This window comes from Ambystoma mexicanum, chromosome 10, assembly GCF_040938575.1.
Source record: "Ambystoma mexicanum isolate Mex_15411 chromosome 10, UKY_AmexF1_1, whole genome shotgun sequence".
NCBI lineage: Eukaryota > Metazoa > Chordata > Amphibia > Caudata > Ambystomatidae > Ambystoma > Ambystoma mexicanum.
This window is the reverse complement of record NC_090932.1, coordinates 1,028,439,704-1,028,511,792: the sequence shown is the minus strand read 5'-3', so window position 1 is coordinate 1,028,511,792 and position 72,089 is coordinate 1,028,439,704. Positions and strand designations below refer to the sequence as shown.

General features: G+C 43.5%; 1 pseudogene; it reads left to right on the top strand.

Moving 5' to 3' along the window:
- Positions 1-16,036: 16,036 nt before the first annotated feature.
- On the top strand, positions 16,037-47,197 carry LOC138492970 (cytochrome P450 2J2-like; annotated as a pseudogene).
- The last annotated feature ends 24,892 nt before the right edge of the window (positions 47,198-72,089 follow it).

Genomic DNA, 72,089 nt, shown 5'->3' with positions numbered 1-72,089 from the left:
ATATTTTGGATGGGAACTGAATCACATTGACACCCTTCTTAAGAGTGTAGTCGTTCCTCGGCCCACGTTAACCCAAAAAGGCAGGCGAGGTATATCCCTTAGCTGTGCCTTTTTACTTTTATGATTATGTTGGCTCTTGCATTGTAGCAGTGCGAGGGCTCAGTAGACATTTTAGCCTCTACTCATCCTTGTAATTCTGCAGGGCAGAATCCAATTAGTCACACCCAACGTACACCGCCCAACAAGGCCATTCAGATCCAGCAGCGACATCCGTTTGGAACCAAACAACAAAAGAAAGAAAATACAGAGGATCCTTTTTCAGTCGACTAGCCCCAAAAACCTGGAACGAGTTACCAAAGAACATACGAGACAAAAGAGATCACATCCTATTAAAAAAACTCCTCAAATCTTGGCTCTTCACGCAATAACTAGAAAGAATGCCTATGGGGCCACATACACAGCTGAAACAATGCTGAGAGAGGAAACCAATCCTATATATCTCTCTAAAATGCCACTGATCGAACAGAAGTAAGGAAAGAACTACCTGTGGCATATCAACTTACCAATTGAAAGGTAGTTGAGCTAGAATTATATCAAAGAACAATCACAGAGAGATTGGGACGGAAGGTAAGGATGATAATTCTATAACATAAGACTATAACATAAGACTAATAATACCTTGGCCTACAAAGTAAACACTGGTGGCAATGGATCACTGACAGGAAATATATAGGAAGGGAGCGGGTGACTGTAAAAACACAGCACCAATACCGGAGTGGGGGACAAGGCACACCTCAACCTGGTACACAAAGGTTGCAAATAACACATCTGCGAACTTGCCACACCATCACTCCTAACAATTAGATGGACAGGAAAAAAAAAAGAGAAAGAATATGCCTACTCCATAGGACAATCGAATACATAGACCAAGAATTATAAGGACTAAGAGACATATAACCCACTAACCCAAAAGCTTAATGGGTTTCAAATTTCTGCATACTTAACTCACACAAAAATTCCACACAAACACCTTCTTGCACAGCAAACCACTTGCACTTCACCACACCGCAACAACCAACAAACAACACAAACGTCGCACCAACAGCACACGAGGACTCACATTGATCCGATATTCACACCCAAGCTCCGCACACAGTGAAAACCGCACTGATGCTGCCAACAGGACATCACCTTTCTCTCTTTCCAACTCCCTCTTCACCCGACCCTGCTTTCTTGTTTGCAGATCCAGCTGAGCGCATGGGGACGAATTCTGTTGGTAATGGTGCGTGGTACAAATACCTTAAACATTAACACCTCCCGTGGCATTTCATGCAGTTGAAGTTCAGAAATGGATGAGAAATGTTGGATGTAGGGGCGTGACACTGTAGACACTTAAGTACATAATAAACATAAATGGCAGGTGTGTTCACCAGGACAGCCTTTAGTATAATTGGAACATTCTGCCGAAAAACACAACATATCGATGACTTGCAATGCCTTCTGTACAGACTTGGGGCCTCATTACAACCTTGGCGCTAATGGGTTAACGGCGCCGTAAAAGGCTGCGGCGCCGTTAACCCATTAGCGCCTTTCTACGAGGTCCCTTTGTGGGACCCGACCTGAACGGCAATTTGCGGTACCGTACTTAGCACCTTCCCCAGTCCCATTGAGCCCTATGGGGCAAAAATGGGGAAGGGCCAATGTTCCATGGGGAATTACCGCCCCGCCAACCTTGGAATGGGGTGGTAATTCCCCATTGAACATTGGCGGACTTGTTACGATACCGGCACTAACAATGGTGCTAAGAGCGTCATTGTTTAGTGCCAGTATCTTAATGAGGGCATTAGACACCAACGAGCACATAGTTATTAATGAACTTTGAGCAGCCGGAATGAGGGCGGTCTACAGAACAGGGCTGCCTTTTTTAGAATGTGCTTCACCCACTGTGACTGGGAGGTTTCTTTGCCCATGTTCCCATAAATAGGCGCAGCCTGAACCCAGGGCAGGATCAGTGGAAGGCGACCGTCCAGCTAAACATCCCATACTGAGAGGACAAGACTTCCCGTACATGACGAGGGACAGCGAGGCAATGGGAAGGCGCTAATTTAAACATATGAGAGATGGAAGAGGCACAGGGGAGGTAGAGGACGCAAAGGAGAGACTGATCAAGTGAGCAGTAGACTAAGGGGAGTGGGGCGTGGATGAGAAACACAGAGAAACAGAGGGGAGCAGAGGACGGCAGGAGGGAGAGGACACAGAGGAGGAGAGAGTTTAACTGACATATAGAGGGAGTGCTTTGGTGTGTACAATTTATCGCACCTTCAGCCCCAGCTTTCGTGACTGATCAGAAGGGGCTACTCAGGGATTGCCATCTGCACGGGCAACTCCAAGGCACAAAGCTGCTGGTCGGTGAGATCCTCTTTGCCCTGGTGGTCTCCCTCCTCATTGCGCAACTTCTCAAACAGAGATGGAGGATCAAGCAATTGCCCCCGGTCCAACGCCGCTCCCCTTTCTTGGTAACCTGTTGGCCCTGAACTTTCAACTTCACCACGAGACCCTCATTCAGGTATTTATTTCCATAATTTGCTTGTTCAAAAATGTTATTTTCTCTATGTGCCAGAAATAGTACTTTACCAAGTCATTATCCCATTTTCTTGATTTTGTAAGTTTTAAGGCATGCAAAAATCACACGATAAATAGGAGAGAGTGATTTCTTTGCAGAATATTCACTAGACACGTTTTTTCAGTGCAAAAGATCCATTGCCAAGAAAATCACCTTCAATATTTCATTTTAAAACAAGAGGGTCAGCTACAGGCCCGACTGAAGATGTGTGGGGGTTGTTTCAACATGGTGTTTGGGCATTGTTTCTGGCTGTTGCACTTGGTGTGGGGAAACGACGGATCGCTGCACCCTGGGGCTCGTCAGAGGCACTGTGCCTAAACCGTTGGTCCAACGAAGCGAGCAGGGGTGCATCCATGAAACACTGCATCTACAAAGCGAGAGGTTGCCCCCAAAAGTTCCAGAAAATATGGGGGAAATGGATGGACGACTGAATTACCCCTTCCCTCCCCCCGCCGGATGTCTGCTATCGAGAACATGCTATGACTGTTGATATGCTTGATACATCACTTGACCTTGCTGCCTTTGATTTATATTTTTATGTAGGCTCACATTGCATTGTTTGTATAAAACTTAATAAACAGTGTTATAAAAAAACAGGGTGTTTGGGAACCCCCCCACCCACAGCCTCCACCCCGTACACATTTGCTTAGCGGGAAAACAGCCTGAGGCACCTGTGGGGTGCATACATTACAATGGTGACAAAGATGGGGTTAATTAATAGCTGCCGATTATCACAAGACGGATGGCCTGCAGGGAGCCTCAAACACTAAATGGCCATTGAATAGCTACAAAGTATTCTTTGTCTGCAAGGGGCTGATGTTAAAGAGTTGATAACACTTCTGTATATCCCAAAGTGAGTGATGGTCAGAAGCAGGGGTGTCTGGAAAAGATCCAGGGCTATGCTAATGTCGGGACTTGGGGCTAGCTAGCCTTTTGGTTGCAGTCCCTGAGCTTGTTTCTGGGGCTACAACCAAAAGACCCGGGGATATAGCCCCCTAATCTCCTCCCCAAGCCTCTGGTCAGAAGGGCTGCAGTAAACGCAGCTTGTAAGGCGAGCACTAGAAAACCTACATTTAAAGCCCCCCTAACGAAATCTATAAATAAATGTGTTGCTGTGTTAGAAGACTGCTGGCTGGCAACATAGGAGCAGTTGTTGGGGCACTGTGAGGCTCTAGGCACAATTAATTTGACAATGTTGACAGGCCCTGACGCCGTCCATGGTCAGTTAGTAAGTTTGGGAAAGGGGATCATTTCTTTGGCAGGTGCGGTTGGGGTTGTGGTTTAGTAGGATGATGTGGGGTTGGGGATTTCCCCTGCATTTGCCGATGCACCAAATTTGAAGACAGTGACATTTTTAAGATGAATCATTCGGGGATGAAAAAAATCAGGGCTAAAAACTAATGAAACTATGCAGTGCTATGTGAAACAAAAATTGGCCAGGTTTTGGCTTTTTTTATTGTTTTGATTTTTTCATTGTTATTGATTATTTATAAAATGTGCAGCACATACAATAGCATCCTTCGGGGGCAAAGAGAGAGGAGACAGGATAGGACAAAGTAAAAGGGAAGGATACAATAGGTGCAGGGAGAGCTGGGCAAGGAGAGGACTAAGGGGATAAAAGCATCAGCGGGTCTATGGGCGTCAGTTCACAGTAGCGGGATTCACATGCCTGGGACTCTAGCAGCTTTCCCAAGTAAGTGCAGCTGGTGCGATGGTTCATTTGGTGCACAGTTACGGTTTGGCAATCAAGACCTCATTGGTTGTTGTCAGCCATTCTGACAGGTGGCTTCAGCATAGGCCTCTTGGTTGCCCTCCTAAATTTCTTCTGTTCCTCCAGGTTCTTCAGAATGATCAGAAGATTTTTCCAGAGTCCTGCATCTTGGGAGGACAAACGTCTAGCTCCTATTTGGTTTCCTTGGCGAGGAGGCACTAACAGCTCTTGCCTGAAGATGATCGGGTTATCTTGATGGGAGACATTGGGTGAAGTGGGAGGCCGACTATTTGGGGTACTTGTTCCAAAAAGAATTATGAGTCTGGCAAAGAACTTTTAGATCAAGCTTTCGTTCCACTGGGAGCCATCAAAGAGTTTCAGCCCCAGGATGATGTGGCGGGTGATTTTTAAGGGCCAGAACAAGTCTCAGCTCGTTGTTCTATACTTGTTTCATTTATCTGATGTGTTTTAAGGAAAGGGACTATTTTAGTTATCCAGTTTGAACAGCTTACATTTTCTTGGTTCCTGTTCAAGTAGAGCAGTAACTTTCTTAATCTGTGTATTTGGAAGCGGGCGATTCAGGACTAAAGATTCACCTGTGATGTGAAGAAGGACTCAGAGTTGTTCATGAACAGCAGGCAGCTCTGTCCTGGGGTCTTGGTGTCTGTGGAGCTTTGGTCCATTTAAATGGTAGGATGGCTGGTGTACAGCAGTCAAATCTGCTTAAAAATGTGTGTCATCAAGGCAAACATTGGTAATTGTGTTCCTCGCTTGAATTTGCATTAATGATTCTGTCATGATTTCATTATCCCTGGAGGTCTTGTTTGCACACAACTAAAGAACTTGAAGTAGACGAAGGGCTTCATTAAAAGTAGGTGGTGCAGTAAAAAACTGCAGTTACAGGGCGGTAATTCCATGACCACACCGCCGTACTACAGGTTTGACAGCAAGATTGAGGATTTTCCTCCAGCAAATGCTGGAGGGAAATCCGCCACCTTACTGCCAAAAAAATCAGCAAAATGTTCTGAATTGCCACCGGTGGAAATACAGCTATTGGTAATTCCCCCTAAATACGCATGGAGTCCTGTGGACTCCAGAAAATGTGGACTAACGACACCTACCACCACTTGTAATCCTGAGGTAAATCCACTGGACCAAGTGGTGGTAACAGTAAATCCGTTTGGTGGTATTCTGGCAGATTTCCCGCTGAAATACAGCCAAACTTGTAATAAGGCCCCAAATGTTCTCTTGATGAGGTTCATCCTATGAACAGCCCAGGCAGCAGCGCTGCAAGCTTCACTTACACAGCATAAATACATGACAGACGACAGCAGCACAAGCTTCCCTTCCAACGTGAATAGCAGAGGAAGTAGCAGTACAGGCTTTCTGCATGCAACATGTTCAACTTGTCAAGCGGAAGTGCAAGGTTCACACCTACAAACCAGTTGGACTACATGTGCAGGGATGCAAGTTGCACTCACATGGCATGTCCAGTGCAGGCACAGCAGTTCAATACCCCCATTCACCCAAAAAGAACAGCTATAGTTCAGGCAGCAGTGCTTACCTTATGCCGGTGTTGTCTGGGGCTTGGCCTCTGGACAGGTTTTACAGCACTAACACGCATGAAATAGCCCCAAACACATTGTTTGCCCTACTAAGCAGTAACAGGCAGTAGGGGGCGTTTGCATGCTGTGATGCAGTGTTCATGCACATGTCCCCGTAAGGACAGCTCCAGAGACAGGATTCCATACTTCTAAGATAAGAGAAATTGCAGAAATCAGGGGAAACTGAGCAGAACAAAATAAGGGGCCAAGGCTAGCAGAGCACACCATAAAATATCTACCTTTTGTGTAAGTTTCTGCTGTGTTTTTGAAAACAAATGGAAACATGTACTTTGATTTCTTTCAAGCCCAGGATACTTACTGTCATCAGTGTTTTTATGCTGCCTTTGAATACCCAACAAACTCCAGCCTCCTCATTGAATTTAAACGTATCCCACTTGTGTATGCTGACTGGGTTAGTGTTCCTGATGCAGAGATCTCAAAGTAGCCTGCAAGTTTGCCTCAGTCTTTTGGCATTCTAATTGTGTTCCATTTGAGCTGGGCAATAATAGGCCCCGCTGTTTAGGTGCTAAGAAACAAATGTTTGTAGTTATGCTTGCAAAAAACCCATCTTTCTTTTAACAAATATAAAGAGATGGAGGGCTCAATTTTAACAAAAATATCTCATGTATTTATTATGTTCTACTGGGTCATAAAACAGACCATTCGGTCACATTTGCAAATCTCGGACACAGTTGAAATGGGGGCTTTACATCAAAGCAAACATGAATGGGCTAGTCTAAAGTCACCCATGTGCTACTAACATCACCCATGATATAATGTACTGTGTGAATGAACGCAAGGATCAAAACTGTTGATCAATTGTCTCTTTTAATTACTTTGTTTTATGTTGTTCAGATTTGCAAATGTGACCGAATGGACTTATATTCAGCCCTCCTTCAACAAGCCCCTATTTTTAAAAAAAGAGGACCCACGTTGTAGCAGTGTGCTCACTGACTCTTTCACATTACTATGAAATAGGTTTATATAAATGTTGCTCTCACACGTTTCCCAATGCAGGTTCAGTTACCCATCATACCCGTTCAGCAGCCATTCCTCATAGATCTTGTTGTTTGAAAGAAAATATACCAAACTTAAGGGAGTAAACAACAAAAACCAAGGTAGAATCCTGCCTAAACAGTATAAACACATACCCTTTACATAATGAGTCCTAAATGATCTAATTCACGCTGAGCAAACCATATTAAATACATCCTGTTCCTGGTTATGCCCGCGCTCAGGGCCTGCATCTGAAACAGTAACTTCCAGAATATTTTGCACGTATATATGCATTCCATCTCATATCACGACATGCATATTAGCAAAATCAGTGTACCCACAATAGAAATACAAGTTCAGAAATGATCTAATCCATGCAAGCAAACCATATTAATTACATCTCAATTCCGTTTTGCACCAGTAACTCCTTAGAATATTGTGCGTGTACACATTCATTCCCTCTCACATCACAGAATGCAGACTAACAAAGGTCAGTGTACCCGCAATATAAATGCATGTTCAATATTGAAGCTGGACACATATAGGCAAGTAAAATGCCTGCATACAGTGTATCTATTATCACAACATTCCTCCCCGTACCGCGCGAAAGCTCCAAGTCTCCAGGTACACATGCTCTTAAATCGCAGCTCACCACTGCAGTCATTGCATAAAAGTCATCAATCGAATTAAAACTTATGACGTCGAGGGACTCACACGAGTTCCCCAACAATGCACTGCATTCTCCTTATCATACGGGCCCTTCCAACACACACTGTGTATCATCCAGATGATCAACAAAGCAACTTCTTGGATTACGTGCTCACACTTCACATTTGATGAGGTCCTTTATGCAAAACCGCCTGCATATCGATCTTTCAAATAAAAGCACATGCACTGGCAGTTTCCAACGAATGCTTTAACAATATCTAACGTTTCCAAAAAAAAAAAAAAGGAGATATGAATAAACTATATTCAACATAAACCACATTCAAACGCAACACTAGATTTAAATGAAAAGCATAACAGAAGCTGGTGACAACAATCATCTCTTCTTTTTTCCAGTGTTTTTGTGACCAGATGTAGCTGCTGATTCTTCCATAGGCTCTTGATCCAAATCAGATACGAATGCTTCAGCTCCTTTATGTTCATTGAAAGAGTGAACCTGTCCATCAATCACCACCCTAAAAATTGTTGACGGATAAATCATGTAGTATTTTAAGTTTTTATTCCTTGCTTTCTCTTTTGCCAAATAAAAGTCTTGCACTTCTCAAGGATATCCCTGCTTAGAGCACCAAAAATCATGATTTTATGACCCCGCCCCCCAAGGGAGATCTCCCACTTCTTGTGCTCTTTTAAGAACCAATTCCTTTACAGGAAATCTCAGGAATTTTATAGTAAAGTGCCTTGGTCTTTGTCCCATGGCCAGCTTTGGACCCAAGGATCTATGTGCTCTTTCAATTTCAAGAGGTATTTTGGGGTCTAATATAAGCAGCTTTATCAAGTTCTTCTCCAGAAAATCCACAGGGCAGTTCTTCTCAGCATTGTCAGGAAATCCAGCTATCTGGATGTTGTTTCTCCTAGAAAACATTTCCTGTTGAGAGATTTTGAGGGTTAATTTCTCATTTTGCAGCTGTAAATCCCTTTTTTCGGTTCAGTCATCCTCTGTGCTCCATCCACTGAAGTCAGATAGTTCTCCATGGAGTCAACCTTAGTGGATAACTCAGTATATCTCTCCTCTGAAGCAAACAGTTTTGCTGTAGTATCTGCTATATCTCAGGTAACCCTGGTTAAAAGTTCCAGGATTTTGTCTTCCCTCGCTCCATCTTGCCCAGTCTCAACATCTCCACCTTTTTGCTGCTTGGCAGGTTGAGAAGACTCAGCAGTGGTAGGATCAGTCATTGTGGAAGTTGGAGATAAGCTCCGGACACAGGAGCTCCAGCCTCAAGCTGCCATTCCTGGAGCAGCCAGGTTCTAGAATCTACTCCATGATTCTTATATACTAGGATTTGAGATTTTGTTGGATTAACCTGCAAGTCATTACTCTCTGCATAGGTCCCGAACGCTGCAGTCCTTTTGGGGTGTAATCTAACAGGACAATATCATCTGCATATGCAATCCACCTTATGGGCTCTAAACCAATCTTTGGACTTGCTAGAGATTTATATGCCAGGGATTCATTAAGATCTACTATATACAGGATAAAGAGACATGCTGCCAGATTGCCGCTTTGTCTCACTCCTCTATTGGTAGCTATTCCATCTGATAGACAGCCCTGGGCATTCAATCTGATAATAACCATAGTTGCTTCATACAGGCTAATTATGAACGCTAAAAGGCTCTTTGGGATTCTCCATGAGTCACGTTTGGTCCAGAGACGTTCTGTATTAATAGTATTGAACGCTCTGGACAAATCTAGCCATGCTCTTTAGAGAGGACGGCCATTCTTCTGATTTGATGAACTAGAAGTCACTGACATAATTAAAAACATTTTTATCCCATTGAGGGAAGTGGAGAGTCCCTTACGGAAACCAGTCTAACATGTTTCCAATATATTCGTATGGAGAATCCAATCTTCAAGATTTTTTCAGGACAACTGAGGCAGAAATCTTTCCATCTACATCTACAAGGGCAATCAGGTGATAATTTGAGGGATCTTCCTGATTACCCTTCTTATATATAGGAATAATGATTGCACTGTTCCATGATTCAGGGACCATGTAGATTTTGAAAAGCAGTGTAGAAAGGCTGGATCCCTGTGGAACTGGGTGTTGAGATGAACGGTGTTAAGTCGTTTTTTTCAGTTCGATTAGTGAGTAATAAGGCAAGCCACTTTAGTGTGGATTCCTGTATGCCACATTCCATTAATCTTTTTATTAGTTTTGTGTGGCTAATTGTGTCGAAAGCCGCAGATATGTCCAACAGTACGAGGGCAGATTTGGCACCTTTGTCTGCATTTATTTTCAGGTGATCCCATATCGATAGGAGCGCTCATTATGTTCATCTAATTGGTCTAAAGCCAACTTGTGAATGGTTGAGTATTCCATTTGTTTTGATGTATTTAAGTAGGATCTTGTATACATGGTTCTCCAGGACCGTCGCTGGGTAGGGCAAGTTGGATATCGGTCTGTAGTTGCTTGGGTCTTCTGTGCTTTCTGATTCCCTTTATACCAGTGGTTTGATGTATGCTGATTTAAAGCGGGTTGGTACGATTCCTTTTTTGTGTGACAGGTTCATCAGGTTCTGGAAGTGTGTCACTAGGGTTCTGTGGTTGAGAATTTCTTTGAAGATGTCTGAGGAGACATTGGTCCCTTGGTGATACTGCAAGGTTGGTATCCTTGATCAGTGTGGAGAAGATTTCCTCAGTGATTTGTTCTAGGCAGGTGAATCTTGCTCTAGTCTGTGTTTCGCCTGATGTCTGTGGTTCGGCGGTTATGATTGTATTAGCACAGGTTGTGTTGATGGTGTGTTGGATTGTTTCTATTCCTAGGTGGTTGGTGATGCTTGTGTCCAGATGACGGCTTTCTTGCAGGATGACGGTTTTTGTATCTGTTTGATGATTCTGAAGATTTATTTCTGTGGATTGTTTGGCGATTCAATTCTTGCGACGTAGTATTTATTTTTTGCTTTGAGTACTGTTGATTTGTATAGTCTAAGCTGTCTTTGGTATTTTATTTTGTAATGTCTATTGTACTGTTCTCTCCACGTTTTTTCCATTTTGCAGTTGTCTTTTTTTTAGTTCTTTCAGCTCTTCTGTGAACCATTTTGCATCCAGTTTCTTTGGTGTGGCTTTGAAAGGTTTTGCTGGTGCCCGGTGGTCTAGGGCCTCGGTAATCCAAATGTTGATTGTATTTTCTGCTACATCTGGGGTTGTTTCGGTTGGCTCGGTGTTGCGAGGTACGGTCGAGTCTAGTAAGTTTTAGGACTCCAGGTCTAGGTTCTTCCAATTTCCTTTCTTGCTGGTGTGGAGTATTTCCTTTCCGGCCAGTAGGCGGGTTTGGAGTTTTATATAGAATGGTATCAAGTAGTGGTCACTCCATAACATTGGTGGAGGTGGCATGGATGTGCAAAGTCCTTCTCTGCACAATGTTGGATCCCAGGTCTGTCCGGCGTTGCGGGTGGATCCATTTACTATTTGATTAAAGTGTATTGTTTCCATGAGTGCCAGAGTGATTTCGGTGAGGTTTTGTTTTTTCTTTCAAACCAAATGTTGAAGTTTTCCAGTATAACACACAAGGTAGGTTTGCCGTTAAACCCTAATTTCAAGGGCTAGTATTTCTAGAATTACACAACAGAAGTGGAATTAAGGTATGATTCAAACAAGTAAAATGCAGTTTATTTAAATAATTGAAGACAATTAAATAACTGTATATTGTCTCGCCTAGTAGACGTTGGCATAATGATAAAAATGGTATACGACTGCCATTCAATCTAACTTGTCCGTTTGATTTCATTAATTTACTGTTTTACATTATGAATCAATTTGGAGTCCTTCTTATCCTCATTGATTAGGAGGTCATGGCTACATTCTGCACATTAGGCTTTTTAAAAATTGGGGATGCACTTTTTTGCACACTGCACTTTATATATTGATTATGTATTCTTGGCATGTGTATTATGTTTACAACCACCTATTGTCTGAGCTAAAGCAACAGATGTGGCTGCAAAAATTATTTTTTAAAAACTGCATTTTACTTGTTTGATTCATACCTTCATTCCACCTCTGTTGAGTAATTGAAGTCTTCCAGTATGACTAGGTTATAGTGGTAGGTTGATAAAATGGTGATGAAGTCTGCTAGCTTTGTCGCAAAGTTCAGGTTGTAGGACGGTGGTCTGTAGATCAGGAGGAACACTATGTTTGTTTGGTCATTGAGTACTATCATGATGAGGAAGAATTCACAGTCTTCAACGTCGGTTGAGGAGAGTGGTGTGGCTCGGATGTGCTCTCTTTGTATTATTTTGATTACCCCTCCTCCTTGGTTTTCTCTGTTTGCGTGTATTAAATTGAAATTTTCCGATATCGCTTCATTCGCGATGGCTTTGTAGTTGTCAGATAAGCGGATTGCTGTAAGAAAGAGCACATCTGTGCCTCCTTCACTTAGTAGGTCATAGATTTCTGTTGAGTGTTTTGCCATGGAGCTAATGTTGAGCAGGTTGCAGTATCGTTTGTTTAATTTCCCTTGGGGGTTGTTGGTTGTTCTTTTGTCAATTCGGCTTAGTGTGTTGGTTGGGTTTCTGTTGCTGGTGGTTCTCTCCTGGTTGTGACTGTTGGAAGGAGTTGTTGGTCAGTGGTCATTCTCTTTGAGTAGTCTTATTAGATTAATTGCAGGGTTGTTTGGTTTTGGTTCGTTATGGTTGTTGAGTTGTGTTGGTGCTCTTCCTTTGATTCAGTCTTTGGTGATGTAGGAGGTAATGGATTCAAGTTTGTCCCTGATTCTTGTTGGAGTGTTGTCCATGGTGATCTCCAGGTTGGGCTGGTTCATTATTTGTCATGCTGAGTTTGGTGTCCTAATGGGTTCTGTATTTGTTTCGCTTCTGGCCTGTGGGTTTGTTGCTGGTAGTCCATCTTCACTTCCAAAGCAGTCGTATGTGGATAGGTAGCAGGCGATATAGTCTGTCTTTGCTCTGTTTTTTGTATGTGGCCTCGGTCCACTTGGCATTTTCTTCACCAAGTTTTTGCCAGTTGTGAAAATGTGCTGATCTGCACCTTGCTGTGCAGCTGAGGTTTCCTTCTTATTGCTTGGAGTCCTCTTTAGATCGGTATGTTTCTTGGTCCCTGGGATTGACTTCACTGTTTGTGGTTTAGTTTGATGTTAGTTGTTGCTTGTAATTGGTCAGGTTGTGGAACCAGGGGCCCTGAACCCTCCTGGTTTGGTCATTTACTGGTTTTCCTTTGTGGCTCCTTGTGTTTTTGGTGTTCTTTTGGGGGATTAGCATGGTCGGGTGTGTGGTCCTCTGGTTGTTGTTGTACGGCTCGGCTCTGTCCTCTTCCGAGGCTTTACAATTTGTGACTCACACAGTGCTTTTCTCGCTAACTTTGGGTGGTTGGGTCTTGAGTTGTGTGTGGCAAAACACTTTAACACCTCTGAATTGGGCAAACTACGGTGGCTATGGGGAGTAGTTCTGTGCAATGCCTATTAATCGAGGGGCACTGGGTTTGCTGTGGCATGGAGGTTTGGACTATGTGGCTTACTATACATTGCAGTGGTAGAGACCCTTTGGTTCGAATACAGCAGTAGTGGTACAACACCTAGGATTGGAACAAAGGAATAGTGGGCAAACCCCTAGAGTGGAGACACAGCAGTGTTGTGGTAACACCTAGAATTGGGACAAAGTGTTAGGGAGAGGACACATGAAGTAGGAAGAAACATCAATTGGAGAAAATGCCTAAATTGTGGCCACAATAGTAGATTCAAAAACACCAAGATTTGAGATACCTGGGAAGTGGGAGAAAAGCCTAAATTGGCGACACAGCAGTAAATGCAAAAACACCTATATTTGAGATCCTTGGGAAGAGGGAGCAATGCCTAAATTGGGGAAACAACAGTAAATGCAAAAACACCTAGATATGAGATATCTGGGAAGTGGGAGAAAAACCTAAATTGGAGACACAACAGTAAAGTGAAAACCATCTAAAAATTGGTACACAGCAGTGATTGGAAAACTCCTTAATAGCTGGCTAATCTTGGTGTGCTATGTTATGTAGGTACGAAGAGTGGCAGGGCTGTTCTGGAGTACAGTAGTTGCAGTACTCTCCACCCAGACCACACTTACCTCATCAGTCGCTGCTGGTTGATGGGTAGCTGGCTTCCCAGGTGAGCATGGGCAAACACATCTTGAGCTGCTTCTTTGGGAGCTGCTCTCCATTTTGGGGCCCTTAGCCAATGGCTGCCCAGGCAGAGGCATCCCTGGGGGTGTTTTTAAGAGCCTACATCCTGGAGACGAATAGCCAATCACAACCACAGGGCAGGGTGGGCAGGGAGAGGTTGCACAGGTGTGGCAGAGACCACTAGAGATGTGAAAAAAGACTGAAAATGGAACAAAAGTGCAGGAAAGTAGAGGGGTGGAGAAAATAATATAAGTGAGCTCAAACCGTAGTTGTGACAAACAACATGGGACAAGAGACATGGGACAAGCCTGTACTTTGCATGTTTGAATGCCCAGCAAGCCCAACTCAGCCCTTCATCCTTCTGATGTTGATACCTTGAGCCTTATTATGTTGGGGAATGGTAGCAGCTCGAATTATAGCTCTTGGAAGCGGGGGGAATCTAGCATGAAGCACTATATGACAAACATAGTATAGTTTGGCTTCTAATCGCTGGCAGCCATTGGAATTTCTTTAAATGAAGAGCCTGAGCACAAGGATATGACTTGGGGAAAAATAAATGTAAGATTGTGAAAGCAACTGATAAGCACAGAATAGGTGCATACAAAAGTCACATCAATCAGTGAAATTTGGAAAGGCTTCTGAAATGGTGCTTGAAGTGGCATCCCAGCTATGGCACAGGAGACTATTTCCCACTGACACAGAGCATTAAGCTAGCAGTAGAACCCTGGATGCTGGCACTCATTTTCGGAAAGTGCTTCACTGATGTCTCAGAAACTGGATTACAGCATTAAGTAGTGTTCACTGCTTCATGAGATGTAAAGAGCACTCTCTTAAAAACAGTGGCCGGCAACATGCAAGTAACACATGATCAAATGCTAGAAAAGATCATAGACACAGAAGAAACATTACCACAGTGATCAATCTCTAAACGCAACAAGGCTGATTCACGAAGGGGTAGTGACTCTGACTTACTCCTGACTTATTCTCAGAGAGAGACTATTCAGTTCACAAAGAAGTGACCAGAAGTAACTCTGGGTTACTTCTGATTTACTCCTGGAAATAGAAGAGTAAGTTAGGCGCACGTCCGCAATTACTAGCAGTAATTTCTTTGTGAATTAATGGTCTCCCTCCAGGAGTAACTTAGAGTTCTCATTGCTGTCATCTTTGTGAATGAATGGCATATCTCTAGGAGTAACTCAGAATTCTTACTGCCAACTTTCTTGTGAATCAGCGCCTAAATCATTATCTGAACCTGAGTGATGCATTAGCAGCGGTAGAAGTCAACGCCCAAAGGACAGAAAAACAATAGTGGAACATGCATTAAGTCAAAAGATGAAGTATAGAGAAACTCCAAAGGGCATTCACTAATACAGCAATGGGCGTACTAGGAAGAAGGCAAAGTTAGCAGGAACATGAAAATGCTACATGGGACTCATACCAAGAATAATTTAGAAAGAGAAAACAGATGACAAAAACTGTCTCTGAAGTCTGAATAACTAACTGTATCGCTGCTTAGAATTGGAAGAGCTGACAAATTGTAAATGAGAAGTATTAGGGATAGTGCACGGGCAAGGGATCAAGATACCAGGAAATGCAGAAGGTTGGTGCAGTAAGTAATATTAACTTATAAAATGATTACTGGCGTAGGATTATTTTTATTATTGTTATTATTAATAGGGTATTTATTGAGCACAGACCTAGCTTTGGAAAGCAACAGAGCACTTTACAATCATAGGTGAAGAACAAGGTTAGGGAGCAGAGAAACAAGGGAGTAGGGAATCTAACAATGGGGAGCAGGGCTAGGAAGAAATTGTCAGCAGCGGATTTACAAGTAACATGGGGAGGAAACAGTGGGGATCAGATCACCCAGTCTCAGTTATGGTGAGGAGTTGAGGGTGTATGGGCCTAGGTCTTAGGGGGGGGTCATTCCATGAAGAAGAGGGTCTTGAGCTCCTCGCTATACTGTAGAAGCGAGGAGGCCAGACGGATGTCGATGAGGAGGCAGTTTTCAGAATTTTGGAATGTAGAGAGAGGCAAGGCCTATTTTCAGGTTTTTCCTTCCTTCAATGACAGAGTTCAAGTTTGCACATGTCATTACTTCTGGTGGATCGTAAGCCTACAGAGATGCCAAACCTCTCAGTGAGGTAGCTTAAAGACTTCAGGGTGACAGCTTTGTAGATGATACAGCAGGATTTGAAGTTGATAACGGCTTTCAGCAGGAGCCAGTGCGGTTTGATGAGGGTCAGGGTGATGTGATTGAAGAGTTGTGTTACAGCATGCAGGCCACATCTGAGTGGAGCCACGGTAGGTGCCGGAAGGCCTTTGAAAAGGGCACTGCCACAATACAGGTGAGTGTGAAACAAGGCTTATTCAGCAGATCTGAATTTGTTTTCTAGGATGAAAGGCTTGATTTTCCACAGCAGAGAAAGTTGGTAGCAAGCCGTTTATGTCTTCCTTTCTATTTGATGTTTGAAGGAGAGGTGTCTCTCGATGTTGAACGCAAGGGACTTGGTCAGCTGGGCTGTGTAGCCTCAGGGTCCATGTCCGGTGTTCAGTGTTGTAGATCTGTAGTAGGAATTCCGTCTTAGAGGGGTTGAACTTCAGGTAAGCAGTGGACATCCATGACTGGATCAATGAAAGGCAGACCTTGAGTCTGTGAATGTATTTGATGTAGGATATCTTGAGGTAGAGCTGCATGTCATTTGTGTATTAGTGGATGTGGAGGTTGTGTGGAGCAAGAAAGGTTCCAAGCGGTTCCATGTAAAGATTGAAGAGCATGGGGAAGAGTATGGATCCCTGTAGGACTCTACAGACGTTGTGTATAGTTGGTGGTGTGAGGTAGTCATGGTATTAGAAGGTAGACACAGACACAAAGATACAAGTTTCAACACCTTTAGTAAGTTTTGAATGGGGGTTGGAGACTTCTAGCTGGTCCTAAATCTATAATAGGAGTAGTCTCGACCATTAAATTAAAGTAATCTTTCAGAGTCAGTCTAGTCCATAGAAAGCCATGTCTATGTTTGTTTGTTTGTTTGTTTGTTTATTTATTTATTAATGCGCTCCAAGCCCGTGGGCAGTCGGGCGCAGCAAAACAAGTAGATTCGAAACTTAGTTACAGAGGCCTGAACACAGCCTATTACAAAAACAGTGGTAATTTACAGCAAGTGATACTTTACAGCAGGTGATACAGGTGAGGCAGTACATGTAGGATCAGCAGGAGGAAGCGCAGAGGAATGTTGTCTTAACAGGTGTTGCAATCGTTGTTGTGCAGCCATTTGATGGCATTAGATCTAAATCTAGTGTAAGGTAGGGGGCGTCTAAGGTCAAGTGGGAGTGTGTTCCATGCTTGGGCAGCTCTGACTGGGAAGCTAGATCCACCCGCCGTGGTGAGTTTAAATCTAGGGACTTCAAGTAAGTAGGTGTTGGCAGATCTTGTCGATCGGTTAGAGGACCTCCATAGGATTCTTTCAGCTAGGTATGGGGGTGCTTGGTTGTTAAGGCATTTGGCTGTGAGAGAGATGGTTTTGAGGAAGATTCTGTCCTTGATCTTGAGCCAGTGTGCCTCGGTCCGATGTTTGGAAATGTGCTCTCTACGTGGGATATTCAGGGCTGCTCTAAGAGCATTATTCTGTAATCTTTGTAGTTTGTCTGTGACCGCCTTGTTTGCACCTGAATATAGGGCGTTGCAATAGTCCAGTCTGGACATGACAAGAGCATTGGCCAAGGTGAGGCAGCTGGCACTTGACAGGAAGGGTCTGGCAGCACGGATAAGTTTACACGTGTAAGTGGTTGTGGAGGCTAGGGAGTTCACTTGCTTTTTGAGGGAGAGAGCTGAATCGAGGTAAAAACCTAGAGTTTTAACCTCGCGCATAACCTTAATAGTATTATTGTCGATGTTGAATGAGGCATAGTCCGGGGTGAGTTTAGAAAGGTTATGGTCTGAGCCGAGGAGCAATATTTCAGTTTTATCGTCGTTCAGGCAGAGGCCATGGGTGGCCATCCATGCCTGAATGAGGATGTAGATTTTATTCACCAAAGCCAGGTCCGCTCCATAGTTGCCCGAAAGGGGTATGAGGATCTGGGTGTCATCTGCGTAATTTGTATAGGTGACACCCAGTCTGTCCAACTTGTCAAACAGTGGCTTGGTGAAGATATTGTACATGGTGGGTGAGACACAAGAGCCCTGAGGGACTCCACATGTAATTTGGATGGGGTCGGCACAGGTGGATGTGGAAAACACTCTCATGGTGCGGTTGGCTAGAAAGGATTGTACCCATGCTATAGCTTCTCCTGTGAAGTTGGCAGCGAGCTTGAGGTGGTTGCATAAGACTGCATGATCCACCAGATCAAAAGCTGCTGACAGGTCCAGTAGGAGCAGCAGCGCTGTTTTACCACTATCCTTAAATTCATCCATTTTAGTTTTAAGATCTATTAAGGCTGTTTCGGTGCCATGGAGGGGGCGGAAGCCCGATTGGCGTGAGCCAAGTAGATGGTTGAATTCTAAGTAATCTTGAATTTGGAGATAGGCCACTCTATCGATGATTTTTAGTAGAAAGGGTACAGTGGTGATAGGCCTATAGTTAGTCGGGATGGAAGGGTCAAGGGTTTGTTTTTTAAGAAGGGGGAGGACCCACGATTCTTTTAGGTTGGCTGGCACTGTGTTGGATTTGAAGGAGGAGTTAATGAGCTTCGAGATAAATGGGGCTAAATCTCTAGCTGCGTCCTTTATTATTTGGGCAGGGCAACTGTCACCCTTGCAGTTGGAAGGCTTCAGTGAGAGTATAACCTTCTCAGTGTCGATGATAGAGATAGGTTTAAAGCTAAAAGGGGGGATAGTATTGGGTTCAGTCACTAGTGGTACTTGTTGAACAGTGGGAGAGAGGGTGTCCTTTTTATTAGTTATTTTAAGTTGGAGGGTGGCAATTTTATTTGATAGGGCATTCTGGATATTCGTGCACCATATCTTGTCTTTGGGAATTGTATCAGTAGGTTGGATGGGAGATTCCATTTCCCTGAGGATGGCAAAGAGTTCCTTAGTATTAGATTTGGCATTGGTAATTCTGTTATTGAATACATTTTTTTTAGTGTTGATAATTTCAGACTTGTAAAGTTTAGTAAATTGGGTTAAGTTAGCCTTGTTGTCGTCGGTGGGCGAGTTACGCCAGATAGTTTGGAGTTTTCGTTTCTGATTTCTCAGGTCTTTAAGCTGGGGGGTGAACCAAGCATTAAGGTGGGCTTCTTGTTTAGCTTTACGTAGTTTTGGGGGTGCAATCGTGTCTAGAGCATGAGACATGGCTTTATTAAAGGTGTCTACTAAGGTGTCTGGGTCAGTGTTGTCTTTCAGGCCATTGATAGTGGGGAGGAGAAGGGGGATAAGTTTTTCTGTGGTAATGTCTTTTTTACTTCTAGTGGGAAGTGGTGGTATCATTTTGATAATTTTAGGGCTGAGCAGGTCAAGTGTGGCAGTGAAGTTTATTAGGTGGTGGTCGGTCCATAGTTGAGGGGTGATGTCAGTAATGACTATGTTGCAGTTAAGTTCAGATACCCAGTCAAGGGTCCGTCCTTTAGTATGTGTGGGGGAGAGGACTTTTTGTGTAAGGCCGTGGTCATTTAGAATAGCTGTTATGGCGAGGGCATTTTTGTTGTCTGGCTCATTAAAGCCGATGTTGAAGTCGCCCAGCATCAGCATTTGCGAATGATTTTGGTTATTGTTTGCTATGAGGGTAGTGAGATCGTCTTCAAAGGTTCCCATGGGGCCAGGGGGCCTATAGATCAGGTGAATGGATAGCGTACGGTTATTGGAAAGTTGCACTTTAGCTGATAGTACTTCACAGGAAGTACATGGGGGAGAGGTGGTGAGTCTGATGGGCAGAGTAGTTTTGGTAATGATGGCTAAGCCACCGCCTTTAGCGTTAGGTCTGTCTACTCTATGGATCTGGTAATTCTCAGGTATGGCTAGCATCAGGGAGGGTCCTGCTGCCTCGTGGAGCCATGTTTCTGTTACGGCAAGGAGGTCAATGCTACTAGTGTTTAGTATGTCAGCGATCTCAGTTGCATGGGCTACCATGGATCTTGCATTAATCAAGGATCCTGTAAGAGGTAAGGTGTTCTTAGTGGTGGGATAGCTTACCGGTTTATCAGTGAGCTTGTTATGACTCAAGTGTTTTTTTTTTTTGTGATACCGCGTGGGGTTTGGGGTCGGAACTAAAGGTGTTGTAGTTTGAGTTTGCTTGTCCAAGTGCGTCTGTGTGGTTAAGGGTCTGGCAGTATAGTTGGTGCTGTTTCTTTTAGGTTCGTATATGCAAGGTAGTCTTGCCCTAAGTCTTAAGTTTCTGTCTGGGGGGGGGCTAGTGCTGTAGGTAGCAAAGGCCATGGTTATAGTTATGAAGGTCAGGGAGGTCAGGTTACTACGCATGGTAGTTAGTATGGTTAGCTGGTACCGTTAATAACTTCCCTTACTTTGCTAGGATGTCTAGCTAGAGTAGGACAGTGTAGATAGCAGGTGGCTAGTTGTTAGTCAGGTTTACCAAGTAAAATAGAGCATGATATTTAAGAATCACAATGTGGCATAAGAATGCATAGTCCGTAAGCGACCATAGGGCACAACACAGTAGCAATGGTCCATTAACGACCATAAGGCACAACACAATAGCAATGGTCCATTAACGACCATAGGGCACAACACAGTAGCAATGGTCCATTAACGACCATAGGGCACAACACAATAGCAATGGTCCATTAACGACCATAGGGCACAACACAATAGCAGTGGTCTGTTAGCGACCATAGGGAATGACAGGGCAGGGTAGCATAATTAGGAACCAACTGAGAGCAATGGGTCCGGGTGGTAGTTCAGAGTTTAGCAGATGCTAGATTTGAAGATCAGTCAGGTTATAGTGCTGAATATGGAGGTGCACCATGATGATTGTTTGCTGTGTGAATAGAAATTAGCAGCACATATGTACTCACGGGTTTTGTTGGGCGATTGCAGAATGTGAGCTACTTCTCTGAGTTAGCAAGAAGCTCCAGACTGCCGGGCTAGTGGCACAAGTGGCGAACAGGAGGCAAACAGGGCCTTTCTCCTGGCCTTCCTGAAACCTATGCTTGCCCTCACGCTTTTACAATAACTAAGTGGTGGGAAACAAGTCAAAACAAAAGAGTGTATCAAAAGTAAATCAGGATGGCAATGGAGTTGAATAACACTCCCTTCCCCAAGCTTGAAATTCACACAGTTCAACAGCATGAAGTTCACTTCGGCTTCTCTCGCCTGCTTTGGAATCAATTTCTCTCAAAAGCACCGTTTCCTCTAAAATGTTCTTCCCCACTAGTTCAATATATGTTTCATCCTGGGGCTCTCTTTCCCAACAGTTCAACAATTGTCCAATGGTGTTCGTGATAGAGACCTTCGCAAATGTACAGTGTTCGCCAGCCCTGTGTGGGGCCACGCGGTCAGTCAGGCTTTCTCACAATCGTGCCCCTGGCACCTCTTCACTCCACAGTTCAGTAACAGACTTTCGCAAATGCACAGTATATTTGTCGGCCATGTGGCCATGTGCGGGAACACTCTACTACTAAGGCCGTCTCCAGAGTTTATGTTTCTTGCATTAGTTCAACATTTCATTTGGTTGTGCCCACAGTTTATGCTTCTTGCATTAGTTCCACATTTTATTTGGTTATGCCCCCAGCACTGTACACAGTTAATGCTCCTCATCTTCAATATTATACTTGGTTGTGCCCCCAGAACCGTACAAAGTTCACATCTCTTTGTGGTTCTCTGATCCTTCTCTTAATTCTTGTTGCGAGTCCTTGACCCTCTTTGCAGTTCTCGTTGCGGGTCCGAGACCTCCTACGATGAGTTCAGAAATATCACAATTCTTATTCCACTTTTGCTCGTGCTTCAAGCCTTTTTACTGCTTCCCTTTCCTTTAGTAAAGCTGCTTCCGTATTTCATAAATGTCAAAATGTCTCTCTTTACTCATGTACTAATTTCTCATGCCTCTAAATCAAACAGAGCCCCAGTCTGTCGGCAAAGCAGAGGGCAAAATTGAGCATTGAAAAGTCTTTAAAGAACAAATCAAAACTGATGGGAGAAAGCGCAAGTGCAACACGCTGAGGTCAAACAGTACTTCATTGTGCATGCTTCTTGTTTGGTTACTTCAGCTGAAGATTAGCGTAACACACACTGGTTTTTGGTATATAGGGTATTATGGGTATTTGTGTTCTTCTTTCTCTTTGGCTGTAATTGGGGAAAACGCCTCTAAGTGCAGAGAAGTACAGTTTCTGGCAAGAGACTCTGTGTGTTACTGCGTCTCTCATTATCTATGAATAAATGCTCCAAGGTTGTCTGCACGTGTTTTATGCAGTTTTCAGAACTATTGGCTACACACTCCTCCCTGAGGGCTACAAGATCCTCTCTAAACCCAGACCCAACCGGTCTGGAGGCAGAGTGGCCTTGATCTTTCCTGAATGGGTCCCTGCTACTATCATTCCCACTCAGACCACGAATACTTCAAATGCCTTGTCTGCAGGCTTGGTATCTCTCCAACCATCTTGTTGTCTTTCGCCTCTATCTACAGAACCCCTGGTGTGGTCTCCCAGTTACTCTTGGAGCAGTCTGACCTCACCTCTGCTCTTCTTGCCTCCACCTTCAACCTTCTCATCCTCGGGCACTTCAATATTCACCTTTATTTATTTATTTATTTATGTATTCATTTATAAAGCGCTCAAAACCCAAAAGGCATCTAGGGGCTGATACAACTGAAGAAGATGGTTACAAACTTATGAAAATGGTTACAGGTGTTGGGAACTGATTTTTGTATTTTGGAATGTACTCTCCTGATTCGGCATCAGGACTCTTCTGCAGCCTCTGTGACTTTCTTTCCCTCACCATTCATCCCTCTGGTCCCACACACTCAGCAGACCATACCTGGGATGTGCTCATCTCAGCAGACATCCCCATCTCCAACCTTCTCACCACACTTCTCTCCTGGTCTGACCATGCCCTCCTGTCCTCTCACCTGGATCTCTGAGGTCACCCGGCTAAGCCTCTGCCTGAACTGCCAGTTTCCTTCTCAGTCACTTGACAGATAATAGAGTGTCAGTTGCAGCGTTTGCCACCACTTTCATTTTCCTTTCCATTTCTGCCACAGACTCCCACCCTGACTCTGCCCTTGCTAATCTTCACCTTTCTATCACCAACATGCTGGACATCCTTGCCCCTGTCATGAGGATCTGCATGAAGACTGCCTACAAGCGCAACACCTGGTATGACTCCGACCTAGCCTCTCAGAAACACAAGTACAGAGTTGCTGAGCAGAATGGCGGGCATCAGACACATCATCTGACGGACTGTCCTGACGCCTGCTCCAAAGGCAATACAGACTCTCCATCCACTCGAAGAAGAGGGCCCATATCCAAGCCTGCATCTCTAGGGCCACTAACAACACTGGAAAACTGTTTAAAATCTGCAAGGAACTCACCAATCCTACTAGTCTTCACTCCTGCCCTGCTGTCTCTGACCCTCTGTACTTCACTGGCCTCACACTTCTTAACCAAAACTCAGGACATCCTGTCCTCACTCTCCTCTGCTCCCCTCCTTAGTCCCTGCCCAGCTCTCAGACCTCCCTTGGCCCCCTCTCACCTTTATTCCTATTCTCCTCTTTCCCACCATTAGCACCAGTTGAGGTCTCTAGACAAGTCCTCTCTATAAATGTCTCCTCCAAACAGGTGCTCCTCTAATCCTCCAAAACTATCAAGGACAACATTGCCTCCCTTGCGCCAGCCTTGGCCGATTTCTGTAATAACTACTATGTCACTGGATCCTTCCTGCTACCCTTCAAGGACTCCCTTCTGCATATTCTCCTCAAAAAGCCCTCTGCCGCCACCTCCTGCCTGGCTAACTGCCGACCTATCTCCATTGCCCCCTTCCTGCAAAAACACCTTGAGAAGCTGGTCATCTCCCAACTGATCCAACATACTAAATCTGTTGGTTGTCTCCATGACCACCAGTCTGGCCTCAGAGCAGCCAGTGGCATGGAAAGTGCTCTACTGAACACCTGTGAAGACTTGCTTTCAAATCTTGATTCCAACTCTCCATCCGTTCTTATCCTTCTGGATCTTTCCTCTGCCTTCGACACGGTCAATCATACCGCGCTGACAAATGGGCTCCATTACACCCTTGGCATCACGGATCTGGCACTGGACTGGTTGACCTCATTCCTCTCTGAATGACCTTCCCAGGTTTCAACTGGGCCATTTTCTCTCCCCTATCACACTCTCCACTTGCAGCATCCCTCAAGGCTCCATCCTCACTGTGGCTCTTCAGCATCTACCTGGCCCCTCTGGCTGACCTGATCTCTTCCTTCTATCCTCACTTCCAGTGTTATGCAACAGAAATGCAGCTTTCCTTCAAGCTTCCCTCTACTGCCTGCTCTTCCTCCTCTCTCATCCCCGACTGTTTGATTGGTATTCAGGCATGGTGTGCCGTCAGTTATACCAGCCTTAATGCTAGTAAGACCAAGATCCTTCTCATTGGGACCCCAGCTCCCTCCTTCCATCCTACCCACTGACCGACCTCCTCTCACCCTCTTGTGAGGAAAAATACCTTGGTGTCATCTTTGACTCCTCTCTCTATTTCTCTCCTTACATCGTGGGCCAGGCCATGAAGGCTCACTATCAGCTGCACCTCTTTAGAAGAATTCTCCCTTTCCTCACCTTCCCCCAGAAACTCAATGTCTCCAGAGCTCTGTGCCTCTCTAGGATGGACTACTGCAACAGCCAATTCCTCAATCTTCCTTTATCCTCCCTTCACACCTTCAAGTAATCCAGAATAGGACTGCAAAACTTATCCTTGAGCTCAAACTCAAGGACCACATCTCTCCAGCCCTAAAATCTCTCCACTGGCTCCCGGTCACTGCTAGGATCAAGTTCAAGACCCTCTGCATCATCCACAAGACTTTCCGGGGCATGAGACCCTGCTACATCCAACTCCCTCTCCCTAAATACCTCCCTGCTAGATCCCTTCGGTCTTCTAGCACCAACTCTCTGCAGATCAGAAGCTTCTCTAAGCAGAGAGTGGGGAGGCACAATTACAGGCTGACTTTCAGAATGGAGCAAAGTCCATAAAAACAAAGAGTGCTACCAGCCAACCCTCCTGTTATTGTCCAGGCACCACCATAACCCTCCCTGCCCTCATCAATAAGACCCTGCAGCTCATACATTTGACAGGTTCTGCTCGCCCATTGGCCACTTCACCCGACATCCTCCTAAACACCAAAAATAACTTAAAAAATTCAACTGAGTGTCCTGTGATCTGGAGAGATCGGGTGGATTAAGTGAAGACATGTAGTCTCACCAAAATGCTAATGTCTCTTGAGTTTTCACCAATCACTGCTCCGAACATAGTGTTACAATCCTTTGTAAGACTGTGTGACAATATCAGCATTGATAGCTGTGCTGAAGGGACTATAATAAATTGGCTGTAAACCCAGACAAAACAGCTTGTAGGAGCCTTAAATGAACAAGAGGTTGTTATATGGAATTTCACTCCGAGTTGACTGGAGGTCTCGAATTGGGACACGCAATAACATTTAGAATGAAGACATTAAAGGAAAAGATTCTAGTTCTCCTCTAAGATCATTAGTGGTGGGAAGTGATGAGGCACCCCTTGTAAACATGCACAACATGCACTTGCTCTCTGATGAAGGGGACATGTACCCTTATATCTCACAAAAGGTCTGAGGTAAAGAAAAGTGCAATCATAAAGGTCTTAAAATAACAATGGTTCAAAGAAATTCTTGAGGACCTTAAAATGGGCATTATCCCAGCAAGAATCACGGAAGGTCACCACTAGTCCGAATGTTTCAGGAAATAGGAAAAAATTCCAATCAAGATGATGACACCAATTGGGGTTCTGTCTAGTTGTCTGAATGCAGAGAGACCATTCCTGTCACGAGGGGCTGTGATATGTATAGATCTACAATAGAGATAGTAATGAATCAACGTACATATGAACGGGCTGGAAAGGAGAACATTCTGGCATAGGGTGCGACCATTCATAGGGAAGATGAAAAATAATCAAGATCATACGGCTGCGGCAGAATCCAAAATCCTACGCTGGGTCTAGAGACCGTCTTTAAAGGCAATCGTGCCCTCCCTGTGAACCGTCAAACAATGCTTGACTTGTTAAAACTGATTCCCAGATTGATAATAATTTTTTCTTTGGATATTAAACAAATAAAATTTCCAATGAATAATAATCCATTCTCAATACTGCTTCAATGGAACTCAGACACTTTTCTCGGTATCCCTCCAAAATATTCCCCCCAAAAATATTGCCGTGCATATGGCCGTTTGTCTCGCCAGAGGCAATATTTTTGGGGGGATATTTTGTGGGAGCGGGGGTTGTGGGTGTGTCCCCTGCACATTTTAAAATAATGCAGGGGTTGCACGGGTGTGCCCAGCAGGGTCCATGGGTCAATATCACCGCAAAAATATGGTGATATTTTTGGATCGTGATATTTTTGCGGGGATATTAACACATGGAACCGTTTTCTCAATGTTGTGAGCAGAAACGAAGACCTTTTTGAGATTAGGCTATGATATTTTCAGTAGGACCACTATGTGCGACCATACAGACATACCGTGACCTTTAGAACAACTCACTGCTTTACAAAGAATTAGGGTTATGCCCTTATCAGACAGTGGGGAATAGAATGGTTACTTTTCAACTAAGTGACAATTATCTCAATGAAATCTCTCATAAAGATTGGTCAAGTTTGCCAGGGTCTCTTCTGGGTCGTCTTACATACTCTAAGAGAGTTTATTAAGAATCAGCTGATGATAATAATCTAGAACTCCAGGGGCCATAATAGCTTACGGAATCTCAATACCTTAAATGCATATGATATTATCTTATTGTAGGAAGTGTGGTTTCTGACATGTCAAGTGGTAGAGGTTTTTATGATGCTGCTAAAGAAAGCAACCAAAGGCAACCAATGCTGCCCTCTGGGAGGGTTTCTATGTGCAGTTGATAATTATTTAGTGTTTCATGCATCCCTTTTCAGAGAAACCTCTAAAAATACGATGGGCCAAAAGCGTAAATAGTTTAATGAAAGTGGGTGTATGGCCTCATTAAACATCTATATGTCAACATTGCAAACCAAGAGTAAACCTCTCTAATGACAAAGATATCTGAAATACTGGGAGACTGGGTTTCAGATGGACATCGGCTAAATATTGTCTGAGCTGGGGATTTTAATTGCTAGTGTCTTCAATCCCTCCTTGTTGAAGGAAAAACGGAAACAAATTTTCTTACACACATGAAGCACCCGACTAAGATGGATAAACATGGGAAAGAATGATCTGAGTTTTTGGCATTATGAGATTTTAATTGTGTTTACAATTATACAGAAATCAACTCTAACGAACTGTATACTTGGAGGCGGGTGTCAGCCAAATCCTCTATTGACTATATTTTTATAACAGACGCTTTAAACAATGTTTATACACACTTTGAAAATGTTCATCCAGAATTAAGTCACCATTCTAAACTAATATTGAAAATATATTTTTCAATAAGATGTTGTGAAAACAAACCTCATTTGCATATAATGCAGCAAAGCCATTTTGTAATGGGTAGCTTTAATGCACGTTTCCAAAGTCTTCCTTCTGACACACTAACCATATGTCATTGCTGATTAATTTAAGTTCTAAGCCATATAGAATACATTGACCTATTTGTCTTGTAAAAATTGATGCAAGGAATTAAAGAAAATTAACTGAATTTAGTTAACATTTCTCACATCTAAGTGATGAACAGGGTTTATTTTGTTTCCACCTTAAATGTAATTGGAGTCTCTATTTCTATCAATTTTGTAGAAACCTGGATAGAAATGCTCATGTACTACTTCTAATATAATGTTATTCAATTTCCAATTAAAAAGTCTATAGTTCTTAGAACATGTGAAGTTTACTAGCTTAGATTTGTGGATATTTACAATCAAATTGCTAGCTTTCATGTAGTTCTAAGCATTTAGTGATCTTTGACAAAATAAACGACAAACAAACCAGACAAAAAGTCTGTAAAATAGGATTACTTTGCCTGAATTTTATTTGACCATGCAGCCCACATTGATGCTATTGTAAACATGAAGTTTTATGGCTGAGCCTAAATATAATCCATAGAATTAAACCATTTATCTTTGTTCTTGGCATTGATTTTATCAAGGTATTCCTTTCCTGCCACAAACCTATAGCTTTACACACAGCTTTATACATATGACCAACCATTGAGCAGATTAATAGACCCACTTCAATATTAATTGTAACAATGCTACTCTGCTTTTCCAGCACCATCCTATTCTAACTTTCCTTTCTTAAATTACTTCAGACCAAAGAGGATCCACTTTCTACATATCATGAGGAGAACCTTATACAGGTTGTAGTGGACCTCTTTTTTGCAGGTTCAGAGACCACCACAACTACCCTGCGCTGGGCACTGCTCCATATGGCGAACCGCCCCGAGATCCAAGGTGAGAAGCAGATTAATGTTACACAAGCATTTCACTTGCATATGTAGAAGTTACTAACCAATGGCCCATAATGTACACAAAGTCTACATAAAATAAAGTATTAACACTGTAGGACAAATAATAAGTTGTGGTTAGGAGACAGATGTCTGGTTTTAAAGGAAATATGTTCTTACATGGCTGTTTAATTCAGATCAATGCTTTAACATGGGTTTTTCTTTGTATTGTACCTCTCTCCTTATTGCCTCTCTCGTCTGTTTGGATTGTAATCTTTTGTTCTCTTGTCATCACCCTCTTCTTAAAATCATGAAATGTCTTACTCTCTTTTCCAATTGATCAATCTTCATATAGTGTGTCTCACCCTATCTATTGGGCTACCTATGTACCCAGGTTGCACTGTGTTTTTCTGTCCTTTTGCTCTACCAACAATTCTTAATTTTCTTGGTTCGTGGTAGCTCTCCATGGTCGGTCCCTCTATAACCTTTTTTCTTTTAATTAAAATTGGCTATCCGTTCATCTACCCACATTTCAAGTTTTATTTACATTACATTATTGTGGATAAATATCCTAACTATAATGTAAATTTAATAGACAGTAAGTGATGCTGCATTAATTAATAAAGTCCAATATCAGGATGTTTAATATTCCCTAAAATTCAAATTGATATATATTTTTTCGCCAAATGTATTCATCGTGCTTGGCTTTGTGGGAAACTCTTGTTTGTTGTGTAACTGATTTTTATGTATTATGTAATTAATTGGATTTTATGGAACGCTTATGCACATTTTACTGCTAGCTCTGTCCTGGATTCAAGGTGTGAGATTTCTGCAGCAATGTCTTAAAAATGTTTTGTGTGCTAATGGCAAAACTGCCGAATAAAGCATTTTCACTACTTATAATGTTCCTTGTTATATCTTTGACCAGTTGTATTTTATATTTCTCCGATTGGAGAGAGATTTTTATGGTAGAAAATGTTTTTTTTTCTTTGAAAGAGAAACTTGTAGAGGAAATGGCTCAGCTTGCCGGTTGCCCAGAGAAATTGACAGAGGTTTTAAGATTAATTCTAAACCTTCCAGCCGTCACCTCTTTGTTTTGCTTTGTCACCCAGAGTGGGATGGGTTTGCCCAGACGTGGGTCCTGTGCCTGCTGGGCCTAGAGACCCAAGCTACACCTTACTGATGACACCCTTTGAGGCCCAAACATGTGTGGGGTTGCTGTTGGTCTCATTCAGAAGGAATGTGACCCATCCGTTCGGGCTGGACTGCCCCTTTGGGGGTGGGACAACCCTGATTTGCATATGGTCTATCACCTTTATGTAATGGTTTGGCAGAGGAATAACAATGGCCTTGAGGGTTGCCCAGACCAATTGCTAGAGGTTTAAGATTAATTCTAAACCTTCCAGCAATCACCTTTGTTTTATTTTGTCACCCCGAGTGGGACAGTATGCCCGACGTAGGTCCCATGCCTGCTGGGTCTAGGGAGCCAAGCTACACTTCACTGATGACACCCTATGAGGCAGAACTATATCTGAGATTGCTTGTGATCTCGTACAGAAGGCATGAGACTTAGCAGTCCGGGTGGACTCACTTTAGTGGTTGTACGAAGCCTGATTTGCATATGGTCCTTCTAATAGGCAGGCAAAGAACGATGGTCTAGAGGGTTGACCGGAGCAATTGCCAGAGGTTTAATGTTAATTCTAAACCTTCTAGCGATCACCTCTTTGTTTTGCGCTGGCTAAGCATTGATAATATCAAATATAAACCCCAAGGTTGGTGAGATAAATTTGTATATCTGGGGTGGCAAGTGTACAGTTGTCTGTTATCTACCTTAATTGCAAGTTGTTCCCAGTCATAGATGCCAACACAGCTTTAACATATGTTAAAGAGTACAAACAATAATAGCCATTGCAAACTTGATGTAAAATTAGAGGCTTCTCAGATTCATGGTCCTAATTTTGTTGGGTTCCAATAAAATGGTATGCGTTACACCTATTTAATGAACATTTTCTGAAAAGTGTTTATAACTTTTTTTCCCTAGAGAAAGTCCAAAAGGAGTTGGATGCTGTCCTTGGAGAGACCCAGATCATCCATTATGAGGACCGGAACAAGATGCCGTACACGAACGCTATAATCCATGAGATCTAACGATTCTGTAACATTGCTCCTGTTGGGGTTTCCAGAAAGAGCATACAGGAAGTAACGCTGTAGGGCTTCCGCATTGAGAAGGTATGGATCTCTAGGAGCACCATTCGATCACACATTGCATGAAGAACATAAAAATTGGCAGTAAATCAAATTTGAGATGTGCATGTCACACAGGAAATGGGTGAGGTTAAAAAGGCCAAAATCATTTTGAAAAGTAACCCAGCCTAATAATGTGATTTTGTATATGTGTACATATATGTATGTGTGTGTGTATATATATATATAGTGGCCGTGTAGTTATGGTTAAGTTGCTGTTTCCATAGGAAGAGCACGTTTTGGGCAGCTTATAACTCCGCTCTCCCTGGACGAATCCACACCAAACTGCAAAAAAACTGTATGGGCCACTGTTTTTTTTTTGCAAATTCTGGCGATGTTTGGTCCAGGGGGGAAAAGTTATAGGGGGGGGGTCCCAAAACGTATTTTTTTTCCCATAGACTGAATGGGGGTAAACATTTGCGCACGTCTTCAGCCCAAACGGCTGGACGGATATTTACCAAATTTGCAGCAGGAGCTTGGTCCCGAAAGCATGCTTTTGTAAATTTGTTGCCAATCCATCCAGTACTTCTCTTCAAAATGACCAAAAAGTATGTCTGAAAAAATGTGTGATATCTATGTCTGCTCCGTGGACACACTTCCCTGTTCGCTCCGTGGACAAGATACCGATTGGCTACTCTGTAGCGTCATGTTCAGGGACATGTGGTGCATTCACTGATTGGGTGTTAAATGGCATGAAGTGCGTCAGATTCTGTCGCTGCGTTCGCCATCTCTCATTCGTGTTTTGGTGTACGTGGACATCGCCGGTAACACATGAAACAACACAACATTGCACTTGTTAAACTTATGAAATATTGTATCGGAAGGTGAGGGTTAATGAGGCTGGGATGGCATGTGGCAGCGGGAAGGGAAAAAGTGGTGTTTTCTTGTCATCTAAGTCATACGGTAAATAGCGTTGTAGAGTTTGAAATCTGAGGCAGCCACCTGCAGTGTTTGATGGAAACAGCGGGTCTGCAAGTTTATGGGAGTACCACTTTTCATTAATGCATTGAGACATGTTGTTGAAAAGTCAGATTGTATTTGCATTCTGAGCGAAGGTCACTTGCTTTGCTTTTGTGGTTGCAAGCTCAGTAGGCCCACATTTCCGACTGAACCCATACGGGTCAATTGTTTTTTGACCTTGAGCGAAAGGGAAAAATCTGTAAGAATGCAGGAAGTGCAAGTTTGGGAAAAATACCATTTGATAAGGTTATGTATTCAAAACCTTTGTAAAAAACATGTAATCTCAGCTAAAGAAGATTCTTTGCTGGAAGTACCTCGCTGTCTGGGTTTAATGAAGACAATGGAGATGGTAAATATCGGGTAAGTTTACTTTTGACGACTCTACACCGGAACAAGTTTTAATTTGTTATCACCAGAAAAATAATTTTGGCATTATAACTGAGGTACTATATTTATGTGTAGTTGTCATTTTTTTTAAAAAAAGTTATGGAGAGTGCAGATTCTCACCGTTTGTAGGCTATCATTAGGTTCACCCATGTGCAACGCTATTATTTCTTTAAAATGTCATGTATGACCACATAGATTTGTGTATCAGTTTCCACGTTCTTTTTGTCTTTTTTGCAATTGTTTGGTAAAGGTTGGGTATTAATACGTATTACATTCTGCCGTACTGTGATTGCCATGGATTCTAGATGCCAAGTGATGGGTTCTTTGGACGCCAGATGCACGTACTCGTGACCGGCTGCCTAACCGTGACTGTATTGTGGGATGACCGGCCCGGCCCCATATGTCCATACGCTGGAGTGGCCATTAGGAGTAACATAACATGTTTTATGGTGGTGTAGTCCAAAGTTCATGCCGACTTCTTGGAAATCACTGTGCGGCCGAAGTGGTTACTTTATCGAAAGCGAATACTTTGTGTATGCGAAAAGATCAACGTGTGGCTCACGATTAACATTTTCGATGACGACCGAACATACAAAGTTACTATTTAATTGAAAATAGGAATAGTCTGATGGTCTCGGACAGTTTATTGTGAAATTAAAGTACTTTACAAATTCTAAAATTGTTAATGTTTTCCTTTAAACAAGAGTTTATTATTTCAAAATGTAACGTGCTACGTTGTACGTTGCTGTGTGTTAATTTGCAGGTTCTGCATCACGGCACGTAGGTGCTTTTGGGCGCATTTGGCTATGCTGGGGAGGAACATCATCCAGAAAGGTGTTGAATATCACTAGGGTTGGTTATGTGACGAGATGTAGGAGTGTTTTTGTACTACACAAGTGTCGCAATGTAGTTAAAAAATGTCACGGTATACGTTTATTGACTGAGGGGTAGGCTGCAGCCATGGGGACTGGGGAGAATGTCGGGGTCATGGTATAAGGTCATGATCCGCACAATGTGGCTTCGACATTACGATACATTTAAAAGGGAGGAAAAAAGTGCTGGTGGTAATATGTTAACAGCGTTTCCTTTTTGCTATTTGCAGGCTGCCATGGACAGCGAAGAGGGGCCATGTATAGAACAACCGCCTTCCTTTTCTATGGTGGCCATCTTGGAAAAGAAATCCTCTTTTTCAGTAGCACACGTTACTGCTTTGCAAATCTAGATTGGTAATGGCAAATGTTATTGTCTCTATGTACTTTACTGAGAAATATAAAGTAGATGGAGTGTGTGCCATTTTTAAAAAATATATATTTTTAAACTGTGAAAGGTGGTTCTTAAAGGAACATTTACTTTGTTTACAGATGGTTTTATTTTTGGGAAGGACAGGTAAGAAGGAAAGTTGCGGACGGAAATGAACAAAGAGACACCAAACAGTAATATGGGGGGTAAGGTAGACGAGGGAAAATGTTGTGCGTGTGTTATTTGTAAGGTAGGGCCAGTGTTTCTCATGCTCATTCATTACAGCAGTGGTTCTGTGTTTCTTAGGTAGGAGGGATGGCCTTAGCTCATGTTGTTTTCAGATAACAAGTACTTTTGCTAAAAGTATGTACTGTGTCCTAAATTGTTAATGGTTGCCTACGAATAAGTGTTCGAGCTGTGCAAGCGAAATGTTGAAGGTGGAAGATCCTACATCAGTAAAAAATGTATTTCCACACTGTCCATGAGGCATATATCTTATTGTTAAGTGTGTACGGATTCTCGGCCACGTCACTGTGCTGTGCGCCAGCATATGGTCATGTGGCATTCTCCGTAAGGTGTGCAATGAAGTCAGATGTTACTTTACATTATGGTTACGTGCTACTACTACAAACCGATCAACTTTTGCAAAACAACTTTGTTAAAAGGAATGTTATGCTTAAGTTGCGCTTCTAAAAAACTATGCAATTCAGTAAAAAAAACTTTGTTAAAGGGACGGTATGGTTGAGTTGCGGTACTAAAAACCTATGAAATTCACTAAAAAAAAAAAGTAAAACCGAAAAAACCCTTGAAATTCACCAGTTATGGTAAGCTAAGCAACCATAACTCGCGCCACCACTGTGCACTGCTAACACTAACACCCAGGACATCAAAGATGACATCACAAATATCGTTGATGACATCACTGATGACATCACATGTGCATTTACTTTTCATACAAGGGGTTGTAAATGTAATGTTGGGAAAAAAGTATCAGGGATTATCGAGAGATGTGTAATAAACTACATACTTCATTATGCAATGTACTGTTCTAAAGAACATTCCATTCCAGTATTCTTTCTACTACAGGAACCTACTCATACAGAAATGTACGTATTGCCTGCAGCATACACCACAGAGGTGCTATATTTGTAATTTTCCAAAGTTATATAAAGAAACGTTGAGTGCTTCTGTATCAGACTTTTCTGTACTGTGAAACATGTACTAAGTAGCTAATAATCCATCACTTACTACATATTTCTACTACTACACACAAAACATGAATAGACTACAATGGATACAAATTTGGCCCTTATATATGGAGAGTAAAGTAAGGAAACAAGAGGCAGTATCATTAGCAACTGTGTATAATCTACATGATTGCATTAACACCCAAAAATGATTGCTGTGTTTCAGGGCTGCTTCTTCCCCTATATATGTGCATCATAAGATGCATTTAAAGTGTAAGGAAAGTAGTGTAAGAACATGTGAGAATAGCAATATCTACAAATGTAATACATTTTAAAAGTTACGTTTCTGACTGTCAGTAAATAAAACCACCTGGCCTAGATATGGCAGTGAACAAAAAAGAAGCGGCCAGACAGGTGATGTCATCAGTGATGTCATCAATGATATTTGTGATGTCATCTTTGATGTCCAGGGTGTTAGTGTTAGCAGTGCACGGTGGTGGCGCGAGTTATGGTTGCTTAGCTTACCATAACTGGCGAATTTCAAGGGCTTTTCGGTTTTACTTGGAACCATAATGTCCCGTTAAAATTTTTAAGTTTCTTTTAGTGAATTTCATAGGTTTTTAGTAGCGTAGCTGAACAATAATGTCCCTTTAACAAAGTTTTTTTTACTGAATACATATATGTGCCCTATAATTAGACATTTCATTAATGTAATTGCTTGACATTTGAACTAATTTGCATACTCACAATGCATTGCCCACTTGGCTCTGAACTGGAAGTGAACTCCCAGTGATGTCTACTGGGTGGTGCCGAGCTGTGTGCGACTTGGGAGAAACAGCTAATTCGGCTTTCTCATTTCTGATGAAAGTTTTTTAAAAGCCACCAGAATTTTGCTGCTGTTTGCTCAGCATGCCACAAGGCTCCAACGGATGTATGTGGTTTCTTTGAAAGTGTCTCACCTAATGCAGATTTCACCAAATCCATTTCACCGAAAAACAAAATCTACTTTTTATCACCTGCATCCCCCTTCACCCCTACCTAACCTAACTTACACCCTTACCCCACACCCCACCTGTTATGCATTACACATATACCATTTCCCCTATCATTTCGGTGAAATAAATTCGGTGAAATGGTATTAGAAGAAATCTACGGTGATGTGCTCCAACTGCAAGGAGTCACACTATGCAGCACTGATGATTCATAATAAGGGTGTAACATGTGTAGTTGTGTTGTGTCTCAACATGTTACCCAAGATCTTTATAAAAGTAGCTGCATTGAGAGGGAGATGCCTATGTCCTATTTTGTTCAGACTCTCGCAATAAACTGGCTCACTACTTGTCCTCATCTTTGTGCTATTGTACATGCCCTCTTTCGGAGCTGTTACTGCAAGTCATTTCTGATAGAATTTAGCATCCCTGCTCTTCAAATAAATACAAATACTGAGCTCTAGTGATATGGAGCACCACCAGTGCTGGATAAAACACTTCTTCAAAACAATATCTGGGCACACCAGCAGAGGCATCCGAAGGGCGGCAATCAATCGTACCCAGGGATCTTGAAGATCTGATGGTTTCACTTAGTTTCCAGAGCACTTGTTAAGCTTAATCATCAGAGCATGGTGGGGACTGGAATTGAGACTCTCTTGGAAGGGGGAGGGGAATAACGACTAGTTGAGGGCATCCCAGAGCTTTCATAACATGTTTTATTCCTGTTGTACGATTTCTGAGTGAGGGTCAAACACAGATTACTATATTCTGCATTACAATTGTACTGGTGAAGTTCTTCAAGGTCGATGAACAGGTTCATAAAACCAATTGCATTGACAAGTTATAGATTCTTTTCACAGGTGTGTATATCTGTGATTATCCTTATACCCTTGTTTTCCTAATGTGCTCCTAAATCCGTTTTTATCATCAAACTCTCCAGTATTGATGTCCTTCTACTACAAACACATTTTAAAACAAATATATTTTTTAACAAAAAAAAAGATATCATAAAATGTTTTTTTTCTTGCGGGGCATGATTATTCCAAATTTAGCCTCTGCCCGGTTTGATCCTGAACACTGGGAGACACCGCAAGAATTCAACCCGGGTCACTTCCTGGACAAAAATGGCTACTTTGTAACTAGGGATGCATTCCTAGCATTCTCTGCAGGTAAGTTGCCTCACCGCCCCAGAACACGAAGGGATGACAGGGGTATTGAACGACTGTTTGATGGATGAATCCATGAATTAATGTATATAGAACATGCATCTTTCCATGGCCTGTTCTTGCCAGTAGAACTGTTATAATAAACATATATCTGTCATACGATGGGACACCCCAAGAGAAAAGGTGTCTGTAAAACAGATAGACAAGAATGCCTTTATAATTATTAGCACAGTTGGACTTATTTGCCCTACAAGAAACTTGGGTACAATCTGCTTTTTTATGGATGGATATACCTGCATTTTGCGCAAGGCCTTAAGGGGTCCTAAGGTCCTCCTTAAATGCAGACTAATATTGATGCAAAATCAAAAGGTTCATTATTAACTAAATATTCGAATCACAATGTATTTTGTGGGGTAATGAAGTTCAGTCAGTCATGAAGTTTTATATTAAGAACAGGGATGGTAACTGCGGGTACAATCCTCAAATGGAAGGCGCTAGAGCTCTAAAGTACATATTTGAAACGGGAGGCCGCATGCACCAAAGACCCATAGACCACCCGTAGGGCCTATAGTATGTGACAAAGTGTAGGACAGAATTTGGTTCTTGGTTGTCAGCACTCAACCCCCATGATTCTCTCACAACAAAGAAATAAAAATTCTGAGTACCACAAAGGTTTCAGATTAAATACAGCTGTCAGCAAGGTAAGATGTTATCAATCGTGTTTTAATTGTCCCATTAGCAAAGTTGCACAGCCGTCATGTGTTTCCACCCCCTCTGGGTTGTCCTCAAGGCGGGCAACCAATATTCGAGGTCCATGCTCTAGTTCCGCATGGAGAAAAGTAGAAAATATGAGTTGTCTGTTCCTAAATAGATAGCCCCAATTTGTTGACAAAGATTCAAACGAAAGCAAATCCTGTAACGTGTATCTCTTAACTTGAAATAGTGTTATTGATGTGATATTACAGTAGCTACAAGTCTGGGTTAAATCCCTATATGTTTCGGCGTCACATATAGGTTCTAACTCAATTCGCTCAGGTATTTAACTTTATTTCACTTTATATTAAGAACACTTTCACTAAAATACTCATCATCACTGTATATGATCCGCCAAGCGGAGAATCAACCAAATCAATTATGTTGCACATATCAAGTCGATCTACCAAATGGGCTTTGAGTATTCCTGAAAGCAAGCTCCTTGTTTGTGGAGATTGTGATGCTTACTTTGATATTTCAGGGGATGGAAGCATGGGACCTCAGATGCAACCAAGTTCCGCAACATCATCATAAGCTTATCATAAGGGGAATCAAATGGCTAAACGTCATTACCAATTTGGGCTTAATCATAGTGAACACATTTTACAAAGGAATTGTGCACTTGGACATATGTGGCATGGTACTAACAAGCATAGCAATTGGGGCTGTCGTCCTTCATTCTTGGAGCGATCATTCATGCATCCACATCATGATAAAAACATATAATCCAATGAATCCTCAAACATTAACAGGGCAGTATGAAGTGAATGCACAGGGGAGCAGAATAATGTGGCCTCAGAGGAATGTAAATAAATGTAATAATCTCATTAGTAACAATTTTATATCACAAAACAACTATCATGAATTAGATGGAAATATGATTATAGAGAGCGTTTTAATCAATTAGTTAATAAAGTTGGAAACTTCCCAAAGAAATTGATGGCTCATACTACTTTTTCTAATTTCAGCATTTACAATTATCATGTATAGTTAAGAGAAAGCGTGAATCAAGGCTGAATATTCATACTTTTTCTGGTTATCAAATTATAACAGGGGAAGAAAAATGTCAGCATACTAAACATTTTAAAAACTATAAAGAGAGTAAAAACATTTGTTGCATTTCCATGAAAATTCCATATACAAGGTGCAATGTCAACTCATGTACGTACAACAGCCTGTGTAACAATGATTCAAAATAATTCTGGCATATGCTATATGCTAAAGAAATGTAAAGATCACCAGACCAAGCAGGAAATTAACCCAGTAACAGAAAACCAGTGGAAGGAGCATATTACTGAAATATAGGTCTCTTGAAAAAACAGATTTACTCAGTAATGACCTATAACTATTTGCATACAGAGGGGGATATTCACAATTGCATCATAGCACTGCATTCTTGGGGGGCACGTGACCCTGATGGCCTATCAAACGAGGTCATCAAAGGGGATCCCATATTATAGGCCAGATTGTTAAACAAGTTATTTGCTCAGATTGCCTCAACAGGGATCATTCCGGAACCATGGAGAAAAACAAAAACAGAAATAAAAATGTGCATATCATTCCAATCCACAACAAAAGTGCCCAGTCAAGATCCAAATAACTACAAATTATTAGTCATGCTGGCTGCATCCATCAAAGTTTACTGCAATCTTATTTTAAAAGAGATCAGACGTTGGGCAGGGGAAACATAATTATGTCCTCCCTTTCAAGCAGGCATTTATCCTGTATTCAACACCTTACATAATATCTGGACCCTCCAATTTATTATGAAAAACTCAGTATTTCTCGCACTTGTCTTTATACATAGCATTTGTTGAATTCACTGCAGCATTTGATACGGTTAAAAGGGGACTGCTGAGGCAGAAATTGAGTGAGCGGGGACTTCCTGAGCATCTTCTAGATTTCATTAAGCAGCTGTACAGTGATCCCATTGTTTATATCAGGATCAATCGACTGAGAGCGCTTTCCGATCCTATCAACCCTTACAATATATTGAAGAGTGGGTGTGTTTTGGTGCCCCTAGTGTTCAATCTCTGGATTGCAGACTTGGATCAGATATTAAAGACTGTTCGCCGTTTTCTTCCGAAAGTCAATAATATGCATGTCCATTGGTTAGGGCATGCAGATGATATTGTGATTCTGGATGGCACTGCAATAGGGCTCCAATGCTTACTAAATGCTCTAGCAGCATACTCTGAACAAAATTATCTTAAAATGAACCATGATACAACCAAAAATATGACCTAATACTTTAATATCACATGCTCTTAAAGTAAATAAAAAGTGATAATATGTGATACTAATGTACGAATTAACATCCAAATGAGCGACTCATTTGGTTGACAATTGGTCTCTCTAAAAGAACAATTTGTGTGATTTATAGGAACATTAGTATGGAAATAATAGTTTTATCACAAGAATTTCTTGTGTTTCTTTTCTCCATTATATGTACCTTTTCCCACTACCCAATCACCTTTGAGTTCCTGGGTTTCTGAGTCTGTGCCAATAAAAAGGGCACTACACCCTTTGTGTCTACTTCTCTAAGACTTCCTTCCTCATTTATTTTGTACTAGCTGTTGCCTGTGGCTTTGCTCGCGTAGATTTAGGGGTTTGGTACAATAGTGGTTGTCAGGGAGAATTCTCCAGAATGGCTAATTTCCCTTACCTACTGAGTCCCTCAGCAGCTTTGCTGGATTTCTAAGATTTTTTTCACCTGGTAAGAGTGTGAGCCTTTTTTCCCACTCTCGCATTGCATGTGTTTTGCTGTGTATTTTACATCTTTGTGTTCATAGACTGTGGAGCCTCACCTACTCCATAGGCATCATCTTTTTACTGTGTGTCACACAGCACCTTTAGTGCAGTGACACAGGGGTGTCTTTTTCAGACTTCCCACCTTAAACTCCATTTTCTGGGACTGACTACTGTCTCCCAGAACATGTAAAGTTGCCATTGACTTTATAAGTCTTTTTAAATTCACAGACCCAGTACCAACTATCTTACATAGAGTACTGGAAAGGGTTAATAGTTATCCCTTTTTGTCTGTCTCTCATGGAACATTATTTCGTTCCTCTTTCTTTAAGATTTGGCTGGTGGCAGTGGTATCTAGCATATTTATCCTACCGCGGTCTATGAAAATAGCCTTGGTACTGTTTTAGGCTATGTTAGTAGCCCGAACTTAAATCCGCCGGACCCCATTTACCTTTAATTGGTTCTGGCTGGATTTATTCGCCATTTCTTTTTGTAAAGGTATTTCTCATGTTTTACTCTGCGTGCCAAACCAGGTTTGGTTCCTTTGTTCGCCTTCCTTTGGCGGGCTTGTGCACAGAAGCCCTCCTTAGGCGCTTGAGAGTCTAGGTAGACAGGATGTGAGGGAGGGGTTTTAGTCCCCCGGCACAGGGTCTCCTTGGAGACCGAAGTCGCACTCTTGTTTGATTGGCTAGGTGACTGTCGTGCCTGGACAGCCACACTGCTGTGTGATTGACAGCCAGACTGTGTGTATGGGGGAAAACTGCATAAAAAGCAGGTCTCTGGGACTTGGAAGGCAGAGTCGCCACTGGATTGAGAGAACCGAAGAGAAGCTGAAGGAAGAGGACTGCTGCAACTACTGAACCTCCCGGTAAAGCCTTGCTGTGGGTCCGAAACTCCTAAACTTCGACGACAGAGAAGATCTGTAAGGAATCTTCTTCCCTTGAGCTGGTGGGACCAACCAGTTCGCCAAACACCAAGCAAGGCCACCCTTCCCTGGTCGAATTTGCTGTGCACTTTCACGCCTTGAAACACTTGTGTATAGGCGCGTTACAAATGCCATATCATATCATATCACCTCTCCAGTGAACCGGATAGCCAGGAGGACCGAACCGTGTTTGGGTTTTAAGGAGCGCATCTTTTATTTGTTGCTTTGCTCTGCTGCTGGTTTCTTCCCTGGGCAGTGCAGGACCCTCCAATCTTCCTTCTTCTTGTCAGTCCGACAGTCGCTTCAGTAACCGTGAGCCTGCAGGACCTGCCAGGAACTTCTGCCTCAGCTACAGCATTCTTCTTCTTCTAAGGTACTGTTCAAACCCGGTTGTTCGTTCCGTCCGACCACGGTAAAATTATTTTAAATCTTTCGCCAATCCGAGGGCTTGTCCTTCTCTACTCGTTTCAAACTCTTGGCAAAGACTTAACCGCGAACTACTCCAAACTGTGTAATCCTCTGCAAAGACTCTGAACCATTAACATTGGCCCAGGCCTATTGATTTGATCATAGTCGTAGTAAGCCTTTTCTAGATTGCCCTGCCTACTTACTTGTTGGTGCTGTTTGATTTTGAATAACCTTGTCTTTCCCTCCCTTTCTAAATTGCTGGAGTGCCATTTTGCTCACACTTACGTTTGAGCTTAACTTGTCCAGAATTGATTGGGTGTTGTGTAGTGTATTAAGATTGTGATTTTCTGCTGCTTTATATTAGTGAACTGTTTTACAAATGATGGTGTAAATAAATGTATATTGTTTTACTCAGAAACCTAGAGTCAGTGTTTGTTTGAACCATTGCAATTGCTATCCTTTGTGTAACTTCTGATACTGCTCACTTTACTCTTGAGATAAGTGTTAAGATGGATTTCTGAACTCTGTCCTGGAGGGGCAGAGGTTCAGAAGGCCATCCTAGTTTTTTGGAACAGGGTAACCTCTGGACAAGCCAGACCAATCAGGGTAGCGATGGCGGCGGTCAAGACTAGGTCTCAAGAGGAGTGAGGGTGACTGAAAGCCTGCAATGAGCACACAGCAAGGACGCTTACAAATTACTCCAGGCAGGTGTTATATTAAAAATATAGACACATTTATTACAAGGCCTTTGTAACATAGACCATAGTAAAGAATCCTGGTAAAACTCCAGTAAGCCAACACATCACAATCAATACAATACATATACAAGACCGAGGGGTCTAAAGAGTTAGAAGCACGAAATATGCAGACCACCTAGATGGGGAGGAAAACAGGCAGTGCAAGTAATCGTTAGACCCAGTTCAACATCAGAGGCCACCTAACTAGAAGGAAGTTCGAGCCCTACCTAACCTGCACACGCGGGAGCCAACGGGCAAAGAGGAGTCTCATCAGGGAAATCAGGCAGTTCAGAAAGGTGGACGAAAAGATGGTGAACAAATCCCCGTGACTCAGACAAGGCCTCCACTTGGGGGCAGAAGCAGGGCGTGAGTGCGAGAAAGGGTTTGCTGTTTACAACAGCGATGGAAAGCCACAGGCTCCTGCGGGAGGGCGACCGGTTAGGCTATTGACTACTCACCGGTCCCCGATGCAGGCAAACCCAGGCTTCTCCGGTTCAGTTTCGGTACTGGCAGGTTCAGATGCGATCAGAGGATGTCTCGACGCCATGTAGATTCCGCGACAGCAGGAGTCAGGGTCGAGGGTGTCCCAAATGCAGCGAACACGCACAGATTGTTACCACAGCAGAGCAACTCAGCAACCGTGTGTATTCCGGTCCCAAAGCACACGTCTCACTTCAGACCTGGGTACGCCAAGTGTACAAATCGTGTGAGAGTGCCGAGGACTCAGAATTAGCAGTAAGCCAGACGTCGGTGACAGAGCAAGTTTCCTGTGTAGGCTGGTCAGTCCACTGGATGGCCCAGGGACGCTTCCGAAGGCTTACGTACAGGATTTGGTGAAGATGCCGAGAAAAGTTGCTCCCACTATTCTAAAGGGTCGAAGCGCCTTTGCAGACCTTCTTGTTCGATCAGAGGCCGAGCGGTCTCGCAGGACGACAGCAGTGCAGGGTGCCAAACCTTCAGCGGGTCACCAGGGATTCCTCAACTCAGCTTCTTAGTTGCAGGATACTTGGCTCCTCATCCTTTGTTCGTGAGAACTCAGGAGATCGACATGGTAGTGGTGTTTTCAGCCTCCTCTTCTCCAAAGTTCCCTTCGTGCCAAAACGGAGAGGGCCCAATGGGAGATCCGCTCAAAAACACTCACACCAATCGTGGACCTATCATGGACCACGGTGGTCCCAGGCATTCAGGACAATCTAGACTCTCTGGCACCCAGGATGTGTATTGGGAACAGACATCCCAGCCCACATCCTGGAGGCACACACAAGGCATTCAGAAGCCTGCAAAAGCATTGTGTTTCGCGGGAAAGTGCATGACCAAATAAGGACTGCCCCGGGTCGGCTCGACCTGGGGAAGGTGAAGGGGCAAGACGGTCAGCGGACAGGACAAAGAACCTCGTGGCATGGCCATCTTGGAGGCCAGGCCACCCATTTGGGCCAAACGCGGGAAGCGCGGTTAACATGGCAAAAAGGGGTTCAAAACACAAAGAAACGATAGCTGCCACCAGTCCCGTCCGTGACACACTTGCACATTTCATAATAAGTCCAGCGAGAGTTTCTAGGGCCTTTGGAATGACTAGAGATCCAAGAGCGCGGTAATGTAAGTTACGGTGCACTCTTGTTTCATGTTGCTCAAAACCTGCAACATGAGGAAAGGACTAAGGGAAACGAAGTCTCCTAGTACTGACTGTCTTATGGGCATGTCAGTTTCCCCAGTTTAGATCAGGGTGTAAAACAACAACAAAACGTTTGGGGGTTGCCACATGGAAGGAAAATTACCTACAATTATGAAATCTTTCCTAACAATAAGTCTGGCTGCTCAGCCATCGCTACCACTTTATTGTGTAGTACAGTTTTGTACCAAAGGTGAATTTATACTTGCACTTCTAGTCTTAATTTTATATGGTGTTCCCAAAGGGTACTGCATTTGATTCTGCCTAACAGTGGTTCTCTCTTCAGGTGCTAAGATTACCAGAGTGTTAGGTGAGCTCACTCTGGAACAGGTCATGTAAAACTGGCCATGTGAGAAGCAGTCTTCCCTTCGGTCAATCACTGCTACCTGTAAAGTCTTCCCCTGAGATTTGTTGATAGTCACAGCGAAACAAACCTTTAAGGGGAACTGAAGTCTTTTGATTTCAAACAGATATTATGAAGGTATAAGAGGTATTTGTGGTAGGAACACAGACTCCTGGCCAGAACCGGTGAACACCGTTGCCTTAATCACATTTCTGTGGAGTTCTTTCACTCTCAATATGGTGCCATTAGAGAGCTTTGGTGGGCTGAGGTTCCACAATATTATCACAGGTGCCCCCAATTTGAACAGTTGAAATTCTCCTGGTCTTCCAGAACACAAACTTCTTCTCAAGAACTCAACGGGTTTGTGGACAGCATCATCACTTTGAACCACTCCTCGGATGGAATGAATAAGTATCTTATTGATTATGGCAGACATACTGTGCTTTGGTGTTAAAATGGCACGTTAACATACCCATTCTGTAGATTCTCCATTCGATTTTTTAAGTCAGGGTACATTTTGGATGTGAGGTCTGCTGGGGAATTGAGGATAGTGCCTAGGTCAGAAGGGATGACAATTTTGCTCTCAAATACGGGATGATCTCCATTACCAATTTTAAGCATCACTTTGAAAACATACTTTAAAATGAAGATTTAAAATGTGATTTTTTACTTTTCTAACATCTTCAGTTTGTGAGATATGGGTATCCTTCAAAAACAATTCACCCGCTTTTCCACCTCCCTTAACTGGATTTTTGGAAAATGGTAAAACACGTTTTTCTCTATTTTTAAAGAAGAATCTAAATACCAATTTTCACATCTGTGACATCTTTGGTTTTTGAGATATAGGTATCCTCATAAAGAAATCCCCCCTTTTCACTCCTTAGGGACGGAATTTCCAAAAATCCTTCCGTAGTGGGTGCCTACGTCATGAAAACAATGTACCTTCCGATTTTCACATCCCTAGTCTAAACAGTTTGAGCTGGGGGTTCATCAGTCAGTCATAAATTCACTCCCCATCACCCACTTCGGGACAGAATTTCCAAAAATCCTTCCTTAGTGGGTGCCTACGTCATGAAAACAATGTATCTTCCAAATTTTACATTCCTAGGTTAAATGGATAGAGCTGGGCGTTGATGAGTCAGTCAAAAATTAACCCCTCCCCTTTTCACCCCCTAAGAGATGGACCTTCCAAACATTCTTCCTTAGTGGGTACCTACGTCATGAAAAGAATGCATCTTCCAAATGTCACATTCCTAGGATAAATGGTTTGAGCTGGGCGTTTATGAGTCAGTCAGTCAGGACTTCTTTTATTTATGTAGATTATTCCAAGGTTCTTTCCCTTGGATCGATGTCATTTTTATTAATTTGTTGATCCTGCATTATTTTTCGTATCGGCACAAAGTTTTGCAATTTTAATAAATCATTGTTATAAATATATTCCTTTAGTGTTTCATACCAGGTTAATGACAAGCGGGCAACTTGCCTTAAAGCCTGTCCATGGTAAATAAGGTTAATACAAAGAAAAGAAATCATTCCGGTGGGAGACCACTATGTTTTGCTAATATGAGATAACGAGCATAACAGGGACAGAGAGCGATAGATCGTCGTATGATACGCTGCATACAGCTAGTACTATCAGGTCTTAAAATAGTGCTTTTTGGCAGATTCCTCCAGCAGGTCAGTGCAGCAAGAATAGTGGTTCTAACTACTGAAACCCAATTTATCAACCTCAAAAGGGTGAAGGGCTGAGTCAGGCCTGGTGTAATTTGAACATGTGACCTGGACACTGATGGCAGATGTGCAGGGGAGTGATTAACTAGCTAAGCTACGCTGCGAGCTACAACCAAAGAAATGATCTGCAGAATAACAAATTACTAGAATGCTTTCCAGGTGCTTGGCCGATTTCAGATGAAATGACTCATTTTGGGGATAAGCAAAAGGAGAAGTCTCTGCAGACAAATGGAGGCATTTGCTTTCCCACTTTTCTCATGGAAACTCTCTAGTTGAGGCCCAGCGCACACACACATGAATTACTTGTAGATATTTCTTCTGTAATAACAGTTTTGCTTGTCCCTAAGGTGTCAAGCTCAGATGTTTCCCATTCCTCACTCACCTCGTGTACCCAGGTATGCCACAAAGTAGCAATATCAGCCTACCCGGTAATAGCAGGTTACTACAATGGCAGGGGAAAAAACACGGAAGTAATTGAGATGATTTTGTCTAGCAGGGATCTTAGAACACTGCCTTGTACATCCCGTCTGTCATTTCGGCCTCTAAATATGTTTTGGCTAAAGAATGGATGTAATATGTAAGTAGCTGATCCATGAAAGTATAAGGACCCGCTTTCCCCTTAGCCCAGCCTTTCTGTCAAACAAGGTGTTGGTCTGATGGAGGGGCCTTGCTTTGGGATGGCCTTTTTCCAAGGGGGCGTGGAGTAGAAACTGGAAGAGGCTTTTGGTTTTCATGCATTTTGGTGGTGTAAAGCGCCACAATAACACAGAAACCATTGCTCCTGAGAACAGAGAAAGAGGAAAGGTTTTGGAACACAGTGCCTGGTTGCCATGGCAACTGGCATTCCCCTGAATGTAATGACCAATGCACAGTTTGATACTTTTAAATGGCTTTCAGCAATTTCAACCAACCGACATTCTACATCAAATTTAAAAAAATACCTGCTTGAACCTTCACTTCACGCTGCACTTCCACGTAGGACCAGATGGACCCCCCCCCTTTTTTAATGTGTGGTCAGCTGACTAGCTTTCACCTTTTTGGATTGCTTTATGTAAACCTGTTTGGAGGCATCTTAATTTATACTGCCTGCTCTCCCATAATGTTATACGGCAGCAGAGGTTGCCTTATTCAACTGCTCTGTTTATAAATCGCGCTTTCCAGACCCGATTCCCTAGTTGTGTGATTACCACAGCGTGAAGTGAAGTTAACTACCCCAATAACATATGGTCTGATTTTGTGAGTAACTGTGGTCCAATGTCCTGTCTGATAACAATTGTCCTCTTGTGTTTCTTACAGGTCACCGTGTATGTTTTGGGGAACAGCTAGCAAGGACCGAGCTCTTCAATTTCTTCTCCAGCCTGCTCAGGGCCTTCGCCTTCAGCCCACCTGAGGGAGTGAAGAAACTCAAAGAGGACTACCTTTTTTAGCTACGTTACAGCCACACCTACAGCCACACCCTTATAAGCTCTGTGCTGTCCTGCGCTAGTCTGCAGAGGGCTGCAAGCTGTGGAAAGTCCCCATTCATAGCAACCTGAACTACTGAAAACCAGAATGGAGTAGTTCAAACTCTCAGTGTCACCCACTGGCATAACAAACTGCTATCTCATGTACATGGAATGGACCTGCTGGGAAATTCACATGGGATTAATTGTGTGCTAATTTACAGCATCACAAGCATGCCTCTGAACTGGAGCTCCCAGCCCTTTAAGATGAGGTAGTAATACTCTTGAGATGGATGGGGAGGAAGAAATTATTCAAACATCAATAATAGAAATGACTCAGGTAGTTGGCAAATGGATAACAGTTTTAATTTCAATGATCTAAAACAGGGAGTACAGCGGTCGTCTCAGCGTAAGTTCTCTCTCATTGCATTTTTAAAAAAAGCTTGCTTTTATAACAGAAAATCGTCATAGGTGACGTCAACCTACGTATTACTAACGTCATTTTATGTGGCAAACTACAAAAAACCCAGTGGCAAGTGTGATTGGATCTTAAGGAGCATCTAAGTATACTATACTCATCTAACGCAGTGGAAGAAAATGATTAGTTTCTTGACATTATGTGGGGCAACTAAGCCCTTCCCTTAAATAGGTCACTATGAACGTCACTAAATACACAACGTCTCATTGGCTACACAACTATAGGACCCTTAATCATGCAGCCTCCTATCATTAATTGGCTTCTAACCTCTGTCAGTACTTTTCCACCAACGCTAGCAGCACGCAGGCTGAGCTGAGCTTCCAGGTGCTGGTGAGCTAGTCTTAACTATAGCTTCCCACCAATTAGCATAATCATCCATCATCACCTCAGAGGTCTGCTGTCAATTAGGGCTTTGAACTTGTCATTGGGAGTGTTCCATTGCTCTGGAGAGTTCAGGGGAGTGAAGGCATGCTCTGCCCTCATGCGTTGGTGTGACCATCATGCTCATCCAACTTCATCCCTCCACGGGATTTAAGACCACAAAATGGAGCTTTTAGTGTATGTAAAAAATATTGTCCACTAGACCTCTGATGTCTTCCTTGTTTTTGTCCAAGCATCCTGAACAGGAGCTTCGTTCTTTCACACAATTTATATCCAATGTCTGCTCACTCCAGCCTGATATGGCCTTGGCTTCTTGGCTCATCCAGTCTCGCCTTTCTGAGATTCACTTTTAATTAACTTGTTTTCTAACTGCAACACACTGGAAAAGAGGCCTTCCATCTTTAGCCCAGCTCTGCTATAACACGTAGTGGAAACATACTGACCCCAATATATATGTACATGTTGGCGCATGCTGCAATTTATTCACTATAAGCTAGCCTCAAGAATACTTTGTCTGCATGCGTTTCTTTGCATCTGTACACGTGCAAAATGACTTGATCTCTTCATCCATTTTGTAGCATAAGTTTCTTTATTTTGATCCCAAAATGTCACTTATCTTCAATACTTTCTTGATGCCTTATAGAATATATGCATTCTCTAGTTTCTGAATCACTTCTATGTACATCAGCTTGGCTCTACATGACGTCACCATTCGTCTCCGTCATTAAACCGTCCTGTTTCTTCCAGGATTTCATTCAAATGGCCATCATACTGTCTCGTATGCAGGTATGGTTTTTTCAATGGGAACCTTGCTTACAGGATTCTCCTTAGTATCAGTATTTTCACTGGTACCACATGTGGCTCCCAACCTATAGGCAATATGGGCGATGGGGTTGGGGAGGGGGTAATTGGCTCCTTCTCTACACCTCTGCCTGGCGATTCTTACTAGTCCAGTCATTTATATATGATAATACAAAAGACTGACAAGAGCTCACCATATGTGTGTGTATATATATATATATATATATATATATATATATATATATATATATATATATATATATATATATACACACACACACACACATATGTATGTGTACACTAAGCCATTTCCATCAAGTCACATATGCCACATCGCCTCCCAGTAACCATCACTGGAAGTTCACCTCCAGTTCAGAGCCACGTGAGCAAGGCATTGTGGATATGCTTATTAGCTCAAACGCAAACCATGGAAATTGACTTTGTCTTAAAAGGCAGGGCTATGATTTACATAGCTTAATCAGCCCAAGACAGACATTTGGCAAGGCTGCAGACAACTACACACCTGATTTCATCATCAGGGCAGTATGGTCTTGACACCCTTGTGCTTGGAGCATTGGAGCATGTGTAGCAAACACCAGCAAAGTTATGGTGGGGTTGAAAAGGCTTGACAAAGAAAAACAATAATGACCGCCCTCCAGGATTACGCAGACTTTATTCCAAACATGTTTCACGCAGGATCCCTTCATTGGGGCAACAACTGAAAAAGTGCACTTTCATTTGCAACCCAGTGTGCAACCTATTGGCTATAATGGAATACAGTTTGTGTAATCCAGGAGGCAGTGTGTGGCGTCATCCTTATCATCATCTTGTTCTATACATTACGAAGATTGTGTGGGACTAAAGCCAGTTCTTCAGAGGTGTTCTCTGCTTATGCTTCTTAAGTGCATATCACTACTCAGCTATCTTGCTTATGATCGGGATATGTGTGTGTATATGTTATTATGGAATGAAGTGTTAATTTTGAATAAATAAAGCAACAAATATTAAGCACCAAAAGTAATGCAAGTCAGTTACGTCTTTATATGAATGTTCATTATTATCTATATTCATTTAAACAGTGTAAATAGGAAATAAAATACAAATGGAACATATATTTGATGTATATATTCGTGTGTTAGACCCTATGATGTCATTGTTTGATAACCAGTGTACAATATAAGGGTAACTGTAATACCAAAGGTCCTCCAGGTACATGATACAGTAATAAACACAATGGACCTAGGTAATGAGGTTGTATAGACACTATTAAACTATTATCATACAAAAAACACATTTATTTCCAAAATACACAGGTTTGTCAACACTGTTTGCTCATAAAACACATTAATGTACATACACTTGACATCTTCAAATGTATTCCACCATACATGCAAATACTAACTATCACACATTCAATGTCCACTTCACAATACATAGGTTACCCTTGACATGGAACCCTTCTTGAAAATCGCATACATATATCCCTTCTTCACACCCATATAAACTGCCAGTATGTATTTCTCTTCAATAGCACCAAGCTTATTAACATAATCTACAAATGTTTCAGTCGATACAAAAGGGCCTTACAAAATTAGCCTTGCATTTTACGACCTTCTTCGGGATATGGGCAGGGCGTTGTTGTCGCCTAACGTGATCCAGTGGAAGATGTCTTCCAACAAATAATCTAGAGACACACAAACAACTAATTACTAGCCAACCTCTTAGCATTTTTCATGGCACAGCTAAGTTGTGTATATAAATCTTTCATAATTATATTTGTTCGCACTCACCTCCAAATTAAATTTATGGGGGTGGTGTGTGAACTGTGGAACTAATACTCAATGATCCAAAGATACCAGTTCAAAGAAGCCTGAAACATGGAGAGAAAAAGCACAACATGAGTAGGAGGCTTCCTTTCTATACATGAATTCACATTAAACAATCTGGAGTCTATTGAAGTGTCTAGACTACCAGCACTTAAATATAGTTCTGCAAAATCAATTGCTGGCATTTCCATGAGGTGGTGAAGTTCTCCGAAATTTCACAAGCTCTTGTTAAAGCAATTATCTCTGCTGCTTGGGCGGAGTTATAAGGAATTCTTTTACTCTCCACAACACTTTTTAATGTCGTAACAGCATATGCAGCAGTTGATGTGCCGTCAGGTAGTTTAAAACAGGAGCCATCACAAAACAGTTCCCCATCTTGTTCTTTTAGTAGTGCGTCACTCAAATCAATTCTCCCTTTTGTTTCTTCCTCAGTAACCATTAGGCAATCATGGGGAGGCAATTCAGGCCCACCACTATTTTCCCTGGGCATTTGCATTAATTCTGCTGGATTCAAAGCGCTACACCTCATAATTTGGATGTTGGGCGCGAACAATACAATTTCATATCTAGTCAATCTAGCAGAGGTGAGGTGTTGCGTCCGTGTTCTATTGAGTAGGTTCTATTGAGTAGAACATCTATGGCATGTGGCACCATCAAAATTAAAGTGTGCCCCAAAACCATCCCTTCTGTTTGTTTCACTGACGCAGCAGCCGCTGCAACAGCTCGCAAACATCGTGGTAGTGCGCGCGCTACAGGGTCCAGCGCAGAAGAAAAATAGCCGCACAGCCTATTTCTTCCACCTTGTTCCTGTGTTAAGACAGACAACGCGCATCCTTCGTTCTCATGCACAAATAGCCTAAAAACCTTTTCATAATTCGGTGTGCCCAAAACTGGAACAGAACTCAAAATGGTTTTTAGCAAATCAAATGCTTTTTGACATTCTTCATTCCACTGCAAAGGCATCACAGCATCCTTCTTTGTTAATTCCACCATTGGTTTCGCAATTAAAGCGAAGTTCATAGCCCATTGACGACAATAAGAAGCCATCCCTATTGTCGCTCTCACATCTTTCTGTGTTGTTGGAATAGGCATACCAGAAATACTCTTTATTCTCTCTGGTGTTAATCTTCTCCCTTCCTTTGAGAGTAGGTAACCCAAATAAGCTACTTCTTTCTGACAGTACTGGAATTTCTTTAGGCTTGCTTTATGGCCATGCGTGGCTAGATGAGTCAATAATCGAACAGTATCTTCTTTACATATCTCCTCCGTGTCAGCAGCGATTAGTAAATCGTCAATGTATTGTAACAATACACAGTCTGCTGTTAATTCTAACATGTCCAACTGCTCTTTCAACGCTCTACTGCATATACTCGGACTTTCAGTATAGCCTTGTGGAATGCGTGTGAATGTGAATGATCGTCCTCCTAAAGTGAAGGCAAATAAATACCTGCTTTCTTTGTGTACTGGAATGCTGAAGAAAGCGTTTTTCAAATCAATAACACTAAAGTATTCTGCCGAAGCAGGGATCATTGTCAAGATCGTAGTGACGTCTGGCACTAACGGGAATTGGGGAGCTACCACTTTGTTCAGTGCACAGAGATCAATTATGAAAAGGTACGGTACCTCGTTACCCCCTTTCCTGTACACAGGAAGAATGGGGCTGTTACATACACTACCTGTAATCTCTTCAATCACTCCCAATTTCACCAAATCAGAAACAATACTTTTCAAAGACTTTTTCTCCTTCTGCTGAAATTTTATACTGCGGAATACGCGGTAGCGTTATTCCTTCTTTCAATGTAATTTTTACTGGCTCTATTTTCAAACATCCCACATCATTGTCATTCACGGCCCAAATGCAAGTTGGCACTGTATTCAATTCTCCTGTTAAGAGTTCCGCCATAAATTTAGAAGTCGGCATTGTCTGAGGAGAAATAGTCAAAAATACCCCATCTGGTGTACAATGGATAACTGTGCTTAGTTTTTTCAATAGATTCAATCCCAAAAGATTCCCCACAATGCTCTGTTAAAAGAAATGGACAATGTTCAGTAAAAGGCCCTATTGTCACTGCCACTGATTTGGACTCTGGGTTTATTACTGGGCTACTTGCGAACCCTACTGAGATATTTTGTCGCCCTGACAGAGGTATGTCTGGAACCAAGTGATGATCTATCGAGCACTTTTGTGCCCCCGTATTTACGAGGAATCTATGCTCTTCATTCCCGATTTTCATCTCTACACAGGGTCCTTTCTGGTTCACGGGAATTTACACTGGTTCCGACCCCTGTCCTGGGCTGTCCTATTGGGGTAACAACACGTCATCCGATGTGTAGTCACCACTGTTATTATAGTATGCACCTGTCTGGTTATCAAAAATGTTCCCCCCTCTCCCTCTATTTCCCATGTGTGCACCTTGCTGATTTTTACTCTGAATAGTTCGATTCGGAGCCTGGCCTTGATTCTGTGCACCATTCCCTTTATCATTCTGATGCTGCTGCATATGATTTCTGTTGTGACCATTTGATCCCATGTGCCCTCTGTGAGGCCTTCTCTGACTATTTCCGCCTCTATTTTGCAAATGCCGACATTGTGCCGCCAGTGTCCTTCCTCTCTGCAGTATGCACATTGATTTAATCCCAAAGGCCCTCCATGCATATTCGAATTTCCCCTACTCTGTGCATTTCCCCTTCCCCTGTGGTGTCCTGCTATCTGCTGGAGTAACACCCGTGTTTTCAAGTTTGTTCTATCCTTAGCTTCTCTTTCCTTCTCGGTATTTACCCGGTTCTCATAATATTGGGCCATATGTAATACTTCTCCTAGCGTTTTTGCTTGCAATGTACTTTCTGAAGTCATTATCAAATTTTGTATCATAAGTATTAATCCCCTTACATATTTATCCACAAATAGCCTTTTCCCTGCTTCCGTACTCAGATCCTGTCCACTGAAATCTGTAAATATCTCTTCGAATCTGTTGAAATAATCTGTGGACAACTCGTCTTTACCTTAAACCCACGCCGTCATCTTGTCCCATTGAATTTTTTTCTCTGGGACCAATTCTTTTAACTTCTGTACTATTCGTGCTGGTAATGCTAACATATTCGCCCCTGGCTGTGCACCCACTGCTTTATTTTTATCTTCCAGTATTAAATTTGCCCTCGTGGCGCCATAAGCCGTCTCATCATCTACCTTTCTTATTCGTTTCCATATGTCCGCTGGCAGAATTACGGGGAATATTAGATCTATATCACCCATCGTGAACACTGAAGACTGAAATAAAGACTCCACTTCTTTATAAAAACCCGATGGATTTTTTCATATGTCAGGGATTGTCTGTTTTATATTATTCACTTCCTGTCTAGAGAAGGGAACGTGCACATATTGGGCTGTGTAATGTGCCAGGATTACCACAGGTGGCGCACTGCCTACTGCGGGAGTCTCTACCTTTGGTACAAATGTAGGGGGCACTTCTCTCATGGGGAAAGCCACAATCACTATTCCTCCCCCCTCTCTCATATGCAACAATAGTCCCAAGTTGAGGGATAAGGCGGTCTCTCCTGTTCCCCGTTCCATCACTCTTATATACCGCCAGCAATTCAGGAGGGCTCAACTTCTCCTCGCTTATATCTTTCTTTATCAAATATTCAACCATCGTTTGTAACGCTCTCCTTTTCATTGCTAAAGTGTATTCATCAAATATTCCATGCATTTCCATTGTGGGAGTACTGGGATCTGAAATCCATTTTTGTGCCTCCCGTATACATACTTTTAGCTACGCACCAATTTGCGCTGCTGGTGATGCAAAACGCTGCTTTCTACCCCTCTCAATATTCCTTCTCCTATTCCCTGGTGTGGCGAGTACTTCAGAATACTCTTCATCCAATTCATTCTTTATTTCAAACAGTCATTTCACATGCTCTTCTATTTCTTCATCTCTCCCTCTACAACGGGCTAATGCATTTAAATCCAACAATCGTTGCGGTGGTAACTTTCCAATTAACTTTTTCCATTGTCCCGACAAATATTTCCTCATGCATTCCAACAATACCTGTCTTTCGTTGTTTCTTCTGAAGTCATATAGGGACGCTAGCGTGGATACCTCATCATTATCGTCTATATAAATTTCCGCCTGTTCTTGCAGCTCACGCTTTCTCTCCTTACTGATCGCGCTGCGAGTTACTCTCGTACATTCATTCTGCTCAATTCCACTCATGGGAGGGGCAGTCGGGACAGTGGCACCCTCTTGATCAGGAGGTGCAGAGGGGGCAGTGAGAGTGGGAACCGTCTGCTGGGGCTGTGGTAAATGCGAAACACTCGGGGCTGGCTGGCTAGTGGGCAGTGCAGTGTCTGATGTAGCCTGTGGCTGTGCTGGGATTGGGATGGGCTGAGCAACAGGAGGGGGTTGAGCGGCGGCCAGTGCCATAGTCTTTTTAGTTTCAGTCCTTGAGCCCTGTTTTGTTTCAGTTAAGATTCTGTTTATTAATTCGTCCGATGAGTGTAGCTCTCTTTGTGGATATATTTTTTCTATGTTTAATTCACTGCGCCGTCTCGCCTTTCTCAAGCTACTACTCCACTCCTCCTCCTCCTTCTCCTCAGCTTTCTCCGTCTTTGACTTATGCCTGCGCGCATGTTTCTCTCTACTTCTAAATCCGAGCATTGCTTCCCTCCTCCAGTCCCTAAGGATATCAAGTGCTCCAGGGTGTGCTCTTTTACTTATCAACACCTTTTCCAGGTTATCTATACGTTCCATCTCAAAACTCCCATCCCTCGGCCACTGAAGATTTTCCTGTTTTCTGGTTTGCTTATGCCAAGTTTCACAAAACATTATCACTCCCATACCATACTTTATGTACATATCATAAGCTGGCGTTCCTCCCTGAGGTACTTCCTGGCCAGTTTCCAAAGATTGTTCACCGCAGCGGAAAAATCCTGCTATGGTGGACAATACCCCATGTTTTAACCTTCCCCTTGGCTAATAAAACTTACTCTGGGTGTTTGATTTTGCAAAATCAACTCTCAACCAATATCAGGATTACTTACGAATCGGGGCACGACTCACCTGATCAATCAATTTGTCTTTTCAAGACACAATTTGTCCGTATACTGACGCAACCAATGACGTTGTGTCTGCGTATCTCGGCTCTGCCTGGTTTCGGGACCCTCGGCTCCTTGTTCACTGGCCAGGGACGTCGATCAGGGATCAGCTGTGTGCAGATCTGCAGCAAGGAATCTCATCACTTACGCAGGGCGCCCTGAACACCTCTTGATCCTGGCTCGATCGCTCCCGTCCTCGCCGTTCTTACCGCCTTCCTTATTTTGCAATGTGCAGAATGGAACAAGTGGGGGAGGGTCCCTATTCGGGCACCATCTTGAAGGGGCCCCTGAGGGACCCTCGGATGTGGAAACAAGGCACAGTCACCACACACGAATAGATACGCCAGACACAAGGTTCTGTTCCCAAAATCTAGGGTTTATTGCAATACAAAATAGTCCCAGTTGGCCAAGTGGTCCCTCACCCCGCGACGTGTGTCTAACAGACCTCGGGGGACGCAAGAGAGAGTGAAACGTACATCAGTTACATATATACAAACGGAGCATCTTACAATCAGTAATGACACATTTGATGCCGCCCCCGATTCATTTCCCTTTGAATTAGAGGCGATGATTGACCAGTATGACAAATATGACACCTTAGACCACCATATCTAGTAACAGTTTGCAATCTCCAGTTTTACAGACACCATTCTTTGTTTGCGAGAACACAGTGTTTCTGTTTTTCATGGGCAAGCTGCGCGTAGGAGACTGGCACATACCAGGCCTTAAGTTTCGATTCTCGCTCTAAAAGTCAGCCCCCTCTCTGGGGCCTAACTGGGCTCAGAAAGGGGGGCCGTAACGAAGATCATAATTCAACTCTTTAAATGCTAGTTTCGTACATTGCTATTCTTTCAGGAGACTTGCTGGCATTCGTATACTGATTAAATACCTTGCTCCAGGTCTTCAAGGATACGTGAGGGAGGGAATCGGGCATTCCTGTCTGACTCTCCAGTGTAATGTTTCAACATGTTTCTTAGCCTTGGACCGTTGAAGCGAAATAATATCTACAGCAAAGCAGTTTTCCATGAGGCAAAGTGGCAACGTTAGAGAGAGCAGAGAGAGAAAACAAAATGGCGATTCTGGTCATCTTAAAATGGCTTCACTCTAGTTAAACTAATAGCTACGTAATAGCTAATGAATAATGAATATATATTCTTACACTGTAAATGAGGCGGTTGGTCTTCGGCCAACCAATTATCATTCATTTCCGGACCCTCAAGGGGTGCTTAGTTTTTCTGGACTGACAAAGGGTGAGCAACAAGATTGCCAGGACAGTGGCATATTTATATTTATATATGGGAGCCATACAGGACAAATGTGCTGAAGGCCAAGATCTGACAAGTAGGCAACTGTTGGCATTAGAGAAGGCCCAATCTGATCTAGACTGTTCTGAGAAGAGGCTGCAGAGGAGCCAGGAGTCAGAAAACGAAAGTAGGTAGTATCTAATTAAAATGAAAGAGGACATGGGTATCCTGCAACAGGAAAAGGCAGACCAGGATGCCAGAATTCTGGCCTTGCAGAAAGAGTATCAAGAAGGTTTGGACTCCCTACTGCAGAGCCAGAAAAAGCTGGAGCAACAACTGGATTTCAATAGGGCATGCGCAGAGCAGGTACTCACCCTGCGAAGCCACCTAGATAGAGAGAAGGCATAGTGCAACAAATTATTTCTGAAAGACCTGGACACCCAGGCTGAATTTGAGGAAGAGCGCCAGAAAGCTGGTGCCCTTCAAAGACGACCTGGTGGCGCAGAGGCATGCTCTTGCTCAGGAAAGGGATACCTTAGGCCAGGAAGTCTGCCACTTAAAAGGGAAGCTGGAAGAAAATCACCTGGCCCTCCAGGGACTCGGTGACCTCCAAAAAGAGCATCAAAACTTGCTGTAGCACACCAGGAGGGTGGAAGATGCTCTGGCAAGGAAGGAACAGGCCAGTAGGGACGGGACTCAGGAGGTAACCCTCCTGCAGCAAAGACTGGCCCAGTACTCCAAGACAAACCAGGAAGCACAGAGAGAAAAGGAGGCTCTCTGTCAGCACAATGATAGGCTCCAGCGACAGGTAGCCATGCAAGAGAGACTGATCGAGTCTAGTAAGGCCTTGATTGAGGAACAGAAAGCTCAGGCTCTTGCATGGCAACAGGGAGCAGTGGCTGATCGAGATGAGGTTCGCTGGGAAAGGGAAACACCTGAGCATAATCTCAGGAGCCCTAGTACCAGAGGCCTTCATCTCTCCCACCCCCATATCCCCTGGTGCACATGAGCCCAAAGCCACGGGGATGGCAGATTACTATCCAGTCAGAAGTATGGGAATCAGGGACCAGTACATCCAGGCATGGATGGGCGGCCATCTGGGTATGGGCACCTGAGTACTGTGAAGTTTAGTGGGGAACCCCAGGAGAGTAGGCCCACTAAGGGCATCCTGAAAACCTTGCCCAGTTAGGACAGTGGGGGGGGGTTATCCATCATATCCTGGGAGCAAGGAGGAATCAGAAGACTCCTCTGAGCGTCCCAGGACACAGGAGACTAGGTCCCCACATTCTGCAAGCCATTCCCAGGCTTGCAGAATCCGGGAGAACCTAGAAGATCAGACAGGCACCTCTGGGAGCAGTGCTTCTGAGTCAGAAAATGAATGGACCAGGGTTACCCGAACTAAGAAGGCTAATAAGGCAAAAAAACAGATTAAGGCAATAAGGAGTGGCATCACGCCTTCTCACAAGAACGCCAAGTATTCTGTGTGGGAACACATAGAGCTCTTTGAGCAAATGACGGAGACTTTCCATTTGAAAGACAGCAGTAGCTGCATTTAGTACGTCAAATGGACATTCTCCCCAGAATACTCCAGTTTCTTTGCGGGATGGAGGACCAAATTCATTCAAGATGGTCCACATATAGGGCGGCCATCTTAAAGCACTTTTTTGTTCACAGAAATCCCCAAGAGGCTTGCAAGGCAGCCTTCAACTTACAATGTGGGGAGGATCAGGCCCCACAAGAATTTGTGAAGGAGTTGAAGAGTGCCTTTGTGCAGCCTACCAAAAGTGTGCGCACGGACAGCAAAGAATTTGTTAATACTTTTTTCCATGCGCTGCCAAAATACATCATGACCCAGCTAGTGAGAGATTTTCATGAGAAAAGGTCACTAGACTGGGTCATTGAACAGGCCACCCGAATCTATGAGGTGCAGAAGCCATAGGTAATAAAAATAATGCTCAGAAAAGCCCTAAAACGACCACCACCCCTGCCACTGCTAAGGTGGCAGAGGTAAAGGTTGCCCCCATTTTAGATTTGGAGATGGGGGGGCCTAAAAACCTGCCTGCACAGAATATTTCCGAGCCCAGAAGGCCCTCGGGCCAGTCACAGACAGGGAGTCAAGGAGGTAGTCCGACAAATGGGATCCATCACTCCCCTGACTATGTAAGTCCCTGCTACAACGGAAACCGACCCATCGTGGGTTATGTGTGGACTCCTCCAGCCCAAGGAGGGGGATCCAACCAAGCACCTAACCCAGGGAACTTCCCTCCTAACTTCCCCCAGGAGGGCAGAAATTCCCCAAATCCTGGGCAGAACATTTTTCCCCAGGTACCCACAGAACTTCCAACCCCAAAATCATCCATCCTTCTTTCACCACTTTCCTGAGCCTAGACAACCTAATCCGGGAGAGGGGAGGCCAAGGGTGGAGGGGTACCCAAATCTCCCCAACCTGGGGTACTACCAGAGAAAGGATAGCTACCCTTCCCGGGATCAGCCCAGGGGAGAAAACAGAACCCTGTATCAGCCTGAGCGGGTTTCACAGCTTGAGCACCAGGTCCAAAACATGGCACAGGATCTGGGTCGCATGCTGAGGGCTCAGCAGAACCCTCAGATGAGCATGCCGGCGCAGAATGCCCCAAACTCTGGACCTGGTGCTCCAGAACAATGACGGGGCAGGACCCTGATAACTCACCGGTTCCCAGGGAGGAGGCACAAGGGGAAGGGGGGTGTAAAGCCTTGGAGGAAGCTTCCTTCCCAACTTGTAAACAGCCCGTGGAAACCCAGGAACCGGAAACAAAATCTCCTGCCCCTGAAAGCCTGCCACCCAAGGAGCAGAGGGGGGGTAGGAGAAACAAAGGAACCAAACAGACCCATTTTGACGAGGAGGTACAGATCTTCCAATTTGAAGGAGAGGGATCCTCAGAGGATCCTGGGAAAAGGATCTTCTCCTTCAGAGATGGAGGGAACACCTCCCAAAGAAAAATGGGTCCCAAGGGATTCAAATGCAGACTGGGTAGATGTGGGGACTGAGCTAGCGTCGCCCATCATCCCATCCCAGAACCAACAGCAAGTAAATCCCCTGGTTCAAACCGATCCTGGTGACTGCCTCCAAAAGGGGGGGGCAGCCCCGAACCGGAACCAGGGGCACTCAAGACTTCTCCCATCTCTGGTTGCCACCTTTTTCTTGCAGATTCCCAAGACTCTCCACAGAATTCTACCCAAATCTCTTTTCACTCCATGTCCAAAACTAAAAAACTAGCCCACCAGTTGTCCAAAAGTGTGCATTATCTGTGCCCCCTTGGGGAGAAGGAGGGAAGATACTATGCCCTGGTTCAAGTAGAGGGGCAGGGTACAATTTTGGCACTGGTGGACACTGGATCCCATGCTACCCTTCTGTCCAAAAAGGCCTTTGATGAACTGAATTCAGTGAGGGGGGAGAATTACCAAATTCCTCTCACCTCTCTTCCTGGACAACTTCAGAACTTTGACGGGAAGGAAATTCCCGTTGAGGGGACTATGGATTTGGACATTAAAATTGGGTGACACAAGGTGAAACACCCGGTCATAGTAGTGACTCCACAGGGCACCCCTTGTTTACTAGGGAATGACCTCCTAAGAAGGTTGTCACCCCTAATAGATTGCGTAAACAAGGTCCTCTGGACCCAGATTAGCCAACCAATAAAATTGAAACAGAGTGTCAACCATGTTAGTTTAAACGGCACATGCCACATGGTTGAACAAAAATCTGACCAAGTAGAATTTCACTTCCAGAACAACCAAATTACAGACGTGACGGTAATAGCAGTAGGACAACAGACTGGTGATGGGGGGGTCCTCACTATTTCTGAAAATCAGCCTTCCTTCCAGTCTAAAGGTGGTATTCCACACTGGAAGGAAACCCTCTGAAATTCTTTACCAATCCACAATCAGACGTTCCCACTCCTATCGTCCAGAAAGACGCTCAGAGCCTAGCTGCTGTTCCACAAATTGGAGAGCAGTTGTTCATCCCTGTTAAGTTAAATGAAGGCAAGGACTCTGTTCTCGCCCGAGTGTGTGTGAACAACGGTAAGAGCATCATCAGCGAAGCCATGATCCGCCAACTCCCAAAAGATACAGCCATTCCCACATTCAAAAAGACAAATGGGAAATGGATCTGGAAACACTCAATTCCAAACATCTCCTGCCAAGCAGGTGTATGCTCAAAATCTCCATAGGCAACAAGAGCATAGTTCCTAATTGTTGGGTCGTGCGAGACGTCACTGCTGCCTTTTACTTTAGGCAGTGACATTCTCAATCGCTTTGCCATTAGTTTGGACCTAATAAACTTCAAAGCTTGGTCCCGACTAGCGGATAATCCCATGGGCTTTGAGGATCCAGAGAAAGCATTTAGGCCAGCTCAACTGCTGCCTTATGCCGTTGAAATTCAGATTGGGGAGTAAGTCTCCATCCCAGAAAGGACCCGACAATTCTCCCTGGAAGTGAAAGTTCAAAGAGGACAGAAATTGAAAAACCCTGATGCCTATATTCATCTAAATGCAGCAAGGGTTGGGGGTAAACCCAACACCACTAGTCAATATAGAACATGACACCATTCCAATAGAGGTGGATAACAGCGATTTAAAGAGTATCACTCTAGCCGCAGGCACCATAATTGGAATGGCGGTTGATGACTGACATTTTTCCATTGATTTAGGAAATGAACTGTTAGGACCAATCCCCAAGGACTGTTTTGACAGTGACAGTGATGACAACACAACACCAGACAGGATCTGTACCCGGCATGGGGGGAACTTCCTGGTGTACACTTCCTGCCCTTATGGTAAGGAAGATGTGACTTGTGACTTCAGAGGGGATGAGGTGAAATTCCAGGTCCATGAGGGCTGCCTTTCCCACTTGAAGCCACCGGTCCAAATCAGCACTTTGACCAGGGACTTCTCCACCCAGCTGGAGGAGGCCGTGAGATAGCAAAACCAGAAGTCTTTCCAGGCTTCAGGCAGATGGTTGAAGAGAGAGTCAACCTAGCTGATGCCTGTGAGACTCTGGAGCAGAAGCAAAAGTTGAAACAATTTTTCTTGGATTTTCAAGATCTCTCTGCGGTGGACTCATATGACTGTGGTCGCACCGACATCCACACAACAACAATTCCCACAGACCCTGGTATGACTCCAGTGTTTGTGAAGCAATATCGCTTGCCTCTCGCATCAATGGAGTCCCTTACTGAAATAATTAAGAAACTTGAGTCCCGTGGGATAATCCGTCCAGTCCACAGCACCTTCAATAATCTGGTGCTGGGGATATTGACGCCAAATGGCCAGTGGAGATTCTGCGCCAACCTTAGGGAGCTCAACAAACGGGTCCATACTTCCCGATGGCCTCTTTCCTACATTGACCAAGGTCTGGCCCAAATCCAGGGGTCACAGGTATTCACTGCAATAGACCTGACCAATGGATACTGGACTGTACCTGTCAGTAGGGAGGACCAATACAAGCTGGCTTTTACCTTTGGGGGCCAGCAGTACACATGGACCCGGACTCCCTTCGGATACCTCAACTCCGGCAATGAATTCAACATTTTCCTACATAAGGCCATGCCCGACCTGGGTGAAAGGGGTAACCTGGCTTATGTAGATGATGTCCTCATCAAAAGCTCAACTGTGGAGGAACACATAGCGGAGATCCGTTATGTTCTGACACAGTTGATGGCAGCCAGAGCAAAACTTTCCTTTCAGAAAGCACAGTGGTGTAGAACCCGTGTTAATTTCTTGGGGCGTGAGATTACTCCTCAGGGTCTCTGTCCCCAGGAAAAGAAAGTGGAAGCACTCCAGAAACTGAAGGACCCCACAACTCTGCGGGAACTAAGGAGCCTCTTTGGACTGACTTATTATAGTAGAAAGTTCATTGAGGGCTACGCAGAGATCACCAGACCCCCGATTCATCTCTTGAAGGGGGGGGTCAAGTGGGAATGGGGTCCAGAACAATCCGAGGCAGTAAGACAACTCAAAAGAAGCCTCTCATAAGCGCCTTGCCTAGCTTACCCTGTCAGAAAAAAGGACACCTTGGAGACAGGGTTCTCTAATACATGCTTGACTGCAGTATTATACCAAAAGCATGACAAGGTCAATAAAGTAATCTCCTATGCGAGTAAAACTTTATCCTCTGTGGAAGAAAAATTCAACGATTGTGAGAAAGCACTCCTGGCAACCGTGTGGGCATTGAAGAATTACCGCCCGTTTATCCAGGGGGAACATATCATAGTGGAGACTCCACACCAGCCTCTGCAATATCTCCAAAGTGACAGAATCCGGGCCGGAAATGTGAGTAATTCCCAAATTACTTCCTGGATTCTGTCAATGCAAGGCTTTCCTGTTGAGGTCAGATATGGCCAAAACAAGAAGAGTCCCCTCACGCAAGGTCTGGCTGACTTGCATGATTGTGCCAGAGAAAACTGTCTCGAGGACGAGAGTCTAAAAATCAAGGACAACATGGAGGCATACCTCAATTCCCCACACAAAGTCCTTGAAGAGGACAAGTGTGACGGAATGCCCACTGTCTATGTGGATGGATGCTCTCACCATGTTGACAACAACGGGGAAAAAAAACTTTTGCCCGGCGTAGTGAATGCATGGGTGAATGAGTCCCCAGAACCCTCCGCTGGGTACAAGATTGGTCCCCGAAGTAGTCAAGTGGCAGAGTTGATGGCTGTGCATCAAGCCATCCTCACTGCTGTCCAACATCAACTCCACAAACTGGTCATAATCACAGATTCGGATTATGTACGGAACGGGTTCGTGGAGCACCTGGTTAATTGGAAAACCAGAGGCATGTTATGTGCTAATAACAAACCCTTGAAAGATGGGAAGTTAATTCAAAATATTGATGAGCTGGTCACCTCGAATGGGATGACCATCTACTGGAAAAAGATCAAGGTAGAGGGACCAGACAAAACTGGGAATGACTTAGCTGATCAGCTGGCCAAAACCGGAGGCATCCAAGGGGATCTAATAGAGATCGAGTCCCTGTTGGGGGAAATCCAGGTCACTGCTATCACTACATCCCAGACAAATGCTCACAATGATCTCTCAACTGCACAATGGAGTAAGGAGACCCCAGATGCTGATTTGATTACGGCTCAAAAAGGGGATCCGATAATTTTTAAAGTTTGATCAACACATTGAGGACCCTGAGAACTTTCCCCTGACGGATACCGATTACATTGGGAAAGAGGACCTCAGAGTGTTGATGAAATGTCCAAAAATGTTCCGAATCCAAGACGGTTTGTTGGTGAGGAAATCCCTAGCTGGCCAGGATCAGTGGGTGGTTCCTACCTCATTCCGAAGCCGGATGTTAAGTCACACCCATGATGCAGCCACAGCCGGTCATAGGGGGTTTCATACAACACTTGAAATCTTAAGAGAGGTTGCATACTGGCCACACATGGGGCAGGACCTCGACCAATACTTGAAGGGGTGTCTTGTGTGGGCACAATTTCAGTCAACATCCCTCACACACCGTGCGCCTCTCCAAAAGAGGGGGATGACACTGCCATGGTCAGATTTGCAAGTAGATTTCATTGGGCCCGTGATTCGCTCCTCTAGGGGGAATAAGTACATGTTGACCGTGACATGCTTATTTACTAAATGGATGGAATGTCTCCCGGGCCCAAACTGCAAGGCAGAAACAGCAGCTGCCTTGATGATCAACCACATCTTTTTTGCGTTTTGGACTACCCCAAAGGATAGAGTCAGACAGAGGTAGCCATTTCACCAGCGAAGTAATGACAAAGATGTGGGAGATACTTGGGGTTAAAAGGAAGCTACATATAGCCAGCCTCTAGTGGTGCAGTAGAAAGATACAACAAAACCATTGTGAGCATATTAAAAAAAATTGTGGCAGATTCTGGGCCAAGTTGGGATATCCGATTACCTCTTGTCCTAATGGCCATCAGATCTACCCCTTCATCTGCAACTAAAATGTCACAGTTTGAGCTGATGACTGGACGCAGGATGGTGCTTCCCCAGCATCTGCTCTATAGAACCCAAGAGCAGACATTGATCAATGCCTCCACAACACATGAGTGTGTTGAACATTTAAGAAAACACCTTCAACATGCTTTTGCCTATGCTCAGAGAAATCTAGAAAGATCAGCCGACAGCATGAAGACCCACTTTGACTTAAAGACTACCATGAAAGAATACAATGTATGAGACCAGGTTTATCTATACAATTTCCAAAGGAACCAGGCCAAACAGCGGAAATTTCTGCCTACCTGGAAGGGACCTTTTGAAATTGTAGACAAGATTTCACCAGTCGCCTACAAGATCTGCATCCCCAAAGGCAGTTTGGCAGAAGGGGAAGACAAGTGGGTCCATATTAATCAGCTGAAGTGTTGCCATCCTAGGCACACTCTGCAGCAACTGGAGGAGTCTTCTGGAACCCCAGAGGGGGTCTCTCCAGATCCATAAAATTCCAACCCTAAAATATTCCACATATAGTCTATAAAATACAATAATGCAAATGTCTCCTGATTTATAAAATGTATATGTCTGCCCCACTACATTAATAGTGGTGGGGAAATGTCTACAAATATGTTTTTGCTTTGTCATCCTATGAGAGAGAGAGAGAAAGAGAGAGAGATAAACCATGGACACTGACCAAGGAGGACGACCCGGGGACCGGGAGCAAAGATCCGAGGGGCCAGAGTATCGCTCAATACTCCCATCACGACTGGTGAGGAGAACCAATTGATCCACCCCTGATGGAGGAAAAGATGCTGAACTTTGCCATTTGTGGAATCCGGAGAGATGAGGCTGACATCCCAGTCTTGCGAATTTCCATTGATGGAAGATCAACGGCCACCGCAAGAGGGGGGCTTGTGGGATGTCTTAACCCACTAATCCAAGCCCTGAAACATCACTGTGCATTGCTGGCAGCAGAAACATCATTATGGCCGCCGGAAAGCATGCTGCTCGCCAGAAATCACCAGAAAGTGCGCAGTGAAAACCTGAAAAATAGGCCACCATCTACTTTTGCCTATGTCAGTGTTAACACAGGAGACCACTGCCAAAACCCATCATTTGGCTGCTCACAGAGCAAAATCATTGCAAAAGAAACAGAGCTGGTTTCAAAAATCCGCTTTTATTTGGTGTCAAATTTGTATATAAATCATGGCTTACAAACCACCCAAAAAGATCCAACCTCCTTGTTGGGTGGTCAACATCATTCTCCTTCTGGAATCTACAGAAATATAAGGTCCACAGAAGTGTATCTATATCTGAACAAAGTATACTTTTGAGGATTGCTTGCTGGAAGAAATCTGTCAAAAATGGGTGTAATACCGTTACTCGCCTCTACCAGAAGCTGCCATTTTAAAACCATTTTGGGTAAAGTTGAAAATGGAACTCAAACTATGCCAAAGAAATACCTGCTATCAGAAGCCTAAGAGGTGGATACAATTTAAAACCATATTCTGAAAAGGCGTGAAGCAAGAAATTGTTTAATGTACGTATTAAAAATGTGCGTTATATTATAAGAAAAGACAATTTTTAGACATTGGGTTGAGAGTTAAAATTTCCCACACTGTGTTCAAATGAATTCCACACCTTCTCCCTGGACAAAGGAGACTTCCCCCTGCCCTTGGCTAAGAGATTGACAGGCTGTTGTGAATAGGAACTAGGAGGGGCACCCTGGCCTGTTGCTCTCAGTGCAGACAAAGGAATCCTCGGGCTGAATAGAAAATGCTAATTCGGGTGTGACTGACAACAAACTGCTGGCAGGAAGAAGGACATGTGACCTGAGTCAGCGCAGACCTTGGAGGCAGAGACAAACCGTTGTGTGGATTCAGAAAGCACAGCAAATGTATGTTTTAGAAAAATGCTTATAAAATATCGTACCGAACTGACAAAAATGTGAAACTTTGAGATTGTTCAAATGAAAAATTCGCTCACAGTTAAAGACTAAGCTGGACTCTGTGCGATGTTCTGAGACCAAACCCCGGAATTATTCATATTATAGCTACTGTGTTTATGCCAGGAACCAGAAAAATTACAGAATTGTGCTCAGATGGGGTGTGAATGCAGGTCTAAAAATTGGTGCAGAAATAATATTGAGAAACCCACCAAAAGCGCAAAAAGTGGTCATTTCTGAACCAAAGCTCTTAGGAAGATGAGAGTTGAACAGAAATGTACTTTAATTAATCTGTCATGTGATTTATGTGGTATTAACAAATTGTGTATATTGTAAATATGTGTTTTATGAAAAATAATATATGCTGTACAGAGACCAAGGGGAGTGTTTTTCCCCAAGCCATAAAGATGACACAGGATGACAGGCTGATCCTTTCTCCAATCAGGGGACAGGGAATCCTCTAACCTATCAGATCCATAGAGGGCTGGGCATTGTAGAATCAGCCTCCCCACCCACTTTGGAAATACATAAAAAGGGACTGCTGAGGACAGGCAGGACACACACTTTTCCACTACTCAACTGATTTCTTGGCGAAGCACCCTGCAAGAAGATCCAGACAGAGCTCCAGACATAGATCCAGAACCAAACTCCAGAACCACCTCTAGAACTTTGAAGCAGAGAGGCCTAACCCAAAAGCTGAACCCTTCTCAGAAGGCCTGCAGAACCTAGCAACCTGATTCTAACCCCTAAATTCCAAGGGGCTCTCACATTCAACAGACGGGCTGTGCTGTTTTGCTATTCTCGCCAAGAACCATGTGCTAGAACCAAGATCCAGACCCAGAAAGCAGAGCTGTATCCAGAACCCTTGAGATCCAGTCCAAGAGACCGCGCAGACCGCAGTGCAGTGCTGAGAGCAGAACTGAGACCTGTCTGGTGGTGAGAGAATCCCAGCCAAACTCTTGACCAGATCTTTGATGGATGGGGCCCCCTCCATTCCAAAGCCATAGGAGTGAGTATCTAGTCTAGAACTGTCCATAACCAATCTCTTAACTTAAAGTAATACTATTCCATCCATTTCAATCTGTCCAGAACTGCATTACAGAACCTCTGTTGTCTATCCTTAATTCTTCTCTCCTCCACATAATTCTTGATAATTGTAGCAATAATCATCTTTGCGCTGATATTTCCGACGAGGGACAAGTGTTTTGACGGACAGAGATCAGAGCGAAGGCGCAGCTGTTCTGGTGGCTGCCCATTGAGTGTCTTGCTTCTTCATAGCTCCTTAGTATAAGCCTATCCTTGTTGGTAAATCTTTAAAGCGCATCTTGCATTTTGAAATCTTGACTCTGTTTCTGAAAAATCTACCTTCACAAAAACCTCTAACTTTGGAACCACACGTTTTTCCGCAATCGCGTTTCCCGCATGCGGAAAAGTTGCCGCGAATTTCATTTTGGTTAAATGTCACCACATGTCAGAAGAGCTGTTTCTCGCAACTGCTGAATTTCGTTTCAATCTGATAATCATACATAATCATTGCTAGTGTTGACCTGAACCAATTCAAAATAACTCTCACTCATTCTGAATCCATTTAGTGAATTAAAGTCATTTTTAGCATATTTTCCCTTTCATTACAATCACATTCAAAAGTATTTTTGCCTGTTTTAAAATCATACCTGTTTTCTCTAAACTTGCTGGGGGAACTGGAATTGAACTGCATTATTGATTGTATTCTTGAAACCTGTGTGCCCTCATTTCCATCTCTTCATATTGCATAGTGAGGGGGAGTGAGTAATAACAGGGGAAAAAGTGATCATATTATCTTTTGATTGAAACCATATCAAGTTTATTTCTGTGTTGCATTCTTTCCTACCATTGCATTTCCTTGAACCATATAAAGTATTCTCTGCTACCTTATCCTTCCTATTCCTACTCCTAAGTGATTAAAGAGATTGTTGATATTGTAATATTACCCATTGCTGATCACTGTTCATATTCATAAGTGTGCTATTCAGATATTATTCTATTCATAAAGTGTGATATATATATTGTTCAAATCTTCAAATAAACATTTTAATTTGCAAAAATAAAACTACTTCTTGGCTCAGTGAGGTCGGGGAGATCCAAAGAGAGGGGCATTATATAAGGGTTCATCATCCAGATTTAAAGAACTTTGACATAAAAATATATAAATAAGGGCTTCCATTGGGCATCCCATACATAAGTTGGAGTGCTGGATTGAAGTCACTTACAATTGCTGAAATCGATGTGGTCTGAATGTGGATTCCCTGTTAGGATCAAGGGAGTTGTTTCTGAATAAGAACACAAAATAAAAAATAAATAAAAAGGTGTCGGGATAGAGTATACATGTCAGTAAAAACTAAACAATTGAAGGTAGTACCATGTACCCTTACAACTGTGGATTGTTAACTACCTTCTAATGCTTATGTGTGTCTTGGACTGATTTTGTGTGGGACTGTCATCAATATAGTGCTATTTCTTGCTTGTGATCTGATAAATGCTACCTAGAGGGACAAGAGAGGACAACGGGTTCCTCGTTACTTGGTTGCTCAGTCTCAATAATATGATTATAATTCTTAATTTATGTTTTCAGGAGGAGAGCTGTAGTTTACCTGATTGCGTGGTGACCAGGCCTACTAGATGGTACTTCCATGGCAATGTTGATGCACTTCGGGCTATACATGCTGTCACATTGTTCAGGAGGCCTTCTGTGAAAACAGAGGTGCCTGTCGTTCTGCTGTGTTCACGTTTCTTTATATCAACATGGGGTGACCTATGTGTTGGTCTAGGCCAAAAGGTTTACCATAACTCATTTATATAATTGTTATGAGCTGGCCGTGTTTAGTTACAGTGCAATAGAGCTGGTCACCCCTTTACAGTAGCTTGTGCATGCATTCTGGCCTTGTTATGTGTACTCTCTATGATTTGAAGTCCATCTCACAAGTCTGGAAGTGGAGCTGGTGTGTGGCGTGCTGTGCTCACGCCAGTGAGTCGTTGCTAAGCAACAAGTACGCCATGGCTGAAACGCTGTGTTAGTGCTGTGTTGCTGGTTGCAGTACAGGGGGCCGCTGTCATGATGCCTACCCCCGGGGACCCAGACCAAGTCCAGCAACCCCGGAAGCAGGCATCAAGTTATTCCAAGCAAGCCCGTCCCCTGCTAGGGGCTATTCCCCTGCCCCCTGTCCCCTGCTAGGGGCTATTTGGGTGCATTCCTGGTGTCTATGGCGCCAGGCTCATATGGAGAGTCAGTCCTGGCGCCATAGGCGCCAGGCTCATAGATTAAAAGTTACCTGATGCAGACCATGCTGCAAGAGCTCCAAGCCAAAAGAGGCTTGGAAGGGACTACTTTACCTAGGGACTATTTTTTACTCGGGTGGGGCTGGGTAGGAATACTTACCTGGGACTACTTTGGAGGCTATTTAAACTACGCCCAAAGAGCAGCACACGCTTCGGATTATTCTGCATCCAGCAGCGTAACGCTCACCGTGCCTGCAAGTCTGCATCCAGTCTTCTGCCACGCCCACCTCGAGTTTGGAGCTCCTAGAAAAAAGGGAGAACGATCCATCGCGCCTTCAAGCTGGAAGAAAGAAGTTATTTTATGCGCACCGCCTCGCCTACTGCAGCGCCGCGCTGAAATCACCGGTCTTCGCAGCATCTTCACACTCCACCGCATCCTCCTGCATGTTCCCGCCGCATTCCGGCACCTAAGGAGAAGACAAGAACAGCAAGGTGAGCCAAGGGAATACACAGAGGAATATTAGTTACCCCCCATAGACTTACCTGATTTTACCACCGGGGGTACTATTCCTCTTCACGGATCGGCGCAGCTTCCACTGCATCTTCACCGAACCCCCACCCCTAAGGGGAAACAAAAGGACAGCAAGGTGAAACAAAGGGACTATCAAGGGGAACCCTCCTCACCACAATAGACTTACCCGATTTTACCGCCGGAGGTATTATTCCCCGAGACTTCATACTTTCTCTCAGCGCTCTCTCAGCGCCTGAATAAGGGATAAAGCAACAAGTTACATATTGACATTATTTTATCGAACTGTGTTGGAAAATACAAATCCTTACCAGAATATTACCGGTTGCCACAAGGAACTCTTCACTAGGGTCAAGCTGCAACCTGCAAGGAATCGGACAAGAGTGAAAGTCAGGCATTTGAACTCTTACGAACTTTCGGAGTCAATATTGTTCTGGAACTCACCAATTCCTTCGAGCCAGTGAAGCAACTGGTTATCAACGCGCCCCTGCGCTCAATGCAGGATGGAGAGCTCATCTTTTCAAACTATCAGAAGAATATTCCTACGGGCCAAGCAAACGAAGCTAGGGGGGGCCAGTCCAGTCCGTCATCTCGGCCCTACGCGTCACATTGGTGGAGATTGCAGCTGTCCAGTTCAGATCGACGCCTCTGTGGGAGCCAGGTGAGCGTAACAGCCGCATGACCACAGAAATAATGTCTCGGTCCTTGTACGTGATCTAAGGTTAAAAACAATGCAGCAGCTCTAGTTATTGGTTGCCTGCGATAGAAAACCATCTACGTGGATCCTCGGTCAGGGATGCGCTGTCTCTGCTTCGTGCAGGCGTAGCAGGAAAAGATTGGCTTGTGTGTTGTAGAACAAGCTTTATTGGCTACTATGCAGCCGGCTTGTCGTGCTAGCGTTGCTAGGCAACGTAGAGCGCTGTGGCTGCAGCAATATAGTTGCATGTATAATGCAGCAATACAAAAGTGATTTTCAGGAGGGTACTTACAAGGGTATGTGTACCGGGTCGTGCCATGGAAAGCAAGGGTGCTGTGCAGTGGAGCTGTGAGGACAATGTTCAAATGAATAATGCACGGTGAATACGAGGGGAGTTAATAGGGTCTTGTAGGTGGTGTATCTGAATACAAACTATGTCAATGGAATATTTGTGTCTTAAGCGGATACTATAATCAATATGTGCTGTAATTCCAAACAAGGGACCATGGTAAGGGCTAAATGTGTGCGCCTATGATTGGGTACATCTGCTGCGTATTCTATGCAGATTTATCTGGCATGTAATCGGTTAGGGCTGAGAGTGGTCAGATGCTCAAATCAATAATGCATGGTGAACATGAGTGGAGTTGGTAGGGTCTTTTAGGTGGTGTATCTAA